Source organism: Bos javanicus, chromosome 2 (genome assembly GCF_032452875.1).
Source record: "Bos javanicus breed banteng chromosome 2, ARS-OSU_banteng_1.0, whole genome shotgun sequence".
NCBI classification, from domain to species: domain Eukaryota; kingdom Metazoa; phylum Chordata; class Mammalia; order Artiodactyla; family Bovidae; genus Bos; species Bos javanicus.
In genome coordinates, this window is record NC_083869.1 from 104542097 (window position 1) to 104613328 (window position 71232).

The 71232-nt window shown below is 46.1% G+C and overlaps 1 protein-coding gene across 2 annotated transcripts; it reads left to right on the forward strand.

Moving 5' to 3' along the window:
* The first annotated feature begins 5741 nt into the window (after positions 1-5741).
* Positions 5742-58915, forward strand: SMARCAL1 (SWI/SNF related, matrix associated, actin dependent regulator of chromatin, subfamily a like 1). 2 transcript variants are annotated; one of them, XM_061384308.1, is made up of 18 exons: positions 5742-6088; positions 8296-8331; positions 8729-9567; positions 10177-10227; positions 14414-14653; positions 17500-17550; positions 25041-25227; positions 27622-27772; positions 28666-28824; positions 30453-30518; positions 37516-37656; positions 40990-41208; positions 47866-47936; positions 51801-51903; positions 53195-53377; positions 54405-54505; positions 55460-55556; positions 58638-58915. In XM_061384308.1, the coding sequence occupies exons 3-18, from the start codon at positions 8787-8789 to the stop codon at positions 58848-58850; spliced, it is 2814 nt and encodes a 937-aa protein (XP_061240292.1). In that variant the 5' UTR covers positions 5742-6088; positions 8296-8331; positions 8729-8786; the 3' UTR covers positions 58851-58915. The 2 variants fall into 2 exon arrangements, with proteins under 2 accessions (XP_061240292.1, XP_061240302.1); XM_061384318.1 differs by having other exon boundaries at positions 40993-41208.
* Positions 58916-71232: the final 12317 nt, after the last annotated feature.

Below are 71232 nucleotides of genomic sequence, written 5' to 3' on the forward strand. Positions count from 1 at the left end.
TATTCGCCCCCTGGTGGCCTTCAGGGATATTGCACCAAGCCAATGACTCCTAATCCGAAAGACCCTGATGCTGGGAAAGACTGAGGACAAGAAGAGAAGGCAGCGACTGAGGATAAGATGGTTAGATGGCATCACTGACTCAATGGACATGAGTTTGCACAAATTCAGGAAGACAGTGAAGGACAGGGAAACCCGGAGTGCTGCAGCCCATGGGATCCCAAAGAGTAGGACATGACTCAGCAATTGAACAACAAAACAAAACACAAATTGGGTGCTACCACCTGGGCAATTTCCCATGGGGTGGATTATCTACTGTGTATCAAACATACAATACTGAGCCAAGTCTGAAGGTTCTTCCCTTGTTGTAGCACCTACAGAGGAGCAACCTGGATAAGAAGTAGGAGGCAGGACATCTGAGGTCAAGTTTGGGCTCCAATGTTATCTATATCTTCGAACAAGCTACTTATCTCCTCTTTGCCTCTATATTCCTTTAATCATGAAAGAACAGAATTTTTCTAATTCATAGTTCTGTAAAGAAGCTCCCTAGTATACAGAAAAACACAGCAATGTGTAAAAAAGTTCTGTTTACTTCCCCAGCTTTCTAAGCAACTTCAGGTCCATTGCCACCAGTGGGAGGTGAGCAATGGGTCTCTCTTTGCATGCTGTGTGCTGGCCTCTGACAGTCAGGCTCCCTGAGAAGGGGATTTGGTGCTGGAGTCTTCCTCCACCATCTTTCTAACATGACCGTCTCGCCAGGCCACCATGCTCTCTGGTCTGGACTCCTTCCTACATGGCTTCCCAAAAGGCCTTCCTGTTGGCACTCTCTCCTTCCTCCAGGGATATCTCCACTGAGCAGCAAAAGCAATCTTCCTAAGACACCAAATCACACTATTTCAGGGTGAATCCTTCCAGTGGGTCCCCACGGCTCCCTAAACAAAATCCAAACATTCATGCAGGATCCTGGCATGATCCTACAGGCCTCTCTGGCCTCCCTGGGTGCCCCCCACCTTCCCTCCCACTGTCCTGTAGCCACACATGCCTTCTTTTAGCTCCACAGACACACCCAGCTCTTTCTTGTTTGGGTCCCTTGGGCTGAGGACCCTCCTCCCTCCAATATTTTCATGACTGCCTCCCCTCATCCTCTGCTGTCAGCTTCAATGCCTTCCTTTGAGGAGGCCTTTCCTGACCACTGTGAACTAGTTCCTTCCATCTTTCCTTGGGCCCTCCATTTAGGTTTTTCAAAGACTTATTATTTAGTTTGTTTCCTTTTCATCTGTATGTGTCTGCCTCCCCAACCAGACTGTAAGTTTTAAGAAGAAACGGTGACATCTCTGGGTTTTTATTGACTGTGGCAACCCCAGGGCCTTTACATAGCATATAAAGGATCACAGCAGGTCCTTGAATTGTTGCTAAATGAATATATGAATAGATGGATGCATAAAACAGAGTTTGTGATTTTGGAGAAACGAAAAAGTAAAATTTCACAGGTTTAAGGAAACTGGAGCAGGATATTGGGTGGGGGGTGCTTTTGGCAAAGTCCTTGCAACAGAAATGTCCCAGGTTTGAGGGAGAGGCTTGTGAATTAATCACAGCCACTAAGACCCAAGTGTGTTGCTCAGTCGTGTCTGACTCTTTGCAGCCCCACTGACTGTAGCCTGTCAGGTTCCTCTGTCCATGATGTTTTCCAGGCAAGAATAATAATTTCTCATCTTTATGAGAAATTAAAATGCTTGGAGAACATTCACACCTAACTGTGGAATGCACAGTGTAGAAATGATACTCAGTTTCTGTCTTTATACATTTAGAGCTTTGGCAGGGCAGGGAGGTGGGGGGTGCGGATGAGAGGAGGGAGGAAAACTCAACTGTCAGACTCAAAGCAATTAAGTCCATCAGAATGGAACAACCGCTAAGGAAGGTGAATTTCTTGGCTTATAAACCTTCACATGGCTCCTCTGTGCTTTGGATATGCAAATACCTTTACTGACTGGCAGCACTTGAGGTGGGAACAGCCTCCTTATCCACCCAAAGTCTTGCATCTGCTCCCAAATCTTATCACAGTGCTCTAGGTGTAATTAACTTGAGTGATGGCAAGCCCTTGAGGTGCCTGTCAAAAATTCCCTTCCCAAAGGACTGTCACTAGGGGATCAGAAACAGGGAGGGGGAAACCCAGTGCCTGCATCACTAGCGTGTAAGCTCCAGGGAAAGGGCTGCAGTAGGTACCCAGACATACTGCTAAGCAAGGTCAAGCATGCAACAGCTACTTGTATGTTTAGTGTCAGAAAAAGTCCTGCAGTGGGACTGATGTTCCACCAGCCCAGCCTCTGCCTGGTCCTTGCTGTCAAACACAGCTAAATCCTCTGGTGTGTTTTTACAATACACAACGGTGCTGTCTGAACCTGCAGCTGGTCTGGCCTCTGTCTCCTCATTTGTAAAACCGGATTTAAAATTCCACGTCGTCAATGTATTTGTGAATCGTGTATCTACACTATTGATGCATATTGGTTCACTGCTAACAGATACAAAAGGGGTGGACTGTTTTTATGGTTTGTCAGATAAGATACAGGACCCTCAGTTAGATCAAAATTTTAGATACATAATAGCTTTTTAATAAAAGCATGTCTCATGCACTATTGGGGACAAATATTTGGGACATTTGCTAAATCTGACAATTTTAGTTATTTGTCTTCTATCCTCCAAATAATGTAACCTTTTGGAGGAACAGGAAGTGGATCTTATCGCTGGAATCCCTTATAAGTGCATCTGTCAGATTTTTGGATTTCACAGACTAAATATTATTGGTATTTTCGAAAGGGAAACTACTTTTAATTTTGCTAAACAAAGACATTTATGACATTCTTCACTTTCCTAAAGAAAAACCAGTTAATCTTTTAAAAACTATTGTGCTGGCCAAAAAGTTCACTCGGGTTTTTCCACACTATCCTGAATGAACTATTGGCCAACCCAAAACAAAATGAGCCTTCAAGCCATTTTATGTAATTTTATGTAATTATATAAATCATTAAAAAATAACTTTACAAGCTACTTATCACATTTTCCTTTTGTTTGTGTGCATATAAGGCAACCAGGCAATGTTTCACACCAGCAGACACCGCCCAGCTGACCGGTGTTTGGGAGTTTCAGCTGTGTGGTGTTTATCTGATGGCCTCGAACAATGTTTGTTTTCTTTTCTTTTTTTCTTTTTTTTCTGCTGTAGCTGCGAGGAAGCTGAGTCAGTCTGGAGCTCAGCTTCTACAACTACTCTCACCTTTCCCTCTAATCTTTGTCTCCCATGTTTTCCTCCAGGACTTTAAAATCTCTTCAGTGAATGAATTTTTTACTATAAGTTGCCTGAAGAACTTTGGAAGTACAGAAATTTAAACAAAGAAGCCTTGCATATAACAGTACTCAATCAGTGGTGCTGTTGACAAAGCAGATGTGAACACTGAGTGGTGTTTGATTAGTTTACTTTCTGAAAACAATTTTTTTTAAACCGAATTCTTAGTCTAATTTCCTATTTTTAGAATTTTAGAATGTTTGCACTAGAACAATAAGCACATCTTTTAGTTAATCTAGACTTCCCGAATTAGGATTTGATCCCATGAATCTATAGGAATATTAGAACCCAAGCTCTGCTGGTCCCCATGCCTGCTTAGCACACATCAAAGGGCAATATGTCATTTTACAAGTAAGTCAACTGCCAAGGGCAGTGACTGTTGTATGAATGGGTGGCAGACGTGGGTGGAGTGCCCAGCACCCAGCTTTTTAGCAAATTAACTGACTCTATTGGGGGACAGAAAGGGCAGGGACAGATGTTCATTCATTTTTGCTCACACTATATAGTAGGAAATGGCTTCTGGGTATAAGTAATGAAAGGCCTAAGAAGATATTTGAAGGCAGGAGAAGGGGACAACAGAGAATGAGATGGTTGGATGGCATCACCAACTTGATGGACATGAGTTTGAGCAAGCCCGGAAGTTGGTGATGGACAGGGAAGCCTGGTGTGCTGCAGTCCATGGGGTTGCAGAGTCAGACACAACTGAGTGACTGAATCGAAGATGTCTCTCAAATAATAGCAATGTCTCTCTCCCATCTGTTCTGAGATTTCACAGTTCCCTAAGTGCTTCTCCTGTATTTTCTCAATTTGATCCTTACCACAAGAAGATTTAGAAAGGTAGTACTGTTTTCTTACTGTAACTTTACAGATGAGGAAATGGAGGTAGGGTCACTGTGTTGACTTGGCCAATGAAAGGGGTGGAGCTGAGGTTTGAACACTATGCTTAACTTCACTCAAGGCCTGTAAGACAGGCCAATGCCTTTGTCATTTAAAAAACCTGGTTCACTGTTTCAAAAGTCACACAAGTTCTATATGATTATTTTAAGAAAATTCAAGTAATTCAGGAAATTCTAGATTAAAAAGTAGACTACTGTACCCCATCCTCCCTTGGTTGTGAACTGAGTTTATACACACTGATAGGTAAGGATTTTTTTTTTTTTAATGGACCAAAATGTACACATTGATGTGCTTTGTTTTCCTGAACAATACATCTTGGTCGTATTTCCAGATCTTTAAGTAATGATATACCTGTTTGTTTTTACATGTGCCATGTTTGGAAACAGAATAGCAATATTGATGATAGCAGAATATTGTACTTACCAACAATATTTAACAGTGGAGTTGATTATGGAATGGAAACAGGGCTCACACTGGTGCTCAGAAATGGGGTAAACTGACTCTGAGAGTGTCAGGTTACTAATTTTCTCTCAAGTGGGCTCCAGAGTCAGAACCACAAATAGGCTAACAAGGCTTTGAAAAAGTTATCCAGTAGCCGTTCATTTTCCTATCTGTAAAAGGGGGATACAAATACCGTGTGTTCCTTAACATTGTAGTGAGGATTAAATGAGATAGTTCAGAATAAATGCTCAACACAACGACTGAAGATGAAAAGGATGATTATGACAATGACAGTGATGACAATGCTAATTCTCTTTTGGTTCAAGAAGGTCAGGTGGGCGTTGGAACAGCAGGTGATGCTTAAATTGCAAAGTTATCAATATCAGGAACCGGTCCTCCAGGACTACCAAATCCGACTGCCCATCTCTCCATAGTACTATGAGATTAGCCACAGATTCAGGATCTTTGACTTGTCAAATGAAATTCTTGTGTTATGATGATGTTGTATACTTTGCACAGCTCATGCTGCTTCCTTCCTGGGTGCTACTAAAAATAAGGAAGAGCATGGAAAAACAAAAACAAAAACCCCACAACTCTGACAGTTCTTCACAGCAAGACTTCAGTTTTGGAAACCTCAACAACTCTGGTTTAATGATCCGGAGTTTGGTGAAACCTTTCAGGGAATTGTTTTTCAGTCGCTCAGTCGTGTCCAACTCTCTGGGACCCCATGGACTGAAGCATGCCAGGCTTCCCTGTCCTTCACCGTCTCCCAGAGCTTGCTCAAACTCCTGTCCATCCAGTCGGTGATGCCATCCAACCATCTCGTCCTTGTCGTCTCCTTCTCCTCCTGCCTTCAATCTTTCCCAGCATCAGGGTCTTTTCTAATGAGTCGGCTCTTCCCATCAGGTGGCCAAAGGATTAGAGCTTCGGCTTCATCATCAGGAAATGGAGGACTACAATTCCCAGGGTGGACTATTTCCACCCCGCCCATGACGTTGCGTCTCTCCTAATTCTCACCAGGTTCCTACCTCAAACTACAAATCCCAGAAGGCTCTGCAGCACCGCTCCGGCCTCCCGCCTCCTGAACTCTCACTTTTTAAAGGGAAACTCGGACCGCTTTGCCCACTGGGAAATGTAGTTCCTCGATGACCGACCCTGCCACTAACACTACCTCTCAGGCCAGGGAACTGAAATAAGGCGAGCCAACTGGCGAGCACTCGAGTACCTGCGCCTAACCGGTCACCGGAAGAGCAACTTGGCTCAGGAAGGCTCTGGAGACGCGCCTGGGTTCGGGGTCTGGCGAGAATGAAGCTCGCGGTCTAGGTCTCACCAGCCGAGAAGGTAAACTGGGAGGAAGGCGGCGGAGAAGGGCGAGACCAAATACCAGCCTGGAGCAGGGAGTGGCCAACGGAAAGGGTGAATCCAAATGGAGATGATAGGGGTGGGAATGGTGCTTCCGTCCTGCCAAGTCTGGGGGGAGATGCGCGCCCCCAAAATAGGGTGGAACCCAGGTCCTAGCAAAAAGAAGAGGGGCTTCCGTGTAGTGGGGTGGCTTTACGGTTTGGGGCTGATCAATGGGACCTCATCCGACGGCCTCGTCTTCCCTGGCTAGTGGAGGCTGCGCACCAGGCCTTGGGCCTGTAGAATTTGGGTTCGCGGCAAAGCCCTGGATGGAAAGTTTAGGCAGGAGTGTTTTGCCCAGGGAACCAGAGAACTTGAGCGGAGCCCCGGGAACAAAGCCTTTCTCTAACCCCTTCCTTACTGTTGGCGGTTGGGGGAAGTGGGAGGTCTCTGGGGACAGATGTTTGGGGTTCTAGTCAAAGACAGTCGCAGGAGGAAGGAAACCTTTTTAACCCCAGGCTCTTCTCAGAGTACCCCACCCCTACCCCCTTGTCATCACTGTAAACATTCCGTGGCACATTGAGAGCCGACTCTATTCTGAAACAAGCCAGAGAAGTTAGTGTAAAGAGCCTGGGCCTAGAATGCTGTAAAAGTGGCTCAGCTCTTGGAAAAAGGACGTAAGTGAATTAATTGGGGGATAAAATCAGGCTTGGGATACAGTATGTAAAAGATCCTGCTGTGCTGTGCTTCGGTTGTGTCCTACTCTTTGTGAACCCATGGGCTGTAGCCCACCAGGCTCCTCTGTCCGTGGGATTCTCCAGGCAAGAATACCTGCATATCTTAGGGCTCTTGCTTTGGCAGGTGGGTTCTTTACCACTCTTCCAGGGGATCTTCCCAACTCAGGGATTGAACGCAAGTCTCCTGCATTGCAGATGTTGGATTCTTTACCATCTGAGCCCCCAGGGAAGCCCAGGAATACTGGAGTGGGTTATGTATCCCTTCTCCAGGGGATCTTCCCGGCCCAGGAATAGAACCAGGGTCTCCCTGGTGGCTCAGCTGATGAATCCTCCAATGACACCAATTTCCTACAACACATCCTCTGCATGCCGCTGCTGTTTCCATCCACAAAACCCAGATGCTCTGGCCTAGCTGTCTCACAGACAGTGGGATGTAACCTAATTACCTCATCAGGAACATCTGCTGAAAATCTTGACATACTAATTAACAGAATGTAGTTCTAAGAGATCCACGAGTGGAGTGAGGGGAATAGTCAAGTGGTATTAAATTAGGCCCTTATGTGGCTTTTCAAAGGCATTATTTTACTTCTTCCCAACTCTCTTCTTCCAAAAAATACCTAGCTTGACTCGTTTCCTTAGAGCATCTAGAATCAATAGTTCTCAAGAGAAATGCTGCTGCTGCTACTGCTGCTAAGCTGTTTCAGTCGTGTCCGACTCTGTGCGACCCCATAGACGGCAGCCCACCAGGCTCCGCCATCCCTGGGATTCTCCAGGCGAGAACACTGGAGTGGGCTGCCATTTCCTTCTCCAATGCACGAAAGTAAAAAGTGAAAGGAAGTCGCTCAGTCGTGTCCGACTCTTCGTGACCCCATGGATTGCAGCCCACCAGGCTCCTCGGTCCATGGGACTTTCCAGGCAAGAGTACTGGAGTGGGGTGCCATTGCTAATTTGTAGTAAATTCATCTATCTCCAAAATACAGGACCTGTATCTAAGGATATGGATAGAAAAAAAGAATTATACTGTACTCTATGAACACTAGCTATACTGTACTCTATGAACACTAGCTGGCTTTCCTGGTGACTTGTTGGTAAATAATCTTGCCTGCCAAAGCAGGAGATGCAAGAGCCACAGGTTTGAACCCTGGGTGGGGAAGATCCCCTGGAGAAGGAAATGGCAACCCACTCCAGTATTCTTGCCTGGGAAATCCCATGGACAGAGGAGCCTGGTGGGCTGTCATCCATGGGGTCACAAGAGTTGGATACAGTTTAATGACTAAACCACCACCTATGAACAGTGGTTATGGATGGATGATGAGGTTACAGATTAATTGTACTCTTTTCTTTACACCTGTATGTAGCATCTGGCTTTGTACAATGAGCATGTATTACTGTTTTCACCTTACTTTTCCAAGAGTCACTTGTTGCTCCTTGGTTGTAGGTTTACCACCTGCAGATTGCCTTGCTAGGAATAATAAAAGGATTCAATTTGAGGGGTGAATTTAGTGTGCAGTCTGTGTGATGTTAATGTTTTTTTCCTTCTTCCAGGTTGGAAAGAGGCTATTTTATAAATGTCACGTCACGGTATGTAGTTGTTTTGGTCTATGTCAGTCTAATCCATTATCCTTTCTAGTTTGAAATACTCCCTTCTCTTTATCTGATGGATTTAGGTTGCACTGCGTAACTTGCTTGGGATCTGATAACTAACTCATCTTGGCTGGTGGATGAGAGGGAGAAAAATATTGCAGTTGAAATACCTTTTCAACTTTGGATTTGAGTGACCTTGCTATTTGCTTTTTTTATCAGGGTCATGGTTTTTGTCATATGTGTGTGTATGTTTAATTTTAAAAGAAATTTTAATATATACTTTGTTTATACTCCTTGTGCATTTCCTGGGACAAAAGCTTGTTGAAATCAAGGTAAGCAAAAAAAAAAAATTTAAAAATTAATGTCTATTTCCATGTTGTTTTTCCTTTCTCAGCTTTTGCCAAGTTTCCGATTACAGACTGACATTCCTGCATGAGCATCTCCCCATTAAAATGTCCTTGCCTCTTACAGAGGAGCAGAGGAAAAAAATTGAAGCAAATCGGCAGAAGGCTCTGGCCCGAAGAGCTGAGAAACTATTAGCAGAACAGCATCAGAAACCTGCCCAGTCCAAGCAGGGCCCATCCCAAAACCTCCCCCGAGATCCTTCTAAGTCAGGGAGCCATGGCATCTTTTTCAAACAACAAAATCCCAGCAGTTCATCTCATGGTGACCAGAGACCTCAAAATCCCCACAGTTTTCCACCCAACACCTCCGAGCAGGCGAAGGGGATGTGGCAGAGGCCAGAAGAGATGCCCACAGCCTGCCCAAGCTACCGCCCACCAAATCAAGTGACTGTCGCTGGGATCTCCCCGCCCCTGGCAAACAGTCCTCCAGGGGTCCCCAGCCAACAGCTTTGGGGTTGTGAGTTAGGTCAAGGTCATCCTCAGGCTTCACTCGAGACCCAGTCAACACCCTTCGCTAACACAACTCACGAGCCTTTGGCCAAAGTGAAGAATTTCCAGGAGACAGCAGCCTCTTCCTCTGGACAGCCTCCTAGGGATCCTGAATTAGAGGCCAGGATGGCAAGACCTTCCACCTCTGGGCAGAACATTTCGGGGAGTGTGATGCCCAGGACAGAAGGAAGACTGCAACAGAAAGCAGGGACCCCGCTGCACAGAGTGGTAGGCTCCCAGCAGGGAAGGTGTATCCGGAACGGAGAGCGATTCCAGGTGAAGATTGGGTACAATGAGGCGCTCATCGCAGTGTTTAAGAGTCTGCCCAGCAGAAGTTACGGTAATGAGTCTTCCAACTGGTTCTTTCAGATGTTTTTTTTTTTTTCCCCTACTTCTAGAGTCTCTAACAGTTTCTCATAAATATGAAGAAGATGCATTGGCACATTCTGTCCATCCAGTTGTTAGAAAATTTTCTATTTTAGTTCATGTTTCCTTTTGTAATAGGCATCCCTTCCAATAGCTGCCGCGCCTGGAGGGCTGCCTCGTGGCCCTGTGGAGAATGGATGCATAGTTATTCACAGGCCCTCCCCTGCTGCCAGGTGCTTTGTGTGCATTGTAGCACTTAAGCCAAACAGCATTTTTTTTTTTTTTGATGTGATAAGCAGATGTTATTTCCGTTTTAAAGGCGATCGGCCAGGTGAAGTGGCTCAGGTTAGTTAATCCGGAAGGGCAGAACCAAAGTGGCTTCCTCAGGTATGTTTGCTGTCTGTCCTCTCCCGGGATTTTGTACCTCAGCAGGGGCTTTTCAGTCACCTGTCTTGAACTTAGCATGCATGTGTGCATTCATTCATTCACTCATTCAACAAGCCTTTATTGAATGTCCAGGTACTGCTCATGCCAAGTCTTTGGCCTTATTGTGTGCAAACCGGGTACTTCTGTTTCATTTCAGATCCTGCCACCAAGACGTGGAACTTCAGCATGACTGACTATGGTCCCCTAAGTAAGTAGGTGTGTAGTGCCCCTTCTTCCAGGGAGAAGCTGCTCTTGAGGAGTTCCTTAGAAGTAGCAGATGTAGTCTAGCTGGTGGTTCACATGGCTTATGGGGTGCCATCCCAATGTTCCTCTTCTCACCATGGCCAGCCTAGTGAGGCAAGTCCTTGGGAGGACTTCACTGATCATATTAACAAAAGCTAGCACTTATCAGAACCTGCTACATGCAAAGCTGTTCTGCTGCTAAGTTGCTTCAGTCGTGTCCGACTCTGTGCGACCCCATAGACGGCAGCTCACCAGCCTCCTCTGTCCCTGGGATTCTCCAGGCAAGAACACTGGAGTGGGTTGCCATTTCCTTCTCCATTGCATGAAAGTGAAAAGTGAAAGTGAAGTCGCTCAGTCATGTCTGACTCTTAGTGACCCCATGGACTGCAGCCTACCAGGCTCCTCTGCCCATGGGATTTTCCAGGCAAGAGTGCTGGAGTGGGGTGCCATTGCCTTCTCCAAAGGCTGTTCTAAGCCCCTTATCTGTTCTAAGCCCCTTATATATTTGCTAACTCCTTTATTCCTTATAACAACCATTTTACAGATGGGAAAACTGAGGTCCAGAGAGGCTCTGTAACTAACATAGGATCACACACAACCAATAGGTTATGCAACTGGAATTCAAACCCAGCCCATCTGACTTCAGAGGGCCTATTCCCACCAGACTGTGGGCTCCAGCCATGCCAGGCAGCTGTGCGGGCCCTGCTGCCAGGAAGAGTAACAGTTCAGCAACAACACAAACCCCAGGGCACAGAGAAGGGCTGTTGCCCCGGCTGGTGCCAGGCTGTGCCACATCTGTTGGTGGCCAGGGCTCCCAGGTGCACCACTCCTGTGTTCTGTGATCTTGTTGACTATCCCGCACCAAGGTTTGGTGCCTTCTGAAGCCTGGAGCCTGCACCTGGTCAGTGTCAGCCCCGTTCTGCTCCTCCTCCTCGCTGGCCGTGTCAGTGCCCTCTCTCTCCCCACCCAGTTCAAAAAGGGGAAAGCTGAGGATCCATGGGGAGGTTACTCCTCTGCAGATTTGGGGCATGGAGTAGAATTCTCTAGAATCACTAGTATAGTTTCTGGAAGTGATGAGACAGCCCCCCTGCAGAACTTCCTGTGTTGTGTGTGTTTTTTTGTTTTTTGGGGTTTTTTTTGCCTCCTCCACTTGAAATGTACACCATTAGGTTTGGGAGAGCTCACTTCTACCGTTATTTTATTTCTTTTATTATTTTATCTATTTATTTACTTTTGGCCATGCTGGGTGTTTGTTGCTACTTAGGGTGTTCTCTAGTTGCGGTGTGCAGGCTTCTCACGGCAGTGGCTTCTCCTGTTGCAGAGCACAGGCTCTAGGGTGAGTGGCCTTCAGTAGTCGTAGCATGTGGACTCTGTACTTGCGGCTCCCGGACTCTAGAGCACAGGCTCAGGAGTTGAGGCGCACGGGCTTAGTTGCTCTGCAGCGTGTGGGATCTTCCCAGATCAGGGGTCGCCTACATTGGCAGGCAGATTCAAAACCACTGAGCCACCAGGGAAGCCCTTACCATTATTTTAATCCATTTATTGCATGTTAGGAAGGGGAGAGACAGTGCTCTGAGTTAACACTGCAGGTCTTGATACATGGTGTTGCATTGTTACATATTAAACCAGTGATTTCCAACGTTAGGAAATCTTTTTCATGTCCTGTGTTTTTTTCTTTTTTCTACTTTTATATGTGTATAAAAAAGTAACCTATAGAGACTGTTTAAAGTCTCTGTTTTGTTTGATTTGTCATCTTTTTACTCCTCTTCTCTCTCTGACCATAATGCATGGTGACTCATGATATCTGCTTTTGCAAATTCATTTAGGTTTTCTGTGCAGTATGATTATTTCTGGTAATGCTCCACATATTTTTTTTTTTTAAACTTTGTTGGGCACAAAATTCTCAGTGTAGCTTTCAGATGAATTTTGCTGAACAGGAACTGTTTCGCTCCCCGTATCCTTGTCAGTGTTTTGCACGCACAATCTGCTTCTACCAAAGTGTATCTTGAAAACCCTTGCAGCAATCATGAATTTGTGCCTCTATCCTTCTCTCTTCATTTTCAGATGGTTCATGTTTGCTGTGTCATCTTAGTAGATTACACTTTTCATTAGTATAATTTATGAAGACTGTCAGTCTTTCTGTTATTTGTTTGGGTTCACCTCTGAACTTTGACTTTTTAACTCTACCACACACTCTTTGAACCCTACCACACACTCTTTGTAGGCCATGTGGAAAGTATATCAATGGGCAAAAGAAGAAAAACCAGCCCCCTCATCTGCCCCCCCATCTGTCCCCACTCACTATTAGCATTTTAGTTTTGTTCCTTCCAGCCTTTTTGCCTGTGCATTAAAATATACAATGTTTTATATATTTAATATAATTTGTATCTTGACTTTTTCACTTAGTGTTCCTGCATAAAGCATTTTTATTAATTTTTTATGTATGTATTTATTTTGGTTTGCACTGGGTCTTCCTTGCTTTGTGCGGTTTGCATGAGCTTTCTCCGGTTGCAGCAAACAGGAGTTACTCTTAGTTGCAGTACCCAGGTTTCTCACTGTTGTGGCTTCTCTTGTTGTGGAGCACAGGCTCTAGGATACAGGCTTCAGTGGTAGCAGCAGCAGGCTTAGTAGTTACGGCGCACGGGCGTAGTTGCTCGTAGGCATGTGGGATCTTCCTGGACCTGGGATCAAACCCATGTCCTCTAAATGGGCAGGCGGATTCTTATCCACTGTGCAACCAGGGAAGTTCTAAAGCATTTTTATTTTAATGGTGCATGTTAAACAGTTCATTCTAAATGATGAAAATGTACATCTCTGTTATTGAACCGCTTTGGCCTCCAAAAGATGATTTAATGTTGTTTTTTGTACCTTTGTGTTTTCCGAAATTTCTTCCAAAAAAAATTAATGGCTATATATGGAAGATTAACTAAATAATTAATGGAAGGCTATATAACCTTCCATTGTAAGAATGTGTCATAAATTGGGTAAATCATGTTCTTTTGGTTTAATATTAATTTGCTTCCAGTTTCCCTAGTATCAAAGCTGTAAGGAACACCTTGGTCTATAAATTTTTGTGTTTTCAATTTATGTTAGTTGAGACAGATTTCCTAAAAGTTGAATCATTATGATGACTTTTTATAGCTCTTGCTCTGTGTTGCAAGATTGTTTTCCAAAAGATTTTCACATATCTATTTTTTCTAATTCTGCAAGTTTAATAAGTAAAAATTGGCTTTTTATTACTCTGATTATTTGCAGAGTTGCATGTTTCTCAAATGTCTATTGGTCATTTTTCCCCCCTTTTGAGTTGGTTACCTAACGTATCTTAGTGGTTTCAGTATTTTTTTTAAGTATGAGCTCTGTTCATATTTCTTGCAGATATCTTTATTCAGTAGTTTTGCCTTTCATTTCAGTTTGTGTTTTTTGACTGTTTAGTTTTATGTTGTCAAATCTATTAATCTATTAAGTGCCTCAGTAATAGAGAAAATAAGGTTTAAAACTGCATTTGTGGCCTGACAGTCCTGTGTCTCCTTCTTTGTCCTCCCAGTGAGGGACAGAGCACTGACCTGGGAACAGGGTTAAGGGTCTGATTTCAGGTGTGTTGATTTCCTTCAGTGGCTTCTCTGACATAGCTGCGGGAATTATCTAATAAGTTTATTCATCCTGGTGAGACCCTGCTTCTCCCTGTTCATTTCTGAATTCTAAGTTTTAAATTGGAAAACCTAAAGAACAGAAGAGTTATATTCAGGTAATCCTGAGATCTCTGAAGTAAAGTCAAGTCGCTCAGTTGTGTCCGACTCTTTGCGACCCCATGGACTGTAGCCTACCAGGCTCCTCTGTCCATGGGATTTTCCAGGCAATAGTACTGGAGCGGATTGCCATTTCCTTCTCCAGGGGATCTTCCAGACCCAGGGATAGAACCCGGGTCTCCCACATTGTAGACAGACGCTTAACCGTCTGAACCACCAATTACTCTCTGAACCTCCAGTTAAAGCTCACCTGCTCACCTTCCCCATCTAACTACACCTCTTGTCTCCTGCCTGCCTAGCAAACGTCCTTGTCACCCTGCTTCTGCCTCCTCTCCTATCTGCCTGAGCATGCCAGGGCCTTAAACGTTACCAGGTCATCACCTCTGTCCTTTTCTTCTTCCGCAGTGAAAGCAGCCCAGCGCCTCCCAGGGATCACCCTGCAGCCTTTGGAAGGAGCCGAGGGCCACATGGAGTCACCCTCCACCAGCAGTGGCATTATAGCCAAGACCGGCCTTCCTGCAGCTCCCTCCCTGGCCTTTGTCAAAGGGCAGTGCGTGCTCATCTCCCGGGCCCGCTTCGAGGCAGACATCAGCTATTCAGAAGACCTGATTGCGCTGTTTAAACAGATGGATTCCAGAAAATATGGCAAGTAGTTGGCCTCGGCCTAATTCCCAGAAGGCAGGGTGGCCCATGATCTCAGAGCAAGGTGTTCCTGTCTCTTTAAATATTCAGAAGTGACTTTCTTGGCAAAGCCTTCCTAACCTGCTCCTCTTCCTGTGGAAAGGTGTTCCCTAAATTGTTACCGATAGTTGAGCACGTAGTAGGGTCTGCTTTGTCCTTAAAGGCCTCCCAAGGAGAAGACTCCTTCCCTGGTCACCTGGGCAGTGTCTGCTTAGTAGAAGCAGGTAAGTTCCTGCTGTAACCACTTAAACCCATTTAGTTTTATCTTGTTCTTAGGAGAGCTTGAAATATAGGTGTTTTCCATAAAAATAATTGCCAGCCTGGTAGGCTCCAGTCCATGGGGTTGTGAAGAGTTGGACACGACTGAGTGACTTCACTTTCACTTTCATGCTTTGGAGAAGGAAATGGCAACCTACTCCAGTGTTCTTGGCTGGAGAATCCCAGGGATGGCTGAGCCTGGTGGGCTGCCGTCTGTGGGGTCACACAGAGTTGGACACAACTGAAGCAACTTAGCAGCAGCAGCAGCAGCAGCAACAGAAGACTCAGTTCAGTTCAGTCGCTCAGTCGTGTCCAACTCTTTGCATAGACTAAGCCAGTGGTTTTCAGGCTTGAGCCCGCCTCCCAACCACCTAAAGCAGTGGGTAAATCACAGATTGGCTGATCCAACCCCCAGAGTAAATGTTGATGCCTGGGTTCCCACCAAGAGCAACTGATTTAATTGGGTTGAGGTGGGGCCCTGGATATTGGCATTAAAAAAGAAAAATCTTCAGGTGAGTCTAATAATCAGCTAGGCTTGAAATCCACCAGACAAAGCAGAGCAGTATTGCTTGATTTTTTTTTTTTTTTTTTTTGTGAGGTTCTTCAAAAGCTGCCACATCAGAATAAGGAGCAGAATTCTGAACTTCTGGGTTTCATTCTTAGCTTGGGCCTTGTTGCTTTGCAAAACAGTGTAGCTTTTGTATTCCCATTCTTGAAATGGTTTTAGCTTTTTTTTAGTCAGGTTAGAAGGGCTTCCCAGGTGGCGCTAATGGTAAAGAACACACCTGTCAATGCAGAAGACATAAGAGACTCGGGTTCAGACTCTGAGTCGGCAGGATCCCCTGGAGGAAGAAGTGGCAGCTCACTCCAGTATTCTTGCCTGGAGAATCCCCATGGACAGAAGAGCCTGTGGGCTATGGTTCATAGGGTTGCAATGAGTCGGACACGACTGAAGCAACTTAGCACAGCACACACAGGCAGGTAGAAAGCAAACCTTTAAACCTCTTGCCTTTGAGACATTATGCTCAGGCAGCATCGTGGATGAAGCCTCTGTGGAGTGACTTGCGTAGCGAGCCTTCCTCGAGGTTGGGGATCCTTCAGGAGAGGGTGGTGCTGGCTGCTGCCTTGTTATCCTTTAGATGGATAGAGTTTTGACCGGTGAGACCTGGCTGGGGAGTAGGGTTTAGGTGTGATGCACAGGGCCCAGTCCAAGTCCAGAGAGTGTTGTCCCCCTGTCCCCTGGACCCCTTAGGTCTTCGACCTCTGCTTGGGGCGGCCTTCAAAAGGCAAGTACCGATGACCTGTGACTTCTGATAAGTGTGGCCTTTGAAACCACACTCCTGACATGATCTGCTGTTTGTGGAGGAATGAGAACAGCAAAAATATTCATGCCCAAACCCTGCCCAGACCCACTGGATGTTAAAACACCATGAGTGGATATTTTTTCGCCATAGCGGTTACTCACGGGCCTTTCCATTTGCTGCCCTGCTGCCGTCAGGATCCAGCTGTTGCCAGAAAGGGCCTCCTGCACTATTCCACGTCAGGAGTGGGCTGTCTGCTTTGGGTCTTTCTGTCACATTACACCCGGGCCGCCTTGCTTCTCTCCTGACGTGGACCTGGTGTCCGTGATGCCTTTTCCCTAACCACCTTGCTTCCTCAGTAACCAGACAGAGAAGAATCCTCTTGTACTACCCAGAAAGCATTTACTGAGTTGCAGCTTACTTGATTTTCTCAAAAGGTAGATTGGTAGGAAAACCGGACGTAACGAGTCAGTGCTGGGTAGGGAAATGCTCACCCTCCTTAGTTAATAACGTGTGTAGATGATGCTATACTCCACTAATCAGAAGATGGCATCATCATCATCATAATAAGTTATCATTGTTTACCTTTTTTTGAGTGCATTGTTTGCCAGACCACTTTTATAAGCATTTTACATTTAAATTTTACATAATCCTTACAAGAAGCCTATGAAGCAGGGCTTTAGGATCCTCCTTTGGCAGATGGTGGGAACAGAGGCACAGAGAAGTTATGTAACTTGCCCAAAGTCACACAGCCAGGAAGTGGCAGACCTGGGATTTGACCACTCCGACCACACGTAGCTTGTTTTCCATGCACAAAACGAAGCTACTAATAATGGTGCCCAGCTTATAGCGCACTGAGGAGCCAAGGACATGGTCATATAAGTTTCTTGGCTTAAAGTAAGCACTGAATAAGTACAAGCTATAGTATTATCCCAGCCTTGGAGATTCAGGGCATTTCTCACCTGCTAGGCCATCCCTGGTCCTCTGTCCATGTAACTCTCTTTGTCCCCACCCTTAGCAGCCCAGTGCCATCTCCACGGCTGCTTGTCTTTCCTCCCTGAATTCTGTCAAAGCCTCGATGAAAGGTGGTGTCAGTCTCTCTATCCCCGCTGCCCAGCACAAGGTCAGCACAAAGTGCCCACTGCCCAAGCTTCCTGGGGTTTTGTGAAACCAGGGGATGAATTCGTAAGTGTGGTGACCTTGCAGGAGGGCAGGGTGTCACGTTTGCCTGTTTGTCTCTTGTCGTTGCAGATGTCAAGACCCGGAAGTGGAGCTTTCTCCTGGAAGAATACAGTAAACTCAGTGAGCTGCCCATCTTGCTTGTTTATATCATGCTGTTGTTAAGCCTTAATCACATGCCTCGGATTTAATGTAGTTTTTTTTTGAAGATCGATTTCTTTACTTTGGACTCTGCCGGGTCTCCACCATTGCACATGGGCTTGTCTGTAGCTGTGGTGAGGGACCATTCTTTAGCTGCCGTGTGTGGGCTTCTCTTGTGGAGCACAGGCTCCAGAGCAAGGTCTCAGTAGTTGTGGCACGTGGGTTCAGTTGCCCCGATGCATGTGGGGTCTTCCCAGACCAGGGATTGTGTCCCCTGCATTGGCAAGCAGACCGCTAATCACTCCACCAGCAGGGAAGCCCCAATATAACATATTTTAGAAGAATCACCTCCTTCCTCCCCTCTGCTGCGATAACATGGCACGCTTGAGTGCAGGACTGGGAAAGGTGAAGATGCTCTCAGCCATGCCCCTGCACTCTGTGATAGTGGCTCTGTGACAGCTCAGGGAAATGCAGGGCCACATGTTCCATCAGGCTGCGGCGGTGCTAGTCAGATACTCGAGGCCTGTGCACCCTCCCACCCATCACAGAAGAACAAGAAGTGAGCGTTCGTGGGCTTTGGGAATCAGAGGCAAGCTAGGATTGCTGAGGTTAGATGGAAGCTACTTTAGGTCCCCTATAAGAGCAGGCTCTTCACTTACTGCTAGAACCAGATGGTCTGTGGAAGCGGGAGAGCCATAGTGGTAACGGGCTTCATGATGGGCTGAGTTCTGCCAGAGGCAGAAGCCAAGGCCAGGGCACATCGGTGTTTAGTACATGCTTTGGAGCCTGACCAAGGGAAGGGCTATGTGTACAGATACAACTATGAGAAGAAGTCAGTTTGGGCTTATCATTTTGCTTCTCTGTGCTCTGCTTGGGTGGGGCAATGAATGAATCCCAGTATGCCTGAGGAAGGGTGGGGTGGGGTGATGGGTCATATCTTGGCCTGTCCTGGAATGCTCATGTGTCACCCATCTTCCAGACTTCAAATCCTGCAGGGTGTACAGCTGGCACAGCACCGGTTCCCCCTACGTGACCCCTGAGAACTTTCTGGTCCCAGGGATGGTACCTGTCAAGCCGGGAGAGACATTCTCCAGCGCAGTGGAGGTGGAGAGGTGTCCACCAGGCTAGGGGTGTAAGGAAGAGGTCTCTTCCCTCTGTCTCCTTCCTATGTGATTTACTGTGTGACATTAGGTAGGTAGCTCAATATTCTGGGTCGCGTTTGGCCCTTCAGTTAAAAAAAAGGGGGGAGGGAAGGTATTTAATCCATATCTATCCTACTGACAGAAATTAAATATGAGGGAAGAGCATTTGATTCCTTGAGGGAAAACTTGCTGCAGATTTGGGGTTCAGTTTGAATATGATGAGTTACTTATTTAGTGTCAGCAGCCACTAGCTGAGGCAAAAAGGGTGGCTGACATTTATCTGAGACTCCTTAGCTGCAACTGTTTGGAGATTGTGGCATGAACAAATTATTTGACCAAAGCTGAATTTTTGATGAGCAGTCAAAGTGAGTTTTTCTCTCTCAGCCCTTTGTCTTTCAATCACAGAAAGACATGTAAATATGTGAGCTATGAAGCCTTTGACTTTTATGGAACACCAAAAAGCAGGACATTTACAGCATTAGGAGATGAATGTAACGTTGAAAAACCATGACTTGCAGCTCACATAGCGTTATATAATGGTTCCAAGTCTCGTGGGCCATGGACTCATTGAAATATGTGATGAAACAATGGAGTCTTCACTGGGAAAAATGTACAGAATGGCCACGTGTAAGGTTGTTTTTTTTTTTTAAAAAAAACAACATTTATTTTGTTTATTTATTTTTGGCTGCCTTGGACCTTGGGTTTTAGTTGCAGCACTCGGGGTCCGCATTGCCTCTCTAGTTGCAGTGCTCAGGCCTTGTTGCTTTGCAACATGTGGAATCTTCCTTCCCTGACCAAGGATCAGACCCTTGTCCCCTGTATTGGAAGGCAGGTTTGTAACCACTGGACCACCAGAGAAGTCCCCACATGTAAAGATTTTGTTTTTTATATTACTAATCCCATGGACCTTGATTTAAGAATTCTAGAGTTAGGACTACTTTTTTTGCATTCACTATAATGATGGGCTTCCTAGGTGGCGCTAGTGGTTAAGAACCCACCTGGTAATGCAGGAGATGTAAGAGACACAGGTTTGATTCCTAGATTGGGACAATTCCCTGGAGGAGGGCATGACAGCCCACTCTAGTATTCTTACCTGGAGAATCCCATGGACAGAGAAGCCTGGTGGGCTACAGTCCATAGGGTTGCAAAGAGTCAGACACAACTGAAGGGATGATAATGGTTCATAGACTGTAACAGAGGTGCAACAGTGACCCCGAGTGCTGATTTTCCGTGTCTTCTTGTTGTTGTTCAGTCACTGAGTTATGTCCGACTCTTTGCGACCCCAGACTGCGGCATGCCAGGCTTCCTTGTCCTTCACCATCTTCTGGAGCTTGCTCAAATTCATGTCCATTGCGTTGGTGACACCATCCAACTATCTCTTCCTCTGTTGACTCCTTCTTCTCCTGCCTTCAATCTTTCCCAGCATCAGGGTCTTTTCTAATGAGTCAGTTCTTCCCATCAGGTGGCCAAAGTATTGGAGCTTCAGCTTCAGCATCAGTCCTTCTAATGAATATTCAGGATTGAATTCCTTTAGGATTGATTGGTTTGATCTCCTTGCAGTCCAAGGGATTCTCAAAAGTCTTCAACACCACAGTTCAAAAGCATCAATTCTTTGGCATTCAGCCTTCTTTATAGTCCAACTCTCACGTCCATGCATGACTACTGGAAAAACCATAGCCTTGACTAGATGGATCTTTCTTGGCAAAGTAATGTCTCTGCTTTTTAATATGCTGTCTAGGTTGGTCATAACTTTTCTTCCAAGGAGTAGGCGTCTTTTAATTTCATGGCTGCAGTCACCATCTGCAGTGATTTTGGAGCCCAAAAAAATAAAGTCTGTCACTGTTTCCATTGTTTGCCCATCTATTTGCCATGAAGTGATAGGACCAGATGCCATGATCTTAGTTTTTTGAATGTTGAGTTTTAAGCCAACTTTTTTTTTTTAGTTCTTCTTCACTTTCTGCCATAAGGGTGGTATCATCTGTGTATCTGAGGTTATTGATATTTCTCCCGACAATCTTGAGTCCAGCTTGTGCTTCATCCAGCCCAACATTTCACATGATGTACTCTGCATATAAGTTAAATAAGCAGGGTGACAGTAAACAGCTTTGATGTTCTCCTTTCCTAATTTGGAACCAGTCTGTTGTTCCATGTCCAGTTCTAACTGTTGCTTCTTGATCTGCAGATTTCTCAGGAGGCAGGTAAGGTGGTCTGGTATTCGCATCTCTTGCAGAATTTTCCACAGTTTGTGGTGATCCACACAGTCAAAGGCTTTGGTGTAGTCAATAAAGTAGAAGGTTTTCTGGAACTCTCTTGCTTTTTCTGTTATCCAGTGGATGTTGGCAATTTGATCTCCGGTTCCTCTACCTTTCTAAATCCAGCTTGAACATCTGGAAGCTCTCACTTGGTTCACGTACTGTCGAAGCCTAGCTTGGAGAATTTTGAGCATTACTTTGCTAGCTTGTGAAATGAATGCAATTGTGTTTGAACATTCTTTGGCACTGCCTTTCTGGATTGTAGTGAACACTGACATTTTCCAGTCCTGTGGCCACTGCTGAGTTTTCCAAATTTGCTGGCATATTGATTGCAGGACTTTCATAGCATCATCTTTTAGGACTTGAAGTAGCTCAGCTGGAATTCCATCACCTCCACTAGCTTTGTTTGTCGTGATGCTTCCTACCGCCCGCTACTTTGCACTCTAGGATGTCTGGCTCTAGGTGAGTGATCCCACCTTCACGGTTATTTGGGTTATTGAGTTCTCTCTTATACAGTTCTTCTGTGTATTCTTGCCACTTCTTCCTAATATCTTCTGCTTCTGTTAGGTCCATAACATTTCTGTGCCCATCTTTGCATGAAATGTTGTTCCCTTGGTATCTCTGATTTTCTTGAAGAGATCTCTATTCTTTCCTGTTCTATTGTTTTCCTATATTTCTTTGCATTGTTCACTGAGGAAGACTTTCTTATCTCTCCTTTCTATTCTTTGGAACTCTGCATTCAGTTGAGTATATCTTACCTTTTCTCCTTTCCCCATTTCATAGATTGGGGAAAATCTGGACCCAGAGAAAGGAAACAGTTGTTTTTCTTGTCAGGGAGTCTCGCAGGGTCACAGTAAAGTCTGATTAAAATTGTGATTCTGAGTTTGTGATGTGACCTGCTAGGAGATGGAGAAACCAGGTCTGTGAACTAAGAGACTAGGGAGATGAAGTGCTGCATATATCGCAGTTCCATTCCTCTGGTAACAGATCATAAACCTGGGGAGTCTGGACCTCTCTCCCACCCCTAGGTCTCGTATGTGGAATCAGATTATTGACCTGAGCTAGTGACCATGTGCCTCTGAAACTAATTAAGAAATAACAGTAAGACCTGAGAGTGTGAGTGCCCACTGCAGATACAGTGGCAGCTCCGGTCTCCAGGTCAGGCCAGTCTCCTCTGAGTGTTCCTCCTCCCTCTTCTCTCAGTGATGACTCATGGCCTCCTGGCCACAGCGAAACTGGCAGCAGGCCTTCTGTTTTCCCCTGCCTGTCACAGTCCAGAAGGGTTCCTCATCCCCAAATCAGTGATTTCGTCTTGTCGGCTGCTATTTGAAAACATTCACATCCACATCTCTCCGCCATGTGGGCCAGCAGCGTTCTGCCAAAGAGCTGTTTTACAGAAACGACTTCTCGATGACTCATGAAGCCAGATAGCACATCCATCTGATCTCCCAGCGCAGGGAAAGGGTAGCAGAGAGTTGCTGACAGAGAATTCAGGCGGTCTCAGAAACACAGTCTGTGGGCTGAACCGGCAGCGTAGGATTTGGGGAGCTAGCAGTCGATAGGAAACAGAGTAGAGCGTTCTTTTTTCCCCCTTGAGTGGCTGAAAGGACATAATGCGCACAAAGCCTTGCATCCCACCCCCGCTGGATCATCAGCCCTTTCTTAGCTTTCATCAGGTATCTGAGTGCTGAAGATCACTGGATTAAAATGAAAATGGGTTCTGAAAGCACATGGAGTGCTCAGCCTTTTGAAGCGTGCAGAAATCAGCACGCTCAGATTTAATTTGGAAGCTTACAGTGTATGTAGGCATCAATACGAACAGTCTATCTTTTATTAAAGCCATCAGCGTTACCTAATTTCTTATCAGGGTGATGCTATTCATGCAAATGGTTTCCAGAAATATGCTGGGAAAAGATTGAAGGCAAAAGGAGAAGGGGGTGGCAGAGGACGAGATGGCTAGGTAGCATCACCAACTCAATGGACATGAATTTGAGCAAACTCTGGGAAATAATGAAAGATAGAGAAGCCTGGTATGCTGCAGTCCATGGGGTCACAAAGAGTCGGACATGACTTAGTGACTGAACAACAACAGAAATATTTAGGGAAAGACAAATGGATTTAAATATATTGAAAATGCAACCCAATTTAAGGTGGTGGTAGATGGCTCAGCCTCCATATTCACTTCAGTATTTACAACCGGCAGTTGATGGTTGTGGCTGAAGGCTTTTGGAATACCTTGTGGGGAAATTAAGAACACATGAGCCTGTGGAATAGAGACCAAGCAGCCTTAGAATTTCAAGTAACATGGGTTAGAAATGAAATGGATCCAAGTTCTCTCTCTGATTCCTTCACCTGGATTCCTGGAGAATCCAATGAGCCCCTTGGTGGGTTACTACGACTCTCCCAGGGTGCCCCTGAGAGGTAAAGGGTAAAGAGCAGTTGAGGATCTGTAGACACTGGTCACTCTTCTAGTTAGATTTTTTGAAGGAAATGATGAAAGGGAAGATATCTTGAAAGCTGCCACTGTGGGACAGTAGGCTGTGACTGGTAGTTCAATGATAATTCTACTACCAGGGATTTCTAGCTCTATCTTTTCTCTAACTTTAAATTTTAACTGATGTTATCCTGCCTTCCCCCACCCTACAGAATTCTGTTTTATTTGGAACTTGGGTTGTTTTGTTTTTTTCCTGTTTCTTTACTGAATAAAGAGGTTTTGTTTTGTTTTTCTTTTGAAATCAGGTGAAGCTAAATTCCTTCAAAAAAGAAAAATCAATGCAATTACTTTGCTTTCATTTCCATTTCATTTCATTTCCTAGGTCGTTTGTTTTTCCCAGCTAGTTTTATGGCTCTAACTAGAAAAGTCTCTCCATCCATTATATTGGCGTGTGGAAGCCACACGCATGGAAGGAAAGTGAAGACCCTGAAGTATAAGCTTTAGTTCAAAGAGAGCCATAGCCACGCCCAGTGTAGACTCTAAGCTAAGCAGGGGTTGGTAAAGTTCTTTTGTAAAGGGCCAGACCGTTCATATTTCAGGCTCTGTGGGCTGTGCTCTCTCTGTCCCAGTGACTCAGCTGCACCATTAGGCACGATAGCCACCATTGACTGTCTACTAACACATGGGCACAGCTGTCTCCACACAAACTTTATTTATCAGAACAATAAGTAGACTGATTTGGTCCACAGGCCACCTCTCCCAAGAGGAGATGCTTTTTCTCTTACGGAAAATGTCCAAAGTGCAAGGCCATGTGCATTGTTCTCAGTCGGTGGCCTTTGCATGGACGCTGCCCTTTGTCATTATTTATGAATAGCGCTCCTGTCCTACTGATTTTTCTCCCTCCCCCCCACCCCACCTCCCGGCTTGTGATATAATTTAATTTTATGTATTTTTTTTGCTTTTATTTATTTTTAATACTTTTTATTTTGTATTGGAATATAGCCAATTAACAATGTTGTGATAATTTCAGGGGACAGCAGAGGGACTCAGCCATACACATGTATCCATACTCCCCCACGCTCCCCTCCCATCCAGGCTGCCGCAGCTGCTCTTCTTTCTTGGAAACACCTCACAGTTTCTCTGCAAGGACCGCAGTGCTTTCTTGCCTGTGGACGGCATATAGCTTAAAGTTCTCCGTCTTCTCAAGTATCAAAACCAAAATAAAACATAAGGAGAATGAAAACAAGGCAAGATTTATTCATTCTAAGTCTTGCTTTAATTGGGCTAGTTTTTGAAGAATATGAGTCGTTATTTATTGAAAGGAAGTCATTTTTAAATGACTTAAGGTTAAAAAAGATCAGTCACAAAAACATGTTAGTTCTTTCCAGTGTTTGCGTAGCGTAGTGAAGATCAGTTTTGCGTTACTGAGCACCCTCTTGTTTGCGGACATCAAGTACAGAGGGAGAAAGCTGGTGCTCTGCCATGCACCTGTCAGCGCCCAGTTTTCTCTCCAGTTACTTTTTTGAAGAAGGTGGCACACTGCAGAATTCCAGCCCTTGAACTTTGTATGTCAAAGCCCCTTCTTTTTTCTCCCAGAAGTCTTGGGCATTAACACTCCAATTCTTACACCTCTGTTCTTTCTAGTGGAAAGAGTGCGCGGCCTTCCACAAGTTCAGCTGGATCCTCTCCCCAAGACCCTCACCCTGGCTTTCGCCGCTCAGCTTCAGAAGACGTCTCTCTCTCCTGTGGCAGACATCCCCGAGGCAGACCTGTCCAGGGTGGACTCCAAGCTTGTGTCTAGCCTGCTGCCCTTTCAGAGAGCTGGAGTCAAGTAGGTTCTTCCTTTGTCTTCTTGTGCTGTCTCCCGTTCAGGTCTATCGATCACCATGACCTAGGTTCAGATGCTCCCTCTTTTATGAATACTCCTCTTTCACAACCTTCTGAAAGCATCTAGGGATTAGAATTAAACAGCCCAAGTGTGCCATCACCGAAGCCTGATTGTAACCATTGATTTCAAATTCCCTAAGTTAATCAGGGAATTCCCTAAGTTAGTTCCCTAAATTAATCCCTAACCTAGACAGCATATTAAAAAGCAGAGACGTTACTTTACCGACAAAGGTCCGTCTAGTCAAAGCTATGGTTTTTCCAGTAGTCATGTATGGATGTGAGAGTTGGACCATAAAGAAAGCTGAGCACCGAAGAACTGATGCTTTTGAACTGTGGTGTTGGAGAAGACTCTTGAGAGTCCCTTTGACTGCACAGAGATCAAACCAATCAATCCTAAAGGATATTCAGTCCTGAATACTCATTGGAAGGACTGATGCTAAAGCTGAAACTCCAGTACTTTGGCCACCTGATGCAAAGAACTGACTTATTGGAAAAGACCCTGATGCTGGGAAAGATTGAGGGCAGGATGAGAAGGGGATGACAGAGGCTGAGATGGTTGGATGGCATCACCAACTCAATGGGCATGAGTTTGAGCAAGCTCCAGGAGTTGGTGATAGACAGGGAAGCCTGGTGTGCTGCAGTCCATGGGGTCGCAGAGTCGGACATGACTGAGCGACTGAAATGAAGTTAATCAGGACTCTGGATGGCAAGGGTGCACAAACTCTACTCAAAATAGTGTAAGAAGTAACGTACGTGTCCTCGGTTCATGCCACCCACAGGCCCACTGCTCACTTTCCCACCGTGGTTGGTCACTGGCTTCTGAAGGGCAGAAATGCTGTTTTCAGGCAATTCAGAAAGACCTGTGCAGCCTGGAATTCTTGTGGGCCATGCCAACTGCTGATCAGAAGAGGGGATGTCCTCTGTCTTTTCTGTGTAAGAAGAAAAGGAGAAGAACTAGTTAGTTGGCTTATTATCAGGGTCCTGAGCAAGTGATCAGTTTTGCAGGAATTCCGATGAAAGAGGAGTTGTGTTTGGAGCAGGAGACCAGGTATCTGGCTTTCAGAGATCCTTTTAGCTTTTCCTTGATTCATCATGTGAGTCAAGCAAGTTACTGTCACTGTGTCTTGGTTATTTTTCTCATTTTGGGGAATACTAGTTATAAGAGAGACACTTTCCCAGCAGTTACAATGGCACCAAGCACTGTTTTAAATATTTTAGACATTGTGAATGCCTGCTACACTCTCTGGAGTAGGTCTGGCTGTTATTCCACGTGACAGCTGAGGTACAAGGAGGGTATAGATCACTTGGATAAAGACACACAGCTCCCAGGTGGTGGACTTGGAATCCTAACCCAGGCCAGTGGGGCTCCGAAGGAGTGGAGTAGTAATCCATGCCTTATTCACAAACTGTTAGCCGGGGCTGCTGCCCTGGAGGGTCAGGGTCACGGTTGCAGGCTGCTAGGTAATGAGCCACAGTGCCCCTCCTAGACCAACACTCTTGCTCCATCCTTCCCTCGGGACGTCATTCTTTTCTCCAGTGTTTTCTGTCTTTGCCACGCTTACGAATACAGAGTCCTCTCTGACCTTGAGAAAAACCGTCTTTCCTTTCTTCCCTTCCCTTCCCAACATCCCTCCCGTGACAAGCACAGCCCTCCCAGTCCCTCTTTAAAGAGGCTTTCCCACTCTCTTCCCTTCCATCCTGTGGGCCTCACCTGCACCAGGCAGAGAGCAACTCATCTTATTGGAAACTCTGCCTACTTCGCTTCCATGACCTAAAGGTCTTGGAGCTTCTCCCTACCCTTTGACTACACATTTCCCTGGTAGCTCAGCTGGTAAAGAATCCACCTGCAGTGCAGGAGACTGCTGTTCAATTCCTGGGTCGGGAAGATCCACTGGAGAAGGGATAGGCTACCCACTCCAGTATTCATGGGCTTCCCTTGTGGCTCAGATGGTAAAGAATCTGCCTGCAGTGTGGAAGACCTGAATTCAATCCCTGGGTCGGGAAGATCCCCTGGAGGAGGGCATGGCAACCCACTCCAGTATTCTTGCCTGGAGAATCCCCATGGACAGAGGAGCCCGGCAGGCTATAGTCCATGGGGTCGCAAAGAGTCAGACACAGCTGAGCAACTAAGCACAGCACATTGTCCCTGTTTGTAGTCTTCTCTAGATTATTACCACCCTGCCCCCTGTGGCCCCTGTCTTCCTTCTCGGGGAAGAGGTCTCTCATGAACAGGTAGCCCCCACCCAAGCAGCGGTGTGGCTTCCCGTGATATGCGACGGCAGTTTAACCGCCACCCTGGGAGGTGTGCTGTGCTGTATCCTGACCTTGTCCACTTCAGTTTCGCTATAGCACAAAGAGGCCGCCTGCTGCTTGCCGATGACATGGGCCTGGGGAAGACCATCCAAGCCATCTGCATAGCGGCCTATTACCGGAAGGAGTGGCCCCTCCTGGTGGTGGTGCCGTCATCTGTGCGCTTCACCTGGGAGCAGGTCAGTTCTCCTGGCGTCATCACGTTAACAAGGACAGTTTTCCTCAGAGGCAGAGTCACCACATGACTGTTCGGGGGCAGGACCCAGGGAAGCTCCGAGGCTCTGTGTCAGCTGAGGGCGAGAAGGGAGATGAGATAGCCTCCTGAGGTCAGGCCCCTGGCCTTCAGGAACACTCCAAGCTCCAACTCACCTGCTTCTGTTACAGACGCTTCCTGAGTGCCTCTGGTGTCCCTGCTGACAACACCTTTCACTTAGGTTTCAGAATAGTTTTACTCCCTTTATTTCCCTTAATCCTTAAGTAGCCATGTGCAATAGACATGAGATGTTAACCCCACTCACAGATGAGAAAACTGCCCCTCAAAGAGGCTAAGCACCACGCTTACTGCTAGTGAGGGGTGGTTCCGGGACCTTGAGGTCACACCTCCTAACTGGGGGCTCGGGATTTTATACCCAGTAGCAAGTGGTGTGGGTAGGAGGTGCTCTGTCTGCTGGGCAACTTTTTGGCTGAAGAACCTGGCACGACTGTTGTGTTGTCTCTCAGCCATGAGCTTGTCTAGCATAAACCCAGGGATCAGAGTGGTCCTGTGAAATGAATAAAACTCTCCATAAGCAGACGTGGTGAGGAAGGAAGACGTGGTTCATTGTCCGTAGCTTTCCCCAGCTTCATGCTACTCGGGGGCAGCTGTCGGCTTCCTCAGGCTATGGCCGTTCATAGGGACAGGGGTAAGACAAATAAATGCAGGAGGGTGGGGAGGGGGCAGACCGAGTGTACCTGCAGGGGGCGCTAACCTTGGTCCACCTGGAGAGAGTCAGTGATGGCTTGGCGGGGGTCCCAGCTGGCGGCTGCCGGGCCAGAGCCTCACTTGGGTTTTGTTCTCTCCTGTCACACCCAGGCCTTCTGTCGGTGGCTGCCGTCTCTGAACCCAGTAGACATCAACGTCGTGGTGACCGGGAAGGACCGCCTGACAGATGGCTTGGTCAACATTGTCAGTTTTGATCTTCTGAGCAAGTTAGAAAAGCAGCTAAAACCCCCATTTAAAGTTGTCATCATTGTAAGTGACTCGACAAAGTCTTTCAGTACTTCCTCCCTGGGTAAAGGCTCCCTGAAAGCTCCACGAATGTCCACATCTGTAACTTCATGGAGCCTCCCTAGGTTTCTAGAAGAGAAATCACTGGCTTCATTTTGTGAGGAACTGGTATTTCATTTCTCTCAAATATCAATTCTCAGTCCTAGCTATATATTAGGATCTTCTGGGGGCTTTTTGGAAAATGGTGATCTGCTGGGTCTGTGCTGGGGGTTTCCAGCCCGCCTCCTCTCCCCACGGGGGGTCACGATGGAGCCCGAGGACCCCAGACAGCCCAGAACTCCAGGAACTACAGCCTGGACAGCACGGGCCTGCGCCTTCATCTGCTGCCCTCTTTGTCGGCATGACCCAGGCGTGCAGTTCAAACAGCTAATAGATTTTCTTTCAGCCGATGTAAAGATGTTCCCTCCCACCACAAACACATACACACAAAAGCACTCATTACCCTTTTTTAGAGAAGCTTTCAGAGTCTTGCTCCCAGATGTGACGGTATGTCTTGTAGTTGCCACTTGCCCTCTTCTAACTCCTCTCACGCTCCAGAAGGAAAGTCTGGAGAGGCTGGCCTCCTCTCCAGCACTCTGTGTCCACAAGACTCACAGATATAAACCTGAAAAGGTGTGAGTCTCTCCCATCCCCGCCCACATCCGGTCAGCTCCTAGCCCAAGTCCAGGTAACAGACGGTCCGTGGTGGAGCGTGCGATGGATGAATTCCAATGTAAGTGTATCCTCACTTCTCCTCTTGGCAGAACAGGCGACCCCCATGCCTCCAGGTGACATGAAAGGGTCTTTATGCGAACATGTGACTGGAAAACTGCCAGTGGTATTTCCCTCCTCTAAAAATAGGATTCTCTGTCGACAGTGGCTCCCCAGACCTTGCTGCTTGTGTTGTCAAGCGCACATCTCATCTAGAGAGAGCGAAAGGGAAGGGCTCTTAGAAAGCTCTTGGTGAGCCTCTGAGCCATAAGGCTGCAGTGGAGGCTCTGCCTCAGGTTTCCCAGCAGCAGGTTGACTGCAAGGGAGCCACCTTCATCCATTTGCTCAGCCAACTAGAGGGTCATCCCTGCGCAGGGCCATGCACTGCTGCGGGTAGGGAGGGAGGAGGTCAGCCTCTGGCCTCCAGGGAGCCATAGCCCAGCAGGACAGACAGAAGCACACGCAGATCGTCACAATCCATCCCAGTGCCTTCAGAGACGTGGGAGCCAAGGAGGTACTCAGGGAGGGGAAGGAGACTGCACACGCTGGACAGCAGCACCAGGGGCTAGCATGGGGCACACCCAGGTCCTCAGCACACTGGTTAGTGGGAGGTGTGTCTTAGAAACCAGCAAAGAGATTTGTTCAGTGCAGCCAGTGAGGTGGGCAGGGCAGGGCAGGGGCATCGCCAGCCCCACTTTGCAGGTGGAAAACTGTCCCTGAGAGATGAAGGGGCTTGCCTACAACATTGCGGAGAAGATGCCAGAGCCTGGTCCTTAGCCACGCCCACAGCCGTCTCCCTGAACAAGAAGGGCGATGCTGTGCCAGGGTCAAGCTTGACGTGGGCTCTCTCTCTGTCCATGCAGGGTTTGGCCGTGTCCACTTATGTGACTGTTTCTTTACAGGATGAATCCCACTTCCTCAAAAACATTAAGACTGCCCGCTGTCGCGCAGCTATGCCCCTCCTCAAGGTGAGTGCTGCCAAGGGCAGACTTGGCGCCTGAGCCCACGGAGTGCTGAGATGCCCTGTGTTTTGTTTGGCTGGACAGGGGTCCAAGGGGAGCAGGGGCTGCAAGTCTGGGGCTGCAGGCCATGGACATGACTTATCATTGACTCAGGCGTCTCTACTTGGGACTTCGGTCCCAGATTCACTCTTCTTCCTAACGTGCTGCTGAGGAGCTAGTGGTCAGTGTAGTTGTCTGTCATACATGAAGACCTGTTGAAGGTCACGGGTCGGGTCAGGATTCACTCCGGACCCTCCTTGGGGTCCTCCTGGACAAGGCAGAGCTACAGCCTCCAGCAGTGTCTCGTCTTAAACTATTGAGGAAGACCTGCCTGTCTGCTCAGTGGTTTGTGGGGCAGAGCTCTTGGGGTGCTGGGAACCAAGGGCAACCAGTTATACAGACTCAGAACTAAGTGTGAGTATCAACTGGGTATTGTGGGTATCAGCCACAAAGCTGAGACCTGCTTTATAATAATTACTATTAATCTGTAATGATTAATAATAAGATGATACCGTTTTCTGGGGCCATCCTAAGGCTGATTGTTAACAGAAAGGTCAGCTGTCCACACACTTTTCTGGGGGGGTCTGCACCTGTGCTGAGCACTCTGACTGCACGAGTCCTGGCTTCCAAGCAGAAGGTGTGTGTGTGTGCTGTGTGTGTGCACAGTGCAGCTTTGAATCTGTGCAGAAGCATTCTCTTCTGACCTGCCGTAGAAGGGCCATATTGCGTGTGTCACACACTTTGGTGTCTTTTTTGGTGTGTTCCAGTCCCTCCACTCCCAACAGGGGGAAAGCCCTACATTTCCTTCCATTTTTTTGTAGTGAGCTTTTTCCTCCTTTAGGAGAAAAATATTGTACAATTGGAAAAGTAGTCTTTTTTCTCATAACAAGGTGAAAATATCTCACAGATGACTCTGGAGCAATCTCCTTTGATTTGTATGAACTGAGCAAACAAAAGTGCCTGTTTTATCTTGGGTTCTAGTAAAGCGGTCTTTGGGTTGCAGTATCATTTTAAAAATGCAGCTTTTATTGCCTTAAGCTTTATTGTACTAAGCTGGAGAAAACTAATATGCTAAATGTTGGTGAAACTTACTAGCACTTGAACATTTTTTCTGACTGCCCACAAAACACACTCAAGTATCTACTCATTTCAAGTTTGCTTTGCATTCGGAGTAACTGGTAACATGATACATCTTCCAAAGCAGGATCGTATTTGCTCTCGACTTAAAAGTACTTTACGTAAAAGCTTCATTCTCTGCTCACGTTACCTATAAATGTTTATAGGTTGAGAGCCCTTTCTGCACACACATAAATGAAATGTTTTCCCCAGAGTGGTGACCCTTGTTTTGGGAGGTTTTAATATGTTTTCTTTTGAAAAATGTTAATAGACTTTGGTACCGTGGTTTCAGTATTACAGCCATAACTAAAATTAAATCTGTCCCCTTGATTGTGTAGACAAAAGAAACTGCACAGTAGGTAGATGCTATCATTAAAGATATAGTAGGAAAGCTTCTTAGCAACTGTCTTGTTAATGCACTCATCGCCTGGCAGGCAAGCCGGACTTAAATATTGGTTTCTGAAATATGTGCTTCTGAGCCAGACCTTTTAAACAGTGTTAGTATTTTTCATATCTTGGGTATATTTCAAAGTGACACATTTAAAACAAATTTTTAACTGGGAACTAGTATATATTACTCTGGATTTACCGTAGAACTTGGGTGAATTAACGTATCAAAACAGGACCCGTGAATATAGCCTGTTCATGGGTGTCTCAAAACCATTGTCATCCATAACATTGACTTTGCATGGTGCTAGACTGTTGGCACCTTTGAGTAGGGGTGGAGGATGAGGCATCCTGTGTTAATTCTGTTGATCAGACCTGTCATCTCTCTGCTGTATTTTCATCTAGATCACTGTTCCTTGACCTTGGCACTGTTGACATTTTGGGCTGGGCAATTCCTTGTTGTCCACAGGGCCATCCTAGGCATTGTATTAATTGGATGTTTAACAGCATCCCTGGCCTGTACCCACTAAGTGCCGCTGGTACCCCCAGTTGTGACAACCGGAGTTATCTCCAGATACGGCCAAGGGTCCCAGGTGGCATGTGTGGCACCTGAAAGTTGCTCAGTCGTGTCCGACTCTGCGACCCCATGGACAGAGGAGCCTTCCAGGAATTCTCTAGGCCAGAATACTGGAGTGGGTAGCCTTTCTCTTCTCCAGGGGATCTTCCCAACCCAGGGACCGAACCCAGGTCTCCCACATTGCAGGCAGATTCTTTACCAGCTGAGCCACCAGGGAAGCCCGAGTGCAGGAGGAGGGGAATTACACTTCCCCATTTCTCTTGAGAACCATTGATCTAGATGCTCTAAGGAAACGAGTCAAGCTAGGTATTTTTTGGAATAAGAAGAGAGTTGGGAAGAAGTAAAATAATGCCTTTGAAAAGCCACATAAGGGCCTAATTTAATACCACTTGACTATTCCCCTCACTCCACTCGTGGATCTCTTAGAACTACATTCTGTTAATTAGTATGTCAAGATTTTCAGCAGATGTTCGTGATGAGGTAATTAGGTTACATCCCACTGTCTGAGACAGCTAGGCCAGAGCATCTGGGTTTCGTGGATGGAAACAGCAGCTGCGTGCAGAGGACGTGCTGTAGGAAATTGGTGTCATTGTACCCTGGGAAAGGTGGCATCTTTCTTTCCCTATGGCACTGTTTTCCCGGGCTGCTAAACAAAGTGGTTCTGTTTTCATTTCCTGTTGACCCTTGAACAACGTGGAGGTTAGTCCGCCTTTAACTTGCTTATAGTTAGTTGGCCCTCCGTATCTGTGGTTCCCCCACATCCTCAGATTCATCCGTGTGGTTGAATTTTCAACCTGCTGTTGAAAAATATCTGCTTAAGTGGAACTGTACAGGTCACACCCATGGTGTTCAGTTGTGTGAAAGCAAGCAAGACAGAAAGCTATATGGGACAAAACTGAAACTAAAATCATCTTGAGACTTCCCCGGTGATCCAGTGGTTAAGACCAAGCTTCCACTGTCAGAGGGTGGGGATTTGCGGGGGCGGGGTGGGGGTCAATCCCTGGTTGGGCAACTAGAATCCTGAATGCTGCATGGCATGGCCACAAAAAAAAAAAAAAGAAAAATAGAATAACCTTTCATCCCTCCCAACACAGAAAACTTCTGTTAACAGTTTGGTTATTTTTCTGACATGTCGGTTGTAGGACAAGATCGTTTTTAATGGCTTATATGTGGTATGGTTGCATCCCATAACTTAACCCTTAGCGTGGGACACTCTTTAGCTGTTATAAATAATTCTGCAAGTGAACACCATCCGTATATTCATAGCTTGCATACCTTGTCCTCTTAGGACAAATTCCTACGTTCGGAATTTCTGGGTAGTGATCTTACCTTCTGACAGCTGCCTCTGAAATTCACTCTGGCCATGCATCACCATCTTCACTCTCGCTCAGCCCAAATCATCACACGGTCTTTTTCTCCTCGTGACCTCAGCCCTGAAGGGTGTCAGACTTTTCCCTGTTGAGCTGTGAGGTGTGTGTTTGAGTTTTCTTTAGTGGTGTTTTATTTATAGTGCTTTTTATTGTTAAACCAGTTAGATTATTTCTGTAGAGAAAGAATCCCACCATCCTTCCTAATAAACAGGTGTTTCTCTTTCTGTGTGAGTAGAGTCCTTTCATCTCTGTTGATTGGCTAGACCAGATGAGACTAGTGATCTACGGTGTATGAGCTTTTTCTTTTCCTTTTTCATTAAAGCTGTTTCACCAGATGGCATATGCAAATAGTACAAAGGAGTGTACACTGAAAAATAACTTGTGCTCACCTTGAATCCCCAGTCCCTTGGTTTAGTTCTAAACATTGGTCTGTGCCCACATCAGGACATGATGTGTGTTTCCTATCTCCCTCCCTAGAGTATTCTACCACTGTTTTTTACCTTTCTTTTTCCTCTTGATGATGTATCTTGGTAATCATTCCATTTCATTACTGATGACAGGATCTCATTCTCACAAGTAGTTTTCTGCTGCATAAATCTGTCGTAAAGTGTATCATCCGTTCCCTTTTGGTGGATTTGTAGCCAAGCTCTGGGTGTTATATGCAGTACTACATACATGCTAAGTTGCTTCAGTCGTGTCTGACTCTCTGCGACCCCATGGACTGTAGCCCACCAGGCTCCTCTGTCCATGAGATTCTCCAGGCAAGAATACTGGAGTGGGTTGCCATGCCCTCCAGGGGATATTTCTGACCCAGGGATCAAACCCAAGTCTCTTAATGTCTCCTGCATTGTCAGTCACATTCTTTACCACTAGTGCCACCTGGGAAGCCCTGTAAAAACACTCTTTCAGAGCAAGGGAAGTGTGTTAGTCTCTCATTTGTGTCCACTCTTTGTGACCCTATGGACCATAGCTTGCCAGGTCCCTCTGTCCATGGGATTCTCCGCTTAAGAATACTGGCATGGGTAGCCATTTCCTTCTCCAGGGGATCTGTCTGACTCGGATCGAACCCGGGTCTCCTGTACTGTGGGCAGATTCTTTACTGTCTGAGCCACCAGGAAAGCCCTGTGGCCGTCTTTTCATTGTGATATAAAAGCAGGGAGTAGGAAACTCAGCTGAAGAGATGGCTCTTTGCCTCTTCAGGTCAGAGAGGGAGTGGTGTCAGCTGGAGGGCCTGCTCTCTCCCCCAGGGTGGTCAGGCCATCTGCAGAAGGAATCCCTTGCTTGTAAGAATCATCTAACTTCTCTTGACACTAAAGAGAAATCTTTTTTTTTTTTTTTTTGCGTTATTCCACTGTGGGTTTCTTGGGTTCAGTAAGAGTTAACTCAAGGCATTCAGTTCAGTGTGGATTGGTGTAGCTGTATGCATTTCTGCTTTCCTAAACGGGACGTTCCGGAGGTGGAGGGTGACATCCACACCTTGAGCAGCCGGGCGTGATTAACGGCCTTACGCGTGACGGTGATGACAGTGACCGTGTTGGGGCTGAGCGGTTTTAAATCATTCCATAATAGATGAGACGCCCTATTGGCTTCTTTTCAAAGCTGGCCTTTTTCATTTTCCATAATGCTGCCTCTGCTTTTTAACACCCACAAGCATCCATTTTCATCGGTCCCATCACGCCCTATAGGGTCTGGACAGTATATGGGAAGGCTGACTCCATAGTAACTCTGACCTGTTACTCCCTGGCAGAGAACCCTGGAGTTAATTTCCATCAGCTAATCTGTGAGCTGCTACCCAGACTCCATCCCCAGGCTATAGCAGCGGTGATGCCAGTGATGTGGGGAATAGGTTCGGGATGATGAGCTGATTTGCTCTTACTGATAAGACTTTTCATTTCTCCCGTCTCATTGAAATAGTCTTGAGCCAAGGCAAGCGATGCCACAGGCGTCATTCAAGAAGCTCCTTGTTATTTTAATGAATCTACATCAAACCTTGCAGGAAATTAGAAGGCCTGGGTAATTGAACTGTGGAAAATTATAGCTGGAGAAATTCATAGCTCTCCTGTCATAATGGAATTAGGTATCGGTGGTTGCTCAGAGGGCAGAAGTGCATCTTGAGAAAGGTATATATTGTATATTTATAAAGAATCATCTTTCTTCCCTCTGTTGTACCTTTATTTATTTATTTTTATGAGGCCGTGTATCCATCTGAAAACCTAATTTCCTCCCCTGGGTGATTGACTGCATGCAATTTCCTTATGCTGCTGTCATTAACTCAAGGTTACAGTGGTTAGCAAGCTGTTTCTAGACAACTGAGCCCCACTGTAGGGTCCCTTCCCAGAGCTGAAATGGATTTTACCTCCAGTGATCTTTGACCATTCTGCGTTCTAATCCAGTGGGGAGTGTCTCCTTTTTTTTTTTGTCTCACCCTCTTTCTCATCTGAGTAAGAAGTAGGATTTGGGGTCTGATCTCCTTAGGTCAGGTGGATGTCAGGGTAATGAGGAATCTGAAGCCTGTCATTGGAATCGACCAACTATTTAGACCCATCCTGCCTTTGGCTGAGCAGCCTGCTGCAGGCCTGGACTGCATTTAGGGGAGATGGATCCAGGTCCCACCTTTTAAAGTCCTTATTAACTGCAAAACGAACTTGAGCCAGGGATATCCAGGCTCAAAGCATTGTGCAGCTGGGTTAGTGACACTTTTTTTTGTTGTTTTTTCTGTTTTTCCTCTAAAGAAAATCAAATAGAGGCTTAACACACAGGCCATCGCGGATTCTTCCTCCTGGGAGTGAGAAAGGGCTGGTCCTAGGCGCCACTGTCTGATCACAGGTTCTGCTTGGATGTCAGAAATCCATCCTGGAAAAAGTTCAGAGCTGCTGCAGTCTCCCATGCTTCCTCTTCCAGTGCTGGATTCCTCATGTTTACTCTGCCGTCCCTAGGACACTGGTTAGCTTCCTTGTGAATGTTTTTTGGCATACAGTGAATACCCACTGAGTGCTTACTTTGTGCTAGCCACTGTGCTGCAGAAAATCAAGGGCAACCCAGCTCAGTCCTTGATCTCAAGAAGCTTGCAGTCTAGTTAAGGGAGTCAGGCAAGATAGAACTCAGTGCAAGGGGCTAAGTGCTTAAATAGACGTGGACCGAGGGCTCGGCCAAGGCAGCGTGGAAGATGACGCCCAGCCTCTTAAGGGGTCCAACCATGACGTTCTCGGAGCACACGTGCTCCTTCTCTCTGATGGTGGTACCTTCGCCTAGAGTTCCCAGGCTGATGCCACACAGAGCCCTGGAGTGACGCCAGTCTTAGTGAGTTTGGAATCTAGATCCTTGGGTCTAAGACGAGTGAACTTGGGAAGCACCGACGGTCAGAATGCCAGGAGGCAAATGTCTTCCTTCGTGCAGGATTCCATGGAATATAGTGTTCCGGGGCCATCGGCTCCAGCTCCTAGTGAGAGGGTGCTGGGCACGTGCCCTGTATGTCCTGTGTGTGCCTCAGCGTCTTTGGCTCTTTGTGTTCTAGGTTGCCAAGAGGGTGATCCTACTGTCAGGCACACCGGCAATGTCCCGGCCGGCGGAGCTCTACACGCAGATCCTCGCCGTCAGGCCGACCTTCTTCCCTCAGTTCCATGCCTTTGGACTTCGCTACTGTGGCGCCAAGCGGGTATTTATTCTCCGTTCCCTCTCTTCCCCACCCACCCTTCACCCTGATTGTCACACTTTCCTTTTTTATTTTAGAATTTTTTTAACACCAAAAAAACAGTTTGTATTGGGGTCTAGCCAATTAACAATGTCGTGATAGTTTCAGGTGGACAGTGAAGGGACTCAGTCACACATATGCATGTATCCATTCTCCCCAAAACCCCGCCTCCCATCCAGGCTGCCACATAACACTGAGCAGGGTTCCATGTGCTATGCAACAGGTTTTTGTTGGTTATCCATTTTAAATACAACAGTCACACTTTCCTTCTTGTTCCTTCTTTTCCGCCATGGCGTGGTCAGAAGGGACCGGCCATGGAACTGGATTCAGATTTTAGCTCCGCTTCACCTCTCACTCTGACCTTGGAGTGTCCTCTATGGTAAGACAAGAGCAGCCCCTCCTAGTTCTAATGCTTGATAGTATTTTCTGGTAAAGCGACCAGTGGGCGGTGCGCAGGTGCCTGGAGCTCCAAGAGCCTGCAGCTCTTGCCCGACTGGAGGACACTGAGGTGAGCTTAGATGAAGCCAAGGCCCCCCTGCTTGGTGCATGGAAGACAGAGGATGCCTTTGAACAGGTGGAGTGGGGGGCGTGGTCTCAGGCTGCCCTGGTGGGCTTGCAGCAGTGCGCCTTGGCTCGTAGATGTTGACTCATGATGGTGAACTGTGTCTGGTCCGCAGGCCAGAAGCCTCTGACCTACCGATTATTTGTCTGTGAATACAGAGCCAGAGGAGCGGCTGCCCCTGGAGCTGCAGTTCACAGAGCCGCAGTCCACGCAGCCTCTCTTCTCCAAAAAGGGCAGAGCAAACCTTGTAGACACAAACGCTATCATGATTTCTAAAACCTCAATTTTTTTTTTAAATTGAAGAAAAAAATTAATGTTGTGGGAAATAAAAGAGTAAAAAAAACAGTCAGATGCCAAACTTCCCCCTTTACTGTCTGAGCCACCAAGGAAGCCCTCAGACTTCCCCCTTAGTTAATTACTCATTCTCATGCCGGCTTCTTTCTTGCGGGTGGTGCCCCTGTCACAGAGGCTCTAGCTCAACTCAAAAGCCTTGTTACTTCAGACCTCAAGGATTGCTGTTTGGTGACCAAATCACAAATACGCCAAGCTGCTGTTTGCATGGCTGGCCCTGACACTTTGGAGAAGTGGCTGCCCCCCACACCACCTGAGAGAGAAGAGCCTTGCTGTACAAGTTCATGACATAAAAAAGATCATCTGCCTTATTTTAAAATACTTCCTGAAAAGAAAAAAGCTTTCCAAGTACTTTAAAAATATCCACTTATATTCAAAGTACTTATCGTGTAACTTGTGGAGCCTGGCAAATTTAATTGCACACCATTTTTAGCTGGTCACTGAGGCAAGAAATTTCTGTCCTTGAACGTATTTAAAGCTGTACACTTCTTTAACTAAGTTTCCCTGTGGATCAGTCCAAATTAGATTGGACACGGTTGTCTTGATCACTCAAAGCTCCCACGTGTGATTTATACCTCTGTCCTCTTTGCAAGTGATCCACTTTCTGCAAAGGATTTTCTCCTCCTCGACAGTCTGGTCCCTGATGGTGTCTTGCTGAGCCAGGGGTGGTAAGAGCTAGAAGCAGAGCTCGTTGCCTTTACCACCACACCATCCCTCCCTGTGTTCCTGGCCACCATCTTTGCAGTCCTTCACATCCTCAAATTCACCCTTTTCCTCCTCCTCGCTGCCCCAGCACCCGAGAAAACAAAGTTAGTACCTTCCCCATCTTTGTATCCTTCCTTCCACTTAGACCAATGTATCCTTCCTTCCACTTAGCCCAATGCCTGCTGCCTGATAAGTTTTCAGTAAAAGCTTGCTGAAGTGTAGTTATTCCATATATTAAAACCTTTGGTATTATCAGGTTTTAACCTGCAAGATTAAGAGCTGATAATATTAGAATGTTGGAGCATGATACCTAAATTAATTATGATATCCATTTGTTCCTGGCATGATTTTTATATAATGCAGCCAGTAGGCCAGATCTACTTTTTTTTTTAATTGTGGCCAGATTCTTGCAATAAAAGAAGCCACTGAAGAGAATGCCCCATACTGAGCTCATTTTCCACCCCGTGGTGTGAATGCATTTGCTGAGAACTTCCAGTTGATTTCAGAGCATTTTTTTTTTAAAAAGAAAGAAGCAGTTTTTGATCATTTTATTTCTCTACCTTTTGCTGTCTCTTCCTGTCTCTAGTTTAGCAAAGGACACCTGCCACATCTCCACCGTTATACTAGGTCCACTGGCCCTCGAAAATGAGCAAGCCTAGCCCCTGCCCACGGCGGTTCACAGTACAGGGTGGGGTGAGGCATGAGGGAAAATGAGCAGCTGAAACCCTAAAGCAGCAGGCACCCCGGCTCCCTCATTTTCTACAAGACCGTAGAAGTCAGTCCTATTTCTGGTAAGATTGTTAGCGAAGGGCAGGGTTTTTAATTGGTAACGTCCCCTCCAGCTGTATGGCAGCAAGTAGGCATTCTCACTCGCCGCCGCCTGTGAGCTGCTGGATGAAGGAACCATTTTTATGAAGGACGGCCTGGGTGCTCTAAAACCCACCTCTGGTTTCAACCAGATGCGGCTGCACCTGTGGTCTGGTTCTCCCCTTCTGCCCCCACCACTGTGGCCACTGTGATGGCATCCACCAGGTCGTGCTTGGTGAAACCCACACTGGGGAAGAACAGCTTTGTAAATAAATCCCTGCTAACCCCATCAAATAAAGATATCACAGCATCATCTATTACCTTGGGCAGTGGACTCTGGGAGAAGCCCTGAGGAAGAGTCTTTCAAGCTCATTTGATGCATAGGAAGAGCCTGACAAGCTGAATATCTCGTTTGTTCTTTTTTTTTTTTAATATTTATTTATTTGGTTGAGTCAGGTCTTAGCTGCAGCATCTAGTTTCCTAACCAGGGATCAAACCCAGGCCTTTAGCTTTGGATGCAAGGAGTCTTAGCCACTGGACCACCAGGGGAGTCCCTCTCGCTTGTTCTTGAATGTAACGGGCACCAAACCACTTGACATCTTCCCTTTGCTGCTAGAAAGCTTAAAACCAAATTGTGGGATGCCATGATACACATTTTTGGTTCACCTCATTTCCAACTTTGTTTCTTCCTGTTCCCTTCCTGGTTCTCATTTGATTTCCTGGAGGTTTGATTCATCCCTCAAAGCCAATTGAAGTTCTATGAACAAGGCCAGGGGAGGAGAGCCTTGTGAGGAAGTTGTCCCTGGGGGTCACTGCCCTGTCCCCAGGTCCTGAGGAGTCTCACAGGCTGTGTCTTGGTTCTGCCTCCACAGCAGCCCTGGGGATGGGACTACTCAGGCTCCTCCAACCTGGGGGAGCTGAAGCTCCTGCTAGAGGAGGCGGTCATGCTGCGACGCCTCAAGGGTGATGTCCTCTCCCAGCTCCCAGCCAAGCAGCGCAAGATGGTGGTGGTCGCCCCAGGCCAGATCAACGCCAGGACCAGAGCCGCCCTGGATGCCGCCGCCAAGGAGATGACCACCAAGGACAAAACTGTGAGTCGGGGCAGCAGATGGGGATTTAGAAGTCCATGTGGGCACTGCCGTTCCTTCCCAGGAGGGGCGCCGTGGGGGTGACCAGAGTCCCCTGCTGTTGTCTTTCTGTAACCTTTCCCTACCTCCCAAGGCCAGGATGGTGAGCCTGCTTCATTTCTCAGCCTATCTAGTCTGCTTCCCAAATCTCTCATGAGTTTTCAGCTTTCTCCTTAGGTAGATCACTGTTGATGGACAGTCATAAAAATAAACCCCAGGGGAACGACAGGATGGTGATACATATTCTGAATGCCTCTAAGAAAGTTGGAATTTGCATTCAGTGTATTTTGAGGGTACCTCTGTGTAGTCACAGTTGTTAGAAATTAGTCCTAAGGGTATTTGGTGTACATGTTAACCCTCGAACCATCCCATGTCACTTTCTTTAGTCAAAGTAACAAGTTAACATTTATATAACAGAGTTTTCAAACCTTCTTACCCTTCAGTCCTTATTACAGTCATTTGTGGTTGGCAGGAAGTTGGCACCTCCATTTTATTGAAAGGGAAACTGAAGTTCACAGAGATTGGGATTCGACCAAGGTCTCACACCTACTCCATGGCAGAGCTGATGCTGTACGCAAGGCTGTTAGCTCTGTATTTTAGGGCTGTCTCCACTACGGTGGCTTTATCTTTTCAAAACACTTTCATTTCCTATCTGCCTTTGGTGTCACACTGTGCTAAGTGCTATAAAGTAATCTGTACCAGCTCCGTTTTTGTCCTCATGGGATAAAAACCTTGCAATTTTCATTCCCAAGAAAATAGCAGTCATTGACATTTTTTGACATTATCATAAAGCATTATCTGGGCTTGGTATTACCCTGTATACAGAAACTTAGATCTAAATGAGATACCAGCCTCCTGGGAGAGTACAAAATAAATAAAATGACAAGAGACAGAATGTGTGATTCTTTTTTTTTAATGTTATCTTCCCATGTGATGAGCAAAACTGGCTAGTAGCTTTTAAGAAACCGTGTAGGATTTTGCACTGATATTAATACCTTATCCAGCTGTGTTTAATTTATGCTATATTATACACAATAATCTGGGTGGCCTGGAGGAAATGAGCAGGCATAATCTCTTTGCTGTGGAATTTTCAAATAAGGTTCCATAACATCACTGTGGACATACAGACCAGTGGTTCTCAAATTATATTTCTGTGGAACTACCAGAAGAACTAAGGTGTTCTGTTGCTAGAATCAGTGTCAGTGGCCTTTTCCATTCATTGAGATAAAAACTCAATGAATGGAAATTTTTTCTTAATTTTAAGCTTTTTCTTAAACCTTTCTTAAGCCATTAACAAGTCTGCTAACTTTTGCCCATCAGTGAAATCTACCAAACAAGAAAACCAATGAACATGTATAGCATATATATACTATTAATGGAAAAAATTCAGATGCATGTTATTTTTAAATGCAAAGGTATGAATGTTTATAGAATGCTTTATGAAGTGTTTCAGTTCCTTGTATGTGTGGTGGAAGAGAGTCTATCAGTATTTCATGGGAGTTTCCAGAGAACAGCCTTGCCTGCACCAGTTCACCTCTCGAACCAGATGGAGAACAGCCAGTGTAGACAACTGACAAGCAGTCAGTGGGGATTTGAATTGAGGACGAAAGTCATTTTAAGTGGTCAGGAGGCAACTGTCAATTGTGCAGAATAGCCAAAAAAAAAGTATGGGAATCTTGAACTTAGTGCAGCAAGGTTTGAAAGGATTTTAAACTTTAGGCCAATGTGCACGGTTAGGTGAGTGGCACTTTATGATTTCAGGTGTAACCTGCATGTTTGATTTCTGAATTAATAGGGGATGATGTGAAATTGACTAGGCTGAGCCATGGAAATCAGTAATATTGGATGTTTATAACTCCCCGTGGCTATGCAGGTCCCTTAAATTCTTTGGGATTTGTTGGTACTTTCTTCCCTGAAAAGGGAAGCCACAACCTGCCTCCTGGGCTTGGTGCTGGAAAAGTGCAAAGGGTTGGTGGCGGTTGCTCTGAATCCCACCTGTTGTGTGATTGTTGTCACTGCTTCTTCACCCCAGAGTCTTCAAGCTATTTTTCAGATTGTGAAAAAAAAAACCCTAAATTGCACTGTAATTCTTCAAGAATCAGTGGAGAAGAGCCCTTGAGCCCTTCTCAGCACAGTGCTTGAGAATTGCTCTGTGCTTCCTTGGTGTCTTGGGAAATTTAAGTCTGTCTTTAAGAGAGAGAAATTGAATAGATAAAGACTGCCTTCAGCATGGTGCTAAAATACTGTATTCTTTTTGATAGGATAAATTCTTGAAAAATGTTGTTTTCTTTTGTCTTCTTTAATATAAATTCATTTTTTATAATGGAAAATCCAAGTAGCAAATGAATTTATGAGCATGAGCCTTTAGAACATTAGAACCTTTCTTACCATAAAGCCACAGATTTAGTGCGTTGCAAACCATGGATCCAGCTGGGAGCAGTCCATCCCCCACTCAACCCAGGAAATAGAACCAGTGTCTGTGGGGGCTTGGACCAGATGGCCATCAACGTGCCTTCCAAGCTCTGACTGCCTGTGAAACCCTGAATTGAAAGAGTTAAACTGGAGAATCATGGTTTTGTGTGTTGAGTCTGTGAATCTGCAGAAAGGACCCCACCACCCCCATTTTTAATAGTGACTCTGCAGCCCCAAGTTTCCCTGTGATTTTACACATTATGGTGGTTCAAGCAAAGCATGGCTAACCTGTCAAAAAGCGGTTCTTTCTTTGTTCCCTCACACCTTCCCATCCAGAGGACGACATTTTTTGAAAAGCTTAAATCACAGAAGCCAAGGTGAAGCAGCCAATTTATAAAACATAACGTACAGCGAAAGCTTTTTCTCATTTTCAGCCGAAATAATAGATAGCTTTTCACCAGCTAAGAAAAGCTGACTCTAATCATCCTTTGTCTAAAGCCGTTTTTTGATCAGCAAGACTAGGAGCAGAAAAATGGAACTGGTTCACGCAGACTTCCTGGGGATGGTATCGGCTCACCTTTCTGCTGTTTGACAATCCATTCAAATTCCCACACAGAGAAATTCAGAACCCCAGTGGATCTAATTTAATAAAAGTCTAAGAGGCAGGAACAAAGAATGCGGGTTATTTAAAATTTCCCAGTCCAGGGCTGGCAAAAGAAGTAAGATAGTTATTGGGCTAATATTATGTCTACTCAGTTTGGGGAGCTTCATTTTTTTTAAAAAGATAAACTATTGATTTCTCCTACGTTAAAAATACAGCAGATATCTACTGTATAAAGTCTGATCAAGAAAAGTGCTTATAATATGTGGGCTTCCCTGGTGGCTCAGACGGTAAAGCGTCTGTTTACAATGTGGGAGACCCGGGTTCGATCCCTGGGTTGGGAAAATCCCCTGGAGAAGGAAATGGCAATCCACTCCAGTACTATTGCCTGGAAAATCCCATGGACAGAGGAGCTTGGTAGGCTACAGTCCACAGGGTCGCATTTATTAAATGTTTTTTATCACTATATGATAAAAAATAAATTGACCCATCTTTTGATAATTTTGACATGTATCATTTGGGTATTTTCTTCTATTAAATCTATGTGTATTTTGCTTTAAAATATTTATTATTTATATATCAATATACATAGAACTTATGTACATAGTAAGCAGCATATATATTTTATTTTTTTATTTTTAATTGGAGGAGGTGGTTGTTGTCATTCAGTCACTAAGTCGTGTCCAACTGTTTGTAACCCCTGGACTGCAGCATGCCAGGCTTACCAATTGGAAGATAATTGCTTTATAATGTATTGGTTCCTACCACACAAAAGCATGAATCAGCCATAAGTATACATATATATCCCCTCCCTCTTGTGCCTCCCTCCCACCCCTATCCCACCCCTCTACATTGTCACAGAAGACAGGGTTGAGCTCTTTGTGTTATATACCAACTTTCCACTAGCTATCCATTTTACACATGGTAATGTATGTATTTCAGTGCTACTGTTTCAGTTCATCCCACCCTCTCCTTCCCCCACTGCCTTTACAAGTTCATTCTCTATGTCTGTGTCTCTGTTCCTGCCCTGCAAATAGATTCATCAGTACCATTTTTCTAGATTCCATATGTATCCATTAATATATGATATTGCAACATACATGTTTTAAAAGCAGAATTCGGATCTTATAAGCATACATCAAGTAGGGGAGAAAGCAAGTTACAAAACTATATCTGCACTTTTCAGTGTTGTTGTATGTTCTTTTAAAACATAGTATTTGAAGACTGGTTTTCCCCAATGGCTCAGCAGTAAAGAACCCACCTGTTCAATGCAGGAGATGCAGGTTCGGTCCCTGGGATGGGAAGATCCCCTGGAGAAGGAAATGGCAACCACTCCAATATCTTTGCCTGGGAAACAGAGGAGCCTGGCAGGCTACAGTCCATGTGGTCGCAAAAGTGTTGGACATGACTGAGCAACTAAATAACAACAATAATTTGAACACTGCAGAATATTTTCTCACATGTCTGTATAATAATTTTGTCAGTCTTTGTAGTTGGACATTTAAGTTATTTCCGTTTTTCACTATTCTAAATGACACTACACTGAAAAGGCGGTTTACATCTGAATTTGTGTACCTCCATTTCTATCCTGAAGATAAATGTTAAGGATTGAGTTGCTGTATCATAGGATAGGGAGTCCCTGGTGGCTTAGACAGTAAAGAAATCTGCCCGCAGCGCAGGAGGCCTGGGTTCAATCCCTGGGTCAGGACCATCCCCTGGAGGAGGGCATGGTAACCCATACCAGTATTCTTGCCTGATAAGTCCATGGACAGGGGAGCCTGACAGGCTACAGTCCATGGGGTTGCAAAGAGTCGGACGCTACTGAGTGACTCACACACACACATCACAGGATATGGGCATATTTTGAAGACTTTTGCTACATACTGACCAAAAGGGTTAGCCCAGAATACCATCCCCTTGCTGCTGCTGCTGCTAAGCCCCTAGCCGTGTGTAATAAGGATGTTTTCTCACACCCACATCGTCTCTGGGCATGTTAAATCTCCGGGCAAGGTTTCTGAAAGTGCTTTTTTACCATTTCTCCATCTGTTTTGCCCTCTCCTTTTCTAATAGCAGATGTGGAGTAAGTGTGGGTGTGGGGAAGGATCTGACAGGAGTCTCTGAAGGGACCCAGGGGTTTATTTTGTGGATTGAGTGGGGTGCAGTCTGCTCAAGGCATGCACACTGCCGGTGAGGTCACCAGATGGGAGCCTGGCACTGTCCCGTCAGCATGTCCTTCCAGGGACACATTCGGTTGGAGAGCCTCACCTGCTGCCAGGGACCCTTTGAGGGACACGAGTGGACCCCATGTGAGCTTATGGGCCACACACGGAAAGTTGGGTGTGTGTCTGGAGCCTCATCAGAGTCCTGACCACGCCCAAGGCTGAGAAACAAGGCACACGCACCCCCCCCCCCCGCCCCGACACACACACATACGCACACACAGAACCACATGTTCGCCACGAGTTCCTAGGAAGTTTGAGTTGTTAAACTGAACTGCTGCCACAAAATAGGAGCAACAGTGGCCACCACAATGACAGCCAAAAATGAAATGGACCTGCTGCCCCGTCAGTACCCCCATGGATGCCTGTGGCTCTTGGGTCTTTTTCTTGTTTCTCGTCAAGACCTAGACGAGAGATGCTGTTTAAAACCAAACAACGATTTTGACCAGGTAGCTTTTCCTCTTGTCTTGTGGTGTCCGTCATTTAAGGTATGTCCCGCTGTGGCTGCTTCTCTGAGTTGTAATGAGTTCAGGGCCATGGGTGTTATTACTGGCTGGGCCATCTCTTTGTCCCATGAGGGAGCTGCCGTGTCAGTCACTGGCCTCACAGGGCCCAGGCCCAAACTGTGGGAGCATCTGTAAACCCACACTGGAATGGGATGGTGGCTCTACCAAGGCTGGTAAGAGTACCTGTCATCTCTGGGAGCCCAGGAGTGATGGTAAATGTTCTCTCATATTATTGTGAAACTATTTAAGCACCTCCTGTATTAGCATTCCTTAGTGGGATTTATTTAGATGCAAACACTAAAGAAAATATGGTTTCTTCTCAAGGGAAGTCAGTTGCCTGATGGGGACACAGGGCAGAAACACATGAATAAAAGTATTGAGATAGTATTTGAATACAGTGTGTCAATTGGAATTGATTCAGCACGTCTTAGAGGTGAGCTCAGTCAGTTGAGTATGGACAAAACTTGGCAGGAGGAAAGGACTAGGGGAACGTCTTGGACCAGTGTCACATGTAAGTTGTCACCAGACTGCAATACCTGTAGTAAACAGGTGTGCTTAGCAAGGCTGCCTTTCAGCTGAGCACCTGAATTTGGTATGGTTGTTGAGGTACCACCTGAGATGTCCTTCCAAAGAGCTCGTATGTTCCTTGCCTTGTTGGATTCTCACGACAGCTCTCAAAGGCTGACGGAGGAGCTATAACGCCGTGTCTCCCAGGGTCCAGACAGTTGCCATAGCGTGGCTAAAGCAAGCGGATAAGTCAGGGACTCTTGGCTCTGCCACATGATATTGGGACCTATAAAGCTCGTGGTGGCAATAATTACATCAGTCTATTGCAGAGTTCTCAGAGTGGGAGACTTTAAACTCTCCCTTTCTCTTTCCACAGAAGCAGCAGCAAAAAGAAGCCCTCATTCTCTTCTTCAACAGAACAGCTGAAGCTAAAATTCCATCTGTCATGTAAGTGGTCACCAAGTGTCACTCCTCTCTCTCTCTTTTTTAAAAAGAAACACCTGTTACCTTAGTCCATCAGGATGGCTTTATTGTTCTGTAAGAAATGATTGTGTTAGTCACTCAGTCATATCCGACTCTTTGTGACCCCATGGACTGTGGCCCACCAGGTTCCTCCGTCCATGGAATTCTCCAGACAAGAATACTAGAATGGGTAGCCATTCCCTTCTCCAGGGAATCTTCCTGACTCAGGAATTGAACCCGGGTCTCCTGCATTTCAGGCAGACTCTTTATCATCTGAGACTTGAATCCTAATTGCCTTGAATATACAGTTTAAGGCACCACAGCCTCATGGCTCAGGAGGCATAAGTAGGCCTGTAGCTGGAACACCTCCTGGATGTGACTGAGGTCCCTGAGCGATCATGTCTTAACTCAAGTGAAGTGGAGCTGTGGCCACTTCCAAGGAGGGCAGAATAACCCAAACACTGAAGCGAACTGTTCCTCTTCCGAGAACTGTGCTCACTTGCCTGTAGGAGGAAATTAGGGGTTTCATAGAAGACTTAGAAGCTGCCTTTCAGAGAGTCTCTAGTCTTCTCCAAAGACATGATTCAGCCATCATTTACCTAAATAAGAAAGAAAGTGAATGTCAGGGTTTGTTCAAAAGATACGGGCAAGTGGCTGTTGTCACACTTGAGTCTCCTTCCGCCTTTTAAACTAAAGCTGAAGTGATTAATTCTGTCCTTAAAATTATTCAGTGACTTGAAAAAAATTGTCTGCTTTTGCTAAAGAAAGAAACCCCCACTGCTTTTCACATATCACTGTGATAGAAGTTTGAAGCGAGTCTAACGACGTGGAGCTTGCCTAATTTTTATTGTTTAACATTCGTATGAGACTCCGGCAGGATAACAGTCCAAGTGATTAGGTTACAATGAAAGGAATTCAGCGTGGGTTAAACTGAGCCACGCAGCCTCCCCGGCCCCTCACTCAGCCCCTGCATCGCCCAGCCTCCCTGGCCTCTCCCTCTGCATCCTCATATGTGGTTGGAGAGTGAGTTCACCTCATTGTTCCAATTGTAGGCTCTCCACATGGACCACTGAGTGTTGGGCAGCCCTCCTTCACCCTCTGGCTACTGCCCTTTTCATTTATGATACTGCTATGAGACTAATGAACTCCAGGTGTGGTTTTTATAGCCTGAAAACTTCTCTCTCAGACACCAGCCGGAATTGCCCCCACCAACCCATTTCTCATGTGCCCTGGATAACAGATGGCAAGGGTGTCAGCCCTTCCTTTGCTCTCTCAGCTTGTGACAGGGTCCCTTGAGTGCTGGCTCAGAGCCACCCATTCCCCCTAGGAATTTAAATCTAGCTATTTTTCCATCTTGTAAAGAAACTTTGGTTATACCTTGACTTAGTATGGTTATGCTGCTATAATAAAACTATCACAGGCCATGTGCCTGAACAAACTTGTATTTCTCACAGTCCTAGAGGCTAGGAAGTCCAAATTCAAGGTGCTGGCAGATTCAGTCTGGTGAGAGTGCTCTTCCTGGCTTGTAGACAGCAGTCTTCCTGCTGTGTCCTCCCTTGCAGAAGGGGCACGGGTACTCTTGGGGCTCTCTTTTGTAAGAACACTGGCTCCATCTCCTCCCATAGGCCCCAACTCCCAATACCCCCAACTCCCAATACCGTCACATTGTGTGTGTGCTAAGTCTCTTCAGTCCAATTCTTTGACCCTATGAACTGTAGCCCACCAGGCTCCTTTGTCCAGCAAGAATACTGGAGTGGGTGGCCATTTCCATCTCCAGGGGATCTTCCTGACCCAAGTATCGAACCCTCATCTCCTGCGTCTCCTGCATTGGTAGGCAGGTTCTTTACCATTAGGGCCACCTGGGAAGCCCGAACCATCACACTGCGGGTTAGGATTTCAACGTATGAGCTAGTGGGCAGGGACACAAACATTCAGTCCCTAACATATCTTATACATACTTTTTCAAAATCCTATGATAAATTATATAGTGATTGATAGTTTCCAACAGTTCTGACATCTATTAACTCATGTCACATTTACAGCCTCTTCATGAGATCAGTAGAATAAGTTAAAATGTAGAAACTGAGTAAATCTCATGTAAATCTTTAAACTTCAGAATCAAACAGCTAGTAAGTAGAAATTAGATTATAAATCTTAAAACTCCAATTTCCTCTGATAGTTGCTTTTCTTTCTTTCTTTCGTTTTTTCTTATTTGCTGTTGTTGGTTTTCATTTTAATGGACATCTTTCAATATAAAGCCAAGGTTATTGTGGTTGGCAAATATTTCCAGCCTGGTAGCCTAGGGACTGAGGAAGGCAGAGCAGCAGTGCCATGTCTGAGACACAGAGGGGAGAAAAGCATTAGGAAAATGGGGGGCCGTGGTGTTTATGGCCTGAGCAAGTTGATTTTATGGCCTTGTGACTTTTTGATGATGTAGTAATAAATGTTTTTGCTTATATCATGGTAAATTCTGTCTCTCAAACTAATTAGATTCTATTAGTACCAACAATTCACAGATTGAACTCAACTCCATACTATGGTTGACCACAGTGTTTTTTGAAAATAATTCTTAAATGTTAAGAAGAGCGTCCACTTACCTTTTCACCACCTGCCCATACTGTGATAGGAGGCCTTAGAGATTTGACCCATAAGGAGAGTGGTGTCTGTTCTCTACCCAGACACCCATGTGTGTGTCCTGTCCACTGAGGCTCACATTCCTGCTGCCTGTGCAGGAGCCTTGACCTGTATTGAGATTGGGAACCCTCTGCAGGGCGCTAATGCCAGGGCAAGCCTTAGGGTCTGCTGACTGAGCGACCCTCCTCCCTACAGCGCTCAGGGGTCACTGCGTTCCTTTAAGGCCACAGCTAAAGATAAGGAGCAGAAAGTCAAGAAAACAACACATTGCTAGGGACTTGTCTGGTGGTCCAGTGGTTAAGACTCCAAGTTTCCAATGCAGGGGGTGTGGGATCAATTCCTGATCAGGGAACTAAGATCCAACATGTCCCATGGCACAGCCAAAAAGTAAATAAGAATAATAAAAATATTTTTTAAAAAATAAGTACTTTAAAAAAACCCACAGTGGATGGAGAAGAGAAATAAATTAAAGGGAGGAAAAAAGACCACATAAACAATGCCTTTTCACCTGCTATTCCTTGGCTTCGAAAAGAATTCACTTAACACTGCCTTAACTGCAGGCCCTGGCGTGCAGTCTGATGGGGAAGGGAGCTGGAGGGCTATCCCTGACGAGTCTCCTGAGTATGAGTACATGCATTCGTGTGCATGCTCAGTGGTGTCTGACTCTTTGCGACATGACTCCTCTATCCCCCAGGCTCCTCTGTCCATGGAATTTCCCAGGCAAGAATACTGGAGTAGGTTGCCATTTCCTACTTACTTCTCAATACTACGTTGCCAGAAATTTGATTACTGTCAAGAATCCCTTAATCCTTGCCCAGGCATTTTCAGATCTATAGACAGCACTTCAGTTTTTATTGAAAACACGCTTGAATGATAGTAGCAGCCAAAGTGAAAACTGTTAATTATCTAGTATGATCTTAGGTTATAAGAATGTTTCAGTAACCTGTCAGAAACATGTAAAACATGAAGATACTTTGACTTATTTGTGTTTGGGAGATGACTAAAAAGTATGGAAGAATTCTGTACATGGCAGAAGATGACTTCCCTACACCTTCTGAGGGCGAGAGGGAAAGGTCAGCTCTCAGAGGAGGGAGTGGATGGGCCAGGGAGGCAGGTACCCCAAAGGTGTCTACCACAGATGCAGTCACTTTTCAGTAACTAACTTCAGTCAGATTGCATATGTTTTCAATTTATTGTTGTCTTTGTTAAATGCAGCGAATATATCCTGGACCTGCTAGAAAGTGGACGAGAGAAGTTTCTTGTGTTTGCGCACCATAAGGTGGTTCTGGATGCAATTACTAAGGAGCTTGAGAGGAAGGTATGCACCCTTTGAACTTCAGCACAGGATGCTTTCTTGTTTGTGTGTTGGCTGCTGAGTTGTTTTGAGCAGGCTGAGGTCAGATCTGAGCAAGTGAGATGAAGTTTTCCAGAACCATTGCTGAAGACTTTCTGAAGGATTTTTCTTGCTTTTAGAACCATGAACATGTTGTTTTAACCCATCTTTTAAAATTTTTTTTAATTTTAATTGCTTTGAAAGTGCAAGTATTAGCTGCTCAGTCATTTCCAACTCTTTGCAACACCATGGACTATAGCCAACCAGGTTCCCCTGTCCATGGGATTCTTCAGGTGAGAATACTGGAGTGGGTGGCCTTTCCCTTCTCTAGGGCATCTTCCTGACCCATGGATTGAACCCAGGTCTCCTGCGTTGCAGGCAGATTCTGTACTGTCTGAGCTACCAGGGAAGCCTTACTGAGATACAATTATAGGTACATGTGATCTGTCTGTACATGCGATGATTGGGATGAGTCTCTGGGCAATGATGCTGAGTAGAGACCACAGCCCCAGAGTTTACATAGTGTTTATATAGCATTTCTGACATGGAACATTTTAGAAATGCAGGCCAGATTAGTAAGGAGCAGGTGGGTGAGAGCGAAGCAGGAGGGAAGTGGGCAGGGCTATAAAAGGGCCACGGAGCATCCCTGTGTGGTTAGAACCATTCACTGTCTCCACTGTGAAGGCAGATATGTGAAAACCCACATGTGGGATAAAACTGTATAGAACACATACACATGAGTCTCAGTAAAATGGAAAATTGAATACGGTCAGTGGATTGTATCAAAGTCAGTCTCCTGGGTATAATTGTGCTATAGTTTTACCAATATTGGGCTTCCCTGGTGGCCCAGATGGTAAAGAATCTGACTGCGATGCAGGAGATCTAGGTTTGATCCCTGGGTGGGGAATATCCCCTGGAGAAGGGAATGGCTCCCCACTCCAGTATTCGGGAGAACTCTAGAAAATTCCATGGACCAGGGAACCTGGTGGGCTATATATAGTCCATGGGGTTGCAAAGAGTTGGACACAAGCCAACGACTAACAATACTTCAGCTTTTACCAATATTATCATTGGGGTAATGGACAAGGAATCCCTCTGTTTTATTGCTTAATACACACGCGAACCTACAGTTCTGTCAACACAAGGTTCAGTTTGAAAGGAAAGGCCAGAAAAAAGCTTGGAAAGCAGTTCAGAGGGCGCCTGTTGGAGCTCAGAGCCCCAGCAGCGCGGTTCTCTGCGCACCCCTGCCCAACCGCCCCTCTCCCTGTTTCCGCAGCGCGTGCAGCACATCCGTATCGATGGCTCCACCTCCTCGGCCGACCGCGAGGACCTCTGCCAGCAGTTTCAGTTGTCCCCGGGCCCTGCCGTGGCCGTGCTGTCCATCACCGCCGCCAACATGGGCCTCACCTTCTCCTCGGCTGACCTGGTGGTGTTCGGGGAGCTGTTTTGGAACCCGGGGGTGAGGAGCGCTCGTCGGGAGGGGCGGGGTGGCGGCGAGAGGCGGGGCTTGTGTGCGCTGTCCCTGGTGCTAGCGTCATGGCCCCTGGTTGTCCATCAGCTTCATAAACAGATCTTAGGTCTTCACAGCACCCTGCTTTGTAGCAGGATTATCGACTCCATCTCATTATCAATGGGTAGGCTGATGTTCTGAAGAAACCTCCGGATCCATCTCTCCCTGAAGACGCTGGGGGCTCAGAAAGCATAGCTGTCACTTAAGGGGAGCGCATGGCAGCCCCGGTCCCAAGCCTCTGCCTTCCCACCCTGAGCCCCTTTGATCCACCACCCCTGGGAGCCACTTTAGTGATGGGGCCACAGCAGGGCGACCACGGTGGTGTTCCCTGGACACCGCCACCGTGCCCACTGGCCTTATCTGATGAGCTGACTACTGTGGCAACAGACGGAAGACATTTGTTGGGACTTGTAAAGTTTTCTCCTCAACTGCAGAAAGAAGGTCTTTCCCTCCTGATGTCCTGACTGCGTGTGGCTCTCACTGCCACACGCTGGCAATGGCCATAACGATGACGATGGGGGGCTTAGAGGTGGAAGGCTTCTTAGAATAGAAACCATGGCTGGTGGGTTTCATTGTTCGTTGTAGGGTTTACCACGGTATAAAAAAGCCACCCTACCCCCGATCCTATCTGGCCTCTGCCCAGGCACAGTATTTTTATCTATTTAGAAGATAACTTTTCATTACACGGAGGAAGACAGAAAGTATGCCGGGTCCCCTTCATCATGGCTGATGGCAGAGCTGCAGCTCAGCCTCCCTCCAGCACCGGGCCCAGCCCTGGGGAGCGTCCACAGCTGCAGCTACAGATTGAGTTCCCCGTGATGCCCAGTGCTGTGTTTGCCTCTCCCTTTTGTCAGACGACAGGTTGTTTGTGGGCACAGGCTCGCAGGCCCCCGGCCGTGTGACCCACAGTGAGGAGGCAGGGCTGTGATGGACCGAGCAGCCTCGACCTGTCTCCATCCTGCCCCATGCCCTGCAGGTGCTGATGCAGGCTGAGGACCGGGTGCACCGCATCGGACAGTTGAGCTCCGTGAGCATCCACTACCTGGTGGCGAGAGGCACGGCTGATGACTACCTCTGGTGAGGCCGCTGGCTGGCCCAGCAGTTGGGCTTGACACCAGTGATGTATTTTCTTTGCTCCCTGAGAGCCTCTGCTTTGGGGGAGCTCTCCAGGGACCCACACAGAAGACTCACTGGTAGTGCCCTCCCCCTTTCATCATGACCCTGTCTGGCCCCCTGCACAGCATTACTGTGACTGCAGGCGGGTGGGGGGAATGAGGAAACCTTGCAGGAATAAGAGTACGTGGCTCCTTCCCACTGACCTGAGAAAAGGGAGGAGAACTTACTGGGACGAAATGTAGGTGAAATTTTGTTTGTAAAACACTCTTCCCAGACGTGAAGGCTCTTGCTTAGACAGGGAAACACCCCCTTTGTCCCCTCGTGATGTCTGCTGGTACCGTAAGGCAACATTTTCAGTGCTGCTGCTGGGCCATCCAAAGAAGTGGCTCACTTGGGTCATGCAGTGCTTTCTTAGCAGAACTGGGATAAAATGTTCAACTCTATGGAGTTTCATATCCATTACCTAAGAGAACGATCTCAAAATACTCCCTCCCAGTTCCATTTCTCCCTCCTGATAATAAGTTTCTTGATTATCTAATTTGTCTCCACTGCCTCCCTCTTTCTAGCTGATGACTGAGGTATCTTACCTTTACTTTGTGTGTGGCTTGCTTCTTCATCCCTGTCTCTGTTAGTGGATTTGTTACTCAGGCAGCTCATAACAGCACAAGGTCCAAAATTTTGTTGTAATGGCATTTATTTCATACACATCTCCCAGTAGAAAGAACTTTGAGTCTGATATCTGAGCCCTGATTTGGTTGGTTTACAATAGAGAGGAAGTATGTGTTTCAGGATGGGTGTTCGTGCCTGGAGAGTTGCAGAGATGTGAGACAGTAAGCTGTCCCTTAAGCACAGGAGGGGTGGTCTTGTAATCAGTCTGCTGGGTCCACGCACTGCAGCTCCTTTCTTCCCCAACAGGCCCCTGATTCAAGAGAAGATTAAAGTTCTGGGTGAAGCTGGGCTCTCTGAGACCAATTTTTCAGAAATGACAGAAGCCACAGATTACTTCTCCAAGGTAACACCAGCCCATGGCTCCCTGCACTGGGGCGTCCTGAGGTTTGGAATAGGAAGATGTGAATCACTCCTGGAATCTCCCCCAGACTGAGAGCCGAAATAAACGGCTGCGGTCGTTCTCAGGCCAATCCATGTGTGCATCCCTTTATGGAGAAGTGCTGACATTAACTCCTGCTGCTTTTCACATACCCTCCTAGATCCTCCTAAAACCAGGGCCTCCAAATGCTGCCATCAGGCCAAACTGACAAAAAACTCCCCATGCAAACTGCTAAATTGTTGCAAAAAGTACATAGCACCACTCAGCAGGCTGGCCACCAGAACATGTCCCCAGCCCACAGTGGGGAGTGTTTCACATAGGGTGTTGCTTTCATGTACATATTTTCCCCTCTGTAGCTGCATTTTATTCTCAGTGTCTCCCCGTTTTATAAAGGGGTGAACAGAGATTTGCATAGGAGTAAGACTAGCCCACAACTGCCCTGCAAATCTCTGTTTACCCACTCCAATATTCTTGCCTGGAGAATTCCATACACAGAGCAGCCTGGTGGGCTACAGTCCATGGGGTTGCCAAGAGTTGGACACGGCTGAGTGACTAACACTTTCACTTTCACACAAGCTGGCCCACAGTCACTGGTCACGTGAAGCCAGCTCAAGGCAGAAGGCTTCCGGGCTCCGCCAGCATTCCCTGTATGACAGCCTCTTATTATCAAGGAGAGTAAGAGGCCCATGAGCATCCTTCCGTGACCAGCTGGGCCTTGTCAGAAAGGCTGAGAGGAGATCTGTTTGCCTCTGGCGAGAACAGCCTGGGCCCAGCAGGCCTGCCCTGGCCTAGCTCTCCAACCCCATGGCACCCACAGCCCTTCTTCCTCCATTTCTGTGAAACAAGGAAGAGAGGAGTGAGAGGTGCAAAGACTCCCAGGGCTGGTCTTCATTCACCTGCTCAGGTGGTTGACGAGGAAGGTGAGAATTCAGGAGGTCCTGAGAGGATTGTTTCTAAAGAGTGAACTTGGACAGAGGTCTGAGCCTTGTGCTGAAAGGCAGCCTTGCTCTTCAGAAAACTGAGGTGCCTTCTCCTTCCTGTGGAATCACTGAGCATCAAAGCTGAGTTTAAATCAACACAGTCTTGTAGGTGATTCTAAGACTTGTCTGAGGGTGTGATCTTTACATTTACTTAAAACTAAATTCTTTTTTCAGGATGTAATTATTGGGATAAATTGGACTCAGGGGAGATATAATATAAATTATCCTTACAGTTAATAAGCCAATTTTAAAAAACAACTTTATTTTTAAATTTTTTAAAGAACTCTCTAATTCAGTTGAATAATGACTGTTTTGATAGAGCCTTGCTTATTATTTGCCCTTTAAAAAGAAAGAGCCTTATTTTTAAAGGATTCTCAACTAATAAGAATAGGTTTATTTATAACTCATTTATTTATACTGGCCTGACCCTCAGTTGCTCTGAATTAAGACTTTCTGCCTAAAAGTACAAATGCAAGATAATACAAACGGAGTTTATCAATATTTATTTTGATTAGTAATTAAAACTGAAAGCTTTATCAACTGTTAGGACAAGAAAATGTTGCCTCCTTGTATAGGAGCCCAAAGCAAAAAAGGTCATGTCTGCCTGCCTGCTGAGAGGGAAAGTGAAATATTTGTCTGATCTTGGAATTTGCTTCCCTTTGTGTGTGCTCCAGATTAGCACAGAGCTTTGCCGTCACAGACTCCAATGAATGTGGACAGTTACTTCTATCTGGAGTAGGCTGCCTTTTGAGCAGCATTTCCTTGACTTTTAGTTGCCCAGACAGAAGCCTGATGAAGGTTATCGTAGAGGAGGGCACATGGCTGCTATGAGCCTGATCTTAATTACCTTTAATGTCGTGTCCCATCTGAATATTTGGGATCCTGAATGGCTAGCAAATGTAGGGCACAGGTTACTGAATAATCTAGAGTCCTTGCAGCATCAGTTTTCAAGAACTTAGTGTCACTGTGGAAGGCTTTCATGAAAGCAAAGAGTGGCTAGTTGGGTTGAGACCTGACTACAAAGGGCCTGGAAGCAGACTTGATGAGGTAGACACAGGGTGCCCAGTGACGTGACAGGAGAATCTTAGTAGAGGGCAGTCTAGAGGGAAAAATCAGGCCTGGGCCAGACCTGTGGGCAGGTGATGTGGGACGAGGCCTGAGGCAGGAAGTGCAGTGAAACCATTTCAGGTCCAGGCAGGTACAGAGCCATGCAGCCCAAGTAAACAAACTGCCTTCGAGGAACCTAGGAGGGATCAGAGGGAGAAGCCAACCTTGATGTGTGAGATACGGAATCAGGACACCCCGGTGATCACAAGCCCGGGGGACTGGGTGAGAAGTGGGAGACCGTCAAAACCAGGGAACAGAAGCTGGTTCGGAGATGTAGGATTGAGGTGAGAGATGGCTGTGGTTTTTAGACAGGTTTGTTTTTATGGACCTGTGGGAAGTCACTGGAGACACTGAATATGTGCCTCTGGGTTGAATGATGGTCAGGGCTGGGAGCCAAGACAGAGGAGAGATCAGCAGAGGGGTGAGAACGAGCCCAGCATGTGTTGTGGTCGTGACCACTGGGTGTGATTCTAGCCCTACACTGTTGTCATCAGCACATAGGCACAGTTGTAATCATTGTAACTTTAGGGGAGTCAGAAATGGGTGCGTGTATCTACTTATCAGTATGTTAAGTGTATGTTTTATAACCTCTCTGAAAATTAGGTATAAACCATGGCTGAACACACTGATTTGGGAGTTGACTTAGCAGTTTAACCTCTTAGTGGAAAAAGGCCTTGGAGGAAGTGAGAGCTTGGGAGCTATTTCATCACTGAGATAGTGATTTGTAAAGTTAGAAGGGAGAAGCATTCCCAACATAAATTAGTGTGAGAGCAGGTCCTTTGTTGCTTTCACAACCATTTCTTTTTCTTTTTTCTCAACAAGCAGTAGAGAAGAAGCCAGACATGAAGGCAATAAGGCTGCTCGAGTGATAAATAGTTTACTGAGCTGGTCCCACAGAGGTGGAGGAAAAGTCAATGTTAATGCCTGGGTACTGATGTCTTTTCTTCCTCTGATGAAGGACTCAAAGCAGCAGAAGATCTACAACCTATTCCAGAAGTCCTTCGAGGAAGACGGAAACGATATGGAGCTCCTGGAGGCAGCAGAGTCCTTTGATCCAGGTTCCCAGGACACGGGAGACAAGCTGGATGAAAGCACATTGACGGGCAGCCCAGTGAAGAAGAAGAGATTTGAATTTTTTGATAACTGGGACAGCTTTACCTCTCCTCTATAAGAGGAGGGGGGAAAAGCATTAAAAATAATGGAATTTATTAAAATAACAAAAGGCTTTTTATTTTTTTTGAGGCGTATGCTCCTCTCGTCCTTACTTCAGTGTTGGTCTCTGTCTCCAAGCCCAGTGGGTTACCAGGCCAAGTGTCAGCATTTGCTTTCATTATGTGTGGGTTTGCCTGGGTCTTAATTAACTTTAGCTGGACCTACCAAGAAACAGATAGTAGGTCGTAGTAATGGTGAATCATGTTCTTTAATTAACAAGGTGCTTCCTCCATAGCCCCTGAAATCTAGATTTTTTTAAATGTATTGATTCCGCAAATATTTATAGAGCACTTAATATGTGCCAGGCCCTGTTGTAGGTGCTGACAGCAGTTCACTAAACAAGGAAGGAAAGTACACGCTTTTGCCAAGGTTATCATATTAACAGGAGAGGCAGTATTTTTCTATGAAGAAAGGTAAAGTAAGCTAAGCGTGTAGAGCAGGGGTTGACAAGCTTTTTCTATAAACAGCCAGAGAGTAATTAATTTTGCCTTTATGGGTCAGGATGTTTGTGTTGGAACCACTCAGCTGTGCTGCTGTGGTGCAGAATCAACTATAGACAATCCAGAAACAAGCGACTAGGGCTCTTTTCCAATAAAACTCTATTCCAGACACTGAATTTTGAACTTCATATAATTTTCATATGTCATGAATTACCATTCTTCTATTTTCAACCATTTAAAAATGTAAAAAACTGGACTTGGCTCACAGGCCCTACAGAAACAGGCAGTGAGCAGAATTGAGACCACAGACCATAGTTTGCCAACCCCTGGTGTAAAGTAACACTGTCCAGTAGAAACAAGACATGAGGCACATATGTGATTTTAATTTTCTAAAGAGTATTTTTAAAAACAAAGAAGGGCCAACTTAGTAATACTTTAACCCAGGACAGTCAAGGTACTGTCATTTCAACATAATCACTATTAAAAAATTAAGAAACTTTTCACTCTTTTTTTTTTTTTTTGGCTCCACTAGGCCTTCGTTACTTTTGCACAGGCTTTCTCTGGTCGTGGCGAGCAGGAGCTACTCTTTGTTGTGACGTGTGGGCTTTTCATTGTGGTGACTTTGCTTGTTGTGGAGCATGGGATCTTGGCTGGTGGGCTTCAGTAATTGTGGCACACAGGCTTAGTAATTGCGACTCATGGGCCTTAGAGCTTGGGCTCAGTGGTTGTGGCGCACACAGGTTTAGCTGCTCTGAGGCACGTCGAGTCTTCCCAGGCCAGGGATCGAACCCATGTCCCCTGCATTGGCAGGTGGATTCTTGTCCCCTGTATCACCAGGGAAGTCTGAACCGTTTCATTCTTTTTTTTCATACCAAGTCTTCAAAATCTTTGACACTCATACCAGCGCATCTTAGTCTGAATATCCACATTTCTGGTGCCCAGTGACCACTTGTGTCTCGTGGCTCCTGTGTTGGGCACCACAGCTTTAGAGAGGGGAGAGAGGAGTGGAGTAGCACATGGGAAGAGTAAGGCGATGACACTGAAGAGAGAGACTGAGTCCAAATGGTGTAGCACTTCTGGGTCCTGGTAATGGGTTGATTTTTTAATTTCATCCTGAATATGAAGTCACTGAGTGGTTTTGAGCAGGCGTATGAGGCAGTCTGATAATATTTTGAAAAGATCACCCAGTTTGAGTGTAGAAAATAGATCGGGAAGGATGAGCAGAGGGACCAGTTGGTAGGAGGGGCTACTGAGCTCTAGCCACTGACCACGGGGGACACTCGGGTGTGGTTGAACAGGGAGCAGTGTGAAGGAAGTGAGCGGTTGGAGTCTGGATAGATCTTGGATGTAAAGCTGAAAGGATTTGTGGATGGACTGACCGTGGGCATTTGAGAAGGTAAGAGTCAATTCTGAGACCTGGGGGTTTGGCCTCAGCAAAGTGCTAGTACTCTTAGCCACTTTGAGATTATAAAGATGGGAGAGAAGGGGACTTCCCTGGTGGTCCAGTGGCTAAGACCCTATGCTCCCAATGCAGGGGGCCCAGGTTTGATCCCTGGTCAGGAACTAGATCCCACACTACACAGCTAAGAGTTCACATGCCAAAACTAAAGATCCCACATGCTGTGCAATGAAGAGCGAAGATCTTGCTGTAACTAAGACCCAGAACACACACACACACACACAAAGGTGGGAGAGTAGAGGTTGGGGTCAGGGAGAAGTCCACAGTTTGAGGTGGCCCCTGGACAAGCTGTGGCAGTCCTGGCGACTCCTGCCCAGCTTCCCTTGGAGGAGGAGCTTGTTGCCCAGCTGTGAAAGTATACTCAGCAAATAGCCTCCACCTGCCCACCACTTCCGATGGGTCTCAGGCCGCAGAGCACTCTTGATTACACCCTTCCTGGGGCAGCCTGCATCAGGGACTGAGCAAGGTGAGTCTGATGCAAGACACCACCGGTGGGCGGTCTTCACTGCACAACTCCCACTTCACACTGGGTTGTCAGCCTCACAGCTCACCTGCCTCTGCCCTGCTTCCTCCCACTTCCTTTCACAGGCCATCTCTGATGAGCCTCTTCCATCCCAAACTGCATCTCAGTGTGTGACTGGAAAACCAGCCATAGCAAGGTTCATCCAAGCAGACATGTTCCGTGGGCAGTAGGGTATCTGAGTCTTCTAACTCTGCCTTCCCCTGATGTGAATGGTGTTTATGGTCATGGGGACGCATGAGATCATCTAGGGGGTTGGTGGCTTCAGGAGCAAAGCAGATCTGACCCAAAGCTGAGCACTGCACAACATGGGGTTGGGAAGAGGAGAAGAGGATCCAAATGGGGATCCCGGAAGTGGATTTTTTTTTTTTTTTTTTGAAGTGTTTCAAAAATAAAGGCGTTGCTGCTCTAATTGGTGTTGTGCAAAGCCAGGGGGCAGGTGTAAGTGCTGGCTTGGAGTGAGGCCCACATTTGCTGGTGTGGATTCTTAGGTCTAAATGATTTTTTATATTAATTTTTATTGGAGTACAGCTGATTTACAATGATGTGTTTTCGTTTCTGCTGTACAGCAAAATGAATCAGCTATACATAGACATGTATGCTCCGTTGCTTCAGTTGTGCCCAACTCTTTGTGACCCCATGGACTGTAGCCCACCAGGCTCCTCTGTCCATGGGATTCTCCAGGCAAGAATACTGCAGTGAGTGACCATGCCCTCCTCCACGGGGTCTTCCTGACCCAGGAATCAGACCTGCATCTCCTGTGTCTCCTGCATTGTAGGCAGGTTCAGTACCACTGAGTCACCAGGGAAGCCCCAATAACATATACATATATCCCCCCGTTTTTGGATTTTCTTCCCATTTAGGTCACCACAGAGCACTGAGTAGGGTTCCTGGAGCTATACAGAAGGTTAGGCCCGAACGGTTTTGCACTGTGCTGCAGATGGGCACTGACCCAGCCGATCACTTTTCATGTACAGACACGGTGAACCCCAGCCCTGAGGTAGGTAGCTGCATTTTCATTGTGTAGATGCAGACGCTGAACTGAGGGTGTCTCGGCTGGGAAGAGACAGAGCAGCGTGGCAGCCAGGCCCCCTTGAGGGCCCACTCTAGGGGTCAGTGTGCCACTTGGTCAGGGCAGGAGGCCCACGATGCTTGGTGAGGCGGGGGGATGGAGAGCAGTGTGTTAGACAGCCTCCCTCCCGAGGGGCTCAGCCCTGGCCGTGAACCTAGCCTGGTCTCTCTGCAGGCTCCCAGTCAGCTCTCTGCTCAACAGACCAGGACAAGACCCTGGGATATACCCCTTTCTATCCCTTTGAGCACCCTTTCCTGGGCTCCCAGACCACTGCAGTTGAGAGAGGGGCTCTTTGGGGGCCACGCAGCTCCCTCACTGCTGTTCAGGCTCTCTGATCTCTCAGCACAGTCTGGGCTGAGGGTCATGTCCTCTATAAGCTCCAGCCTTAAGGAATAACTAGGAAGACGCTGACCTTGCTGCTTTCTGGGGTCAAACCTGGCCTTTGATGACTGCTTCCTATTAATCACCATTATCGATTTGCTGCTCCTGACTTCCCCACAGGGTCAGAGCTCTTTGGAAAGTTCACCTGAACACCTAAGCTTAAGGGGCATGAGATGCTGCTTCTGTCTTTCTGAGGGGTTGTGGGATTAGCAGCTGAGGCTGCACCTACAGGTTTATCCTGCCACTGAATTCTCTGCTGGGGCCCCAGATCTCCATGAATAATCAGGACTTTGGTTTCCTCATCACCCACTGACATAAGAACTACTTGTGGTTGTCTGGAGAAAATCCAGGACCAAAGGCCTGGGAGAGAACTCCTGCCTGGGCTCTCCCTTGGGCTACCTGAGGTTGTCTCACACCATCTCACTCCCAGCTTTGCACTTTATTTTTTAACTTTGCGAGCTGTTCCACCTGACCACATTTGTCTTTAACAACAAGTAATCTTGTTGGAAGCTTCCAGAGGACAAACGGTCTACCTAAATTTTACTATCATTTCCTCCCAAACAGGAACTTAAGTATTTTTCTAAGAGTGATTAACATAGAGCAGAGGCCGCTGTTTCATCGCATCAGTTCAGTTGCTCAGTTATGTCCGACTCTTTGGGACCCCACAAACCACAATACGCCAGGCCTCCCTGTCCATCACCCCTGAAGTCCATCCAAGCCCATGTCGATTGAGTCGGTGAGGCCGTCCAACCATCTCATCCTCTGTCGTCCCCTTCTGCTCCTGCCCTCGATCTTTCCCAGCATCAGGGTCTGGAAGTGAGTCAACTCTTCATATCAGGTGGCCAAAGTATTGGAGTTTCAGCTTCAACATCAGTCCTTCCAATGAACACCCAGGACTGATCTCCTTTAGGATGGACTGGTTGGATCTCCTTGCAGTCCAAGGGACTCTCAAGAGTTTTCCAACACCACATTCAAAAGCATCAATTATAGTCCAACTCTCACATCCATACATGACCACTGGAAAAACCATAGCCTTGACTAGACAGACCTTTGTTGACAAAGTGATGTCTCTGCTTTTTAATATGCTGTCTAGGTTGGTCATAACTTTCCTTCCAAGGAATAAGCGTCTTTTAATTTCATGGCTGCAATCACCATCTGCAGTGATTTTGGAGCCCAGAAAAATAAAATTAGCCACTGTTTCCACTGTTTCCCCATCTATTTCCCATGAAGTGATGGGACTGGATGCCATGATTTTAGTTTTCTGAATGTTGAGTTTTAAGCCAACTTTTTCACTCTCCTCTTTCACTTTCATCAAGAGGCTCTTTAGTTCTTCTTCACTTTCTGCCATAAGAGTGGTGTCATCTGCATATCTGAGGCTATTGATATTTCTCCCGGCAATCTTGATTCCAGCTTGTGCTTCCTCCAGCCCAGCATTTCTCATGATGTACTCTGCATGGAAGTTAAATAAGCAGGGTGACAATATACAGCCTTGACATACTCCTTTGCCTATTTGGAACCAGTCTGTTGTTCCATGTCCAGTTCTAACTGTTGCTTCCTGACCTGCATACAAGTTTCTCAAGAGGAAGGTCAGATGGTCTGGTATTCCCATCTCTTTCACATAAGCTGTATTAAGTCCCTTCATGAGCAGCAGTTCTGGAGAGCCAATTACATCACTGCATGGCTGTTGTCCCAGAGAAGGCAATGGCACCCCACTCCGGTACTCTTGCCTGGAAAATCCCATAGATGGAGGAGCCTGGTAGGCTGCAGTCCATGGGATCGCTAAGAGTCAGACACAACTGAGCGACTTCACTTTGACTTTTCACTTTCATACATTAAAGAAGGAAATGGCAACCCACTCCAGTATTCTTGTCTGGAGAATCCCAGGGACGGGGGAGTCTGTTGGGCTGCCGTCTATGGGGTCACACAGAGTTGGACACGACTGAAGCGACTTATCAGCAGCAGCAGCATGGCTGTTGTCCATCTGCAGTGGACATGTGAATGATGCAGATATGGAGAAGGACAGGGTCAGTCGTGCACCAGGGGGCCTGTTAGGAGCTGGCCCAGTGGGGACAGAATCTCTGTAAAAAGAAATGCTAACAATCCTACAGTAAATTTGCCCATGTGATTTTTGCTGTCCTGGGAGCTCATTAGTGAAAACAATACAGTCTCTTCATTAAGGACAAATTGCTGAAATGAGTCGAGACTCCGGAAGCAAAAAGGTTTGGAATCATAGTCAGATCCTGAGTTTCAGAAAGAAGCGTTTCTCCCCAGCGTGTCCCAGTGCCTCTCCTTAGCCCCTGCACGATGCCCTTAAATCACACAGCTTGAAAAATGTTAGGAAGCCCTCTCCCATGAGTCTGTGGACATCCCCAGCTGCTGCTGTTTGGTCAAGTTCTTTCATTGCTTAGGACCTCATTTCCTGCTTCCATTAATAATCCCTTCTCACTCCAGGAATGTGGCTAGGATACGAGGGGTGCGCTTCAAAGTAAAAGTGAATGTGTAGGTGATTCTGAAACATACAGTGCCAGTTGGAAGAATCACTTCCAAATCAAATTAACAGATAACCTGCTGCATTCATCCCAGGGCCTGTCTTTGAGGTACTTCCAGGTGTCAGGTCAGTGCCTGCCAGTGGGAGGGTGCTCGAATTTGAAACCATTCTTCCTTTGTGGTCTTAGTATCAATAAGATGGCCTGTTGAGCCACTATCTGAGGCCTCCAGTTAAACTTCAGTTTCAGCTACTCTGGAGAAAAATTCCCCCTCCCCCCAAGATGTCTCTGAAGTCCTCCAAAGCAAATTTCATTTACCCCATGCAGCCTATATATTTTAAGTTATACCTCCCCAAATGTATCTCTGAAATGCATTGAGATCTGTCCAGCCATTTCTGTGTGATTCAGTAAAAGATATTTGGACTTATTTAGATAGTGAATACCTTTGGGTTTAAGGAAGGATATCCACACTAACTTCTTTTCCTCCTTCACTCTGCAGTTCAATCCAGACATGCACACCACCATCCACCATGTTTTCTGGAAATGTTCCAGTTGGAATGAAGAAAATCTGGGGGCATCTCATCCCACTCTTGTCCCCACCAACAGTGTTCCCCTTAAAGGCCCTCTGCAGCTGTCTCTGCCTCTCCTCACCAGGTTGTCAAGTGAAGTCTGGTTCCCTGAATGACCCTGGTTAATTTCTGCCTCGAGGGCTGGCATCAGGAAGACTCTGAGAGGCAGTAAGGAATCCTGCTGGCCTCAATCCACTTGTGCGTGAATTAATCATGTCTTTTCCTACTTGGTTTCCCAGAAGCCTTTTTCTAGGTCAGAGGGAGAGCTGAGAAACAGCTGGAGGTGCCGTACCCTCACTGCTGACTCTTGGGTTTTGCCTTATTTGTGCATTCTTATCTATTGGAAATGATGTTTTCTGAAGATCTTTTCAAGTGAATTTTAAACTGCAAAGGGGATGAAAAGAAGTCCAATCTTATTTTTTCATCCTATTCTCTGACTTCTTACCAAGTTCAGGATTACAAGGTTAAAAAAAGGTTTAGAAGCTTAAGGAGGATTCACTGACAGTCTCTCATACCTAAGTTTTATTTTGGTGGTGTGTTTTCCAAGGGAAGGGGGTTTCTCCAAGAAGAAAATGGATTCCTTATCATAGCAGACAGCATTGAGAAGCCTGTGAGTCACAGTCTTTGGGGTATTATAACACCCTCTGCCCACATGCTCCCTACCCCAAACCATTCAACAGATACATTGAGTACCAGGCACCCTTATTCTTCCTTCTAATGTTTTCTGGGGGGAAGGTAATGAAATAGAATATGCAAAAGAGTTCATGAAACAAATTTACAATTTAACAAAATATTATAAAATAAACACCCGTGTAACCATGACCCCAAAGTTGCAAATACAATACCTTCTAGAAGCTTTATTGTTTTGCTATTAATGTTTAGATCGACAATCCACCGGAAGTTTATTTGTGGGTACAAGGGGAGAGATAAGATCAAAGTTAATTTTTTTCTATATGAAGATGCAGTTATCTCTGTACCACTTATTGAAAAGCCTGTCCCTTCATCCACTGCTCTATTCATTATTATAAATTCTATGTAAATATTAATCTAGAAATGTTTGAATACAAAAATGAAAGTCCTGCATCCCCACCCTACTCCCAGCCCTATTTCCTAGATGTGATAACTCTTTGGGATAACTCAACAATTTGGGATGAAGCCACTGGTAACTTACTCCCTACGCAAACAAATCTGTGTAAACATACATAAAATTTGTTTTTATAAAAATTGTATCAAACTCTTCCTACTAGCAATGGCTCCTTTTATTATACATAACATATTTGGCCATTGTGTCATATTGATCTCCTTTATCCCTTTTAAGAGTGGCCAAGTAGGGACTTCCCTGGCAGTCCAGTGGTTAAGACTCTGAGCTCCCACTCCAGGAGTCACGGGTTCCATCCCTGGTTGGGGAACTAAGATCCTACATGCCATGCAGTAAGTGTGGAGAGAGACGGGAAGAAGGAAAGAATCCATTTCAGACACCCAATTCTTCCCAGGTGTCCAGGCCTTGGCAGCCTTGCCCTCCTCTTGCTGGTCAGTTCCTCAGAGTCGAGCTGGGCCTGCAGCACTCTCAACAGTCCTGTGCAGACTTCACTTTCATCTGTGGCCACCAGTGAAGAGTGAACAAAGAGCTCTTCAGGCACAAAGTGAAGAAACAACCAGGGGCCCAGGACTCCGGGATGAGCCCTTTCTGTCTGCATCGTGAGATGAATGTAGGATGTTGCATGCACCTCAGATTTCTTTCAAAAATAAAATGTTCCATATGCCCCCAAGAGAACTGGTTGATGAAACAGCTAAAAGCACTCTTCTCTAGAAGCAACTTTTATTTATTTTTCTAAAAGCAAAAAGTGAATTCTGTTGGCTCTGGTGGAGTGGGAGTGACTCAGCAGAGCTTTTGATGGAGACTTTTACGGGTACACATCACCATTAACAACCCGTACACCTGACGGTCCTTTAATGGGGATGAGATTTACAAGCCCACAGATAGGATAAATTGAGACTCCACACACAATTCTCTGAAGCCACTTAGAGCTGATTTCATGAGAGTGCTATTGGTACATCCTCAAGCTTGCTATTTAAAGAGAATTGTTTGGTTTTGAAAAAATTGCTCTGAACATGAACAATTTCCTCTTATAATGGAGTGTCTCATTTTCAGCCACTCTACTGCATTTCTACTTATGCATTCTCTCTTCTCCTGCTTTTTCTCTCTCTATCCCTCTGAAGGTCAGAGACAGAGGAAGCTCTACAGAAGATGGGGTGGGAAGTGGTAAATGCACTAAAAGATGATCTAAACTAAACCCTAGACCCAACCCAGGGGAGCTCACCTCAGCTCAGGCTGTCCCAGTGCCAGGCTGCCTGTCCTTACCCAGCTCCTGCTTGACCTAGAGGCACAGACTGGAATAGCTGGAAGAGAAGGACTGGGAGACTGCTTGTTTTGCTTCTTTTTATTTTTTTGGCTGGGCCTGACCAGAGACTGAACCCAGGCCACATCACAGTGCAAGTGCTGAGTCATAACCACTGGCGTGCCTGCTAAGTCGATTTAGTCGTGTCCAACTCTTTGTGACCCTATGGATCATAGCCCGCCAGCCTCCTCTGTCCATGGGGATTCTCCAGGTGAGAATACTGGAATGGGTTGTCATGACCTCCAAGGGACCTACCCTACACAGAGATCAAACCCGTGTCTCTTGCATCTCCTGCATCGGCAGGCGGGTTCTTTACCACTAGTGCCACCTGGGAAGCCCAAGATGTCACTTTCACTGGTGGCTCAGATGGTAAAGAATCTGCCTGTAATGTGGGAGACCTGAGTTTGATCCCTAGGTCAGCAAGATCCCCTGGAGAAGAAAATGGCAACCCACTCCAGTATTCTTGCCTGGAGAATCCCATGGACAGAGGAGCCTGGCGGGCTATGGTCCATGGGGTCACAAAGAGTCGGACACTTCTGAGCGATTAACCACTGGACCACTAGGGAATTCCCCAGTGCTTGTTCCTCAACAGTCCTTCACCAGTCCCATTTGTTTGCAATATATTTTAATTTATAGTTTTCCAGAGGCAGGGCATAGTTTGGGTAAAGAAATTTCCAGAAATCATCCCCCAAAGGCAGTGTGTTTCTCTTCTGAGGGAAGAGAGACTTATTCCCTTGGCCCCCTGCCATCCTTCATCCTCGAGGCACAGAGAATGTGTGAATGGAGCCTCTGGTGAAACTGAGGGATGCTGAGCACACCCTACTCCATTGGTGGTACCCAAGAGGCAGGTAGGAATAGCCAAGACTTTAATAGTCTCATTGTGTTCAAGCTAAAGAAATTAAAGAGAAAAGAGATGGGCATATTTTTAAGGTAAAAGTAGAAAACAAATCTGTTGTAGTTCCTTGAGTGTGGGAGGACAGAAAATAGGACTGATAAAGCATCAAGAGATATTGAAATCAGGTATCATCATCTCAACAATAATAACCATCATTTAGAAATGCTCACTAGGCACTTCACAGAAGTTATTTAAGCTTCTCTGGTGGCTCAGAAGGTAAATAATCTGCCTCCAATGCAGGAGACCCAGGTTTGATCCCTGGGTCTGGAAGATTTCCTGGAGAAGGGAATGGCTACCCATACCAGTATTCTTACTTGGAAAATTCCATGAACAGAGAGCCTGGCGGGCTACATACAGTCCATGGGATCACAAAGAGTTGGACACGACTGAGTGACTAACACTTTCATTTTTCAAGAACCTTAGACGTCGTCATGGTATACTCATTTTGCAGCTGAGGAATCAGCTCAAATCTTGTGACACAGTAGAAAGAGCACTGGTCTGGAAGTCATTCATTGGCTCTATGACCTTGGGCAAGTCCCTTGACCTCTCTGGGCCTCAGTTTCCACTTGGAGCTATAAAAAAGCTATAAAGCCTTTTTTAGTTCTAACGTAAGTGGATTGACCTTGAAATGCAGAGAAGCCCAGACAAATAAAAATCCCCTTAAAAACTCATCATCAACATTATACCACGCAAGGTACCATTTCCCTGTGCAACATGTATCCATTACCACCGTCACGCCAGGCTCTGTGTTCAGTCCTGGGATGCAAAGGTGGACAACTGAGGCTCTGTTTTCATGGAGTTGACTTGTGATCTTGGCTTGTGGGCTTTTTTTTCAAATAGACTTTATTTTTCAGAAAAGTTTAAGATTTATTAAAAAAAAAAAAAATTGGGGCCTCCCAGGGTCCAGTGGCTAAGACTCCATGCTCCCAGTGCGGGCGGCCCAGGTTTGATCCCTGGTCAGGGAACTAGATCCCACATGCCGAAACTAAGACTGGTACACCCAAATAAATTTTTTTTTTTTTTAAATGAAGAGTAACTTCCCTGGCAGTGGTTAAGACTTCTTGCTCCCAGTGGAAGGTGGGAGGAAGGTTCAAGAGGGAGGGTGGGTATATGTATACCTATGGCTGATTTATGTTGCTATATGGTAGAAACCTATGGTTTTTCCAGTAGTCATGTATGGATGTGAGAGTTGGACTGTGAAGAAAGCTGAGTGCCGAAGAATTGATGCTTTTGAACTGTGGTGTTGGAGAAGACTCTTGAGAGTCCCTTGTACTGCAAGGAGATCCAACCAGTCCATTCTGAAGGAGATCAGCCCTGGGTGTTCTTTGGAAGGAATGATGCTAAAGCTGAAACTCCAGTACTTTGACCACCTCATGCGAAGAGTTGACTCATTGGAAAAGACTCTGATGCTGGGAGGGATTGGGGGCAGGAGGAGAAGGGGACGACAGAGGTTGAGATGGTTGGATGGCATCACTGACTTGATAGACGTGAGTTCGAGTGAACTTCGGGAGTTGGTGGTGGACAGGGAGGCCTGGAGTGCTGCAGTTCATGGGGTCACAAAGAGTCGGACACAACTGAGCGACTGAACTGAACTGAATGGTAGAAACCAACACAATATACAACAATTATCCTTCAATTAAAAATAACTAAATTAGAAAGACAAAAATAATAAATCTTTGTTAGTGAAACAAAGGGGAAAAAAAATTCCATGCTCCTACTGCAGGGGGTACCAGTTTGATCAAAGGAACTTGATTTTGGGGAACTAAGATCTCAAATGCCAGTGCAGCATGGCCTAAAAAGAAAAATTGAAGAGACTGTACACAGTTCCCATATACTTTTAAAAAAACCCAGTTCCCTCTGTTATTAACATCTTACATTAGTATGGTATATTTATTATAATCAATGAACCAGTATGTGCATGCGTGCTAAGTCACTTCAGTTGTGTCTGACTCTTTGCGACCCTATGCACAGAGCTTGTCAAGCTTCAGGCAAGAATACTAGAGTGGGTTGCCACGCCCTCCTCCAGGGGCTCTTCCCAACCCAGGGATCAAACCTACGTCTCTTACGCCTCCTGCATTGGCAGGTGGATTCTTTACCACTAGAACCATCTGGAAAGCCCC

Coding starts and splice junctions, on each gene's coding strand:
- SMARCAL1 (XM_061384308.1), top strand. CDS start 8,787: ATGTCCTTGCCTCTTACAGAGGAGCAGAGGAAAAAAATTGAAGCAAAT. Junction 17,551..25,040: donor GGAAGAATACAGTAAACTCA/GTGAGCTGCCCA, acceptor TGTTCTTTCTAG/TGGAAAGAGTGCGCGGCCTT. Junction 54,506..55,459: donor ACGGCTGATGACTACCTCTG/GTGAGGCCGCTG, acceptor CTTCCCCAACAG/GCCCCTGATTCAAGAGAAGA.